The 72089-nt window shown below is 42.6% G+C and overlaps 2 protein-coding genes across 2 annotated transcripts in view; one reads left to right on the plus strand and one right to left on the minus strand.

Annotated features, from left to right (window-relative positions):
* Positions 1-5710: 5710 nt before the first annotated feature.
* Positions 5711-31372, minus strand: LOC308292385 (glucocorticoid-induced transcript 1 protein-like; the record flags this gene model as incomplete). The annotated part of the gene is made up of 10 exons (XM_080734696.1): positions 5711-6008; positions 8960-9080; positions 10157-10367; positions 11462-11599; positions 13759-13935; positions 20867-20956; positions 24878-24926; positions 25241-25323; positions 26763-26859; positions 31326-31372. 10 exons carry the CDS (start codon positions 31370-31372, stop codon positions 5711-5713), a joined length of 1311 nt encoding a protein of 436 aa, XP_080590822.1.
* Positions 31373-63971: 32599 nt separating this feature from the next.
* Positions 63972-72089, plus strand: part of LOC308292662 (uncharacterized protein) — a 13566-nt gene continuing 5448 nt past the window's right edge. Inside the window, exons 1-12 of the mRNA XM_080735060.1 lie at positions 63972-64058; positions 65704-65980; positions 66236-66420; positions 67239-67353; positions 67470-67681; positions 67801-67932; positions 68539-68706; positions 69360-69496; positions 69580-69688; positions 69822-69875; positions 69962-70142; positions 71603-71689. Coding sequence (XP_080591186.1) covers positions 65710-65980; positions 66236-66420; positions 67239-67353; positions 67470-67681; positions 67801-67932; positions 68539-68706; positions 69360-69496; positions 69580-69688; positions 69822-69875; positions 69962-70142; positions 71603-71689 — 1651 coding nt within the window. The 5' untranslated portion in view covers positions 63972-64058; positions 65704-65709. The remainder of the gene's footprint in view (positions 64059-65703; positions 65981-66235; positions 66421-67238; positions 67354-67469; positions 67682-67800; positions 67933-68538; positions 68707-69359; positions 69497-69579; positions 69689-69821; positions 69876-69961; positions 70143-71602; positions 71690-72089) is intronic.

Genomic DNA, 72089 nt, shown 5'->3' on the forward strand with positions numbered 1-72089 from the left:
TTCTGTGCAACGAAACATGGCCAATAGTCGGGGGATATCTTAAAAAGTCCTAGAATAAATTCCTTACCAAAACATTTCTTCACCAATGTGTTTGTAAAAGTGTCTAGTAACACATCTCACAAAGACTGAAATTCAGTTTCCCTAGGAAAATCTTTGACAGCTAGGGTAATTCTGGGTCTCATTCACTCACTATACACTATACTATAGGGGAAAAAATCACTCCCAAAAAATATGCTTTAAGTGGGATGTGAGGGGTCTAACTAGGTGTTTTTAATTATTCTGAATCCATTGCAAGAATTTGTTTTGCACAAAAAAACATTCATTGGGCTACAAACAGCCCATAAAATGATGGTTTAGTGATGAGTCATCACTTTTCACAGTGGTATGGGGAGATTTTCCTAGGGAAACTGAATTTCAGTCTTTGTGAGATGTGTTACTAGACACCTTTACAAACACATTGGTGAAGAATGTTTTTGGTAAGGAATTTATTCCAGGATTTGACACTATTTCTAAAGATATCCCCCGATTACAAGTTGATCTTGTTGAAAGGAATACCACGCTGTTCACCCACCTGGCCGTTCGCCCAGGCCCCAGGGCGTCTATCCGGCTATGTTAAAACCTACGTTTTTAAATAATTAGAGTGGAGTCAAGTAAAATATTTGGATCAGAGATTTAGTGGAGTCGAAGTAAAAGTAAATACTTAAGTAAAGTAAAATAAAAATACCTCAAAATTGTACTTTTGTACAGTTAAAGGAGTAGTTCACCCCCAAAATGACTTTTTTTCTATTGATTACTCATGCCATGGAGAGTAGAGTTCAATAATATTTTTAGTTTTTTGTCACATTCCTAAGACATAAATGTGATAACAATACATTTACCCCCATTCATTTCGGATGGTGACCCGTTTCGAAACGGGTCACCATCCGGAATCAATGGGGGTAAATTTACTCAAATCAAATTTTTGTCTTAGGAATGTGACAAAACCAAAAAAAAAAGTCATTTGGGGGGTGAACCTTTAAGTACAGTACAGCACCACCGAGCGGTCAGCACGGTGAGCGTGAGACCGGCGGAACGGCCATGGGTGAACGGCCGAGCGGGCGAACAGACTTGTTACCGTTGAAAGAGAGGGTTCAGAAACGTGAGTGTGTAAACATAATCCTACAGCTGTTTCTCCTTCTTGATAACACGTTCATAACAAAACAAAACACAGTTGAGATTTTTTGTTTGTTTTCATCTTCATTTTTTTCTTAAACAAGCGTTTTCTCTTCTTTTCATAGATATAATATGTGTAATATATACTTATAGAGAGCTTATTCATACTGTGGCTGCTGGAACAAAACACATCATTTCATCTTAAACATAACGTACTACCAGTTGTTTTTTTTCCTTTTAATGCATGCCCCCCCTCCCCACCCCACCCCCCCAGCCACTAACCCCTCCCCTCAGTCAAGTTCCAACTCCTCCTTTATGACCCAATGAAGAAGGCAACGGAGCAACGTGGACGGTCCCAGCCTTTTTCTTTGACATGGAGCTATAGCCTCGTTCCCAGCCTTTTACTCCTCTCCCAGCATAAAAGCACCACTTCCCCCGATATTTCCCCTGGAAATCATCTTTTCCGACCTATCACAGCACTCCTTTCATATTTCATTCATCATCGGGCGGTATACTTCTGCCAAATTCCGGTATGCTCAACCGGCTTAGGTCTTGCCCCGCGTGATATGGAACAGGGTGCAAGGCAAAAAAATAAAACAAAACAGTTTCAATGTCATTATGACCTGATCGTCTGTCTTTTTTTTGTCTTTCACACTGTTCCATGTTAACATAGCTCTCCACCAAACAGACTGCTACAGATTACTACAGCCTGGCAGTCCAATGAAGACAGGATATCAGTCGGCGAAAGGTGTAAAAGCCGACACCGACAGCCATAAGCTACGAACAGCTCATGGTTCGACCGAGCGTGCGCCGTCGGCTTTCGCCGCTTCCCTACAACTTGCGACCCGACTCGACAGTGTTAAACTAGCCTGGGTGCCAGTCTGCTACCTTACGTTCAGTGGATTGGTTTTGTCACTTTGCTTCTCAGTCTAGCCAGCCTCCTATCTCCAAGGGAGTTGGGACATAGAAAACCAGTGGAAACCAACCATGGCTTCTTATTGGTCTGTGTGTATTGACTGGCTGATGACGTAGCTACCCTGAAGGCCTGTCATTAGTATCTCCGAAACCTCAGAAATGTTCGACTTTCCGACGTGCACATTTCCGAACTCTAATTGGGTTAATGCTTTTCAGAAGTCACGAGTGACGTCTTTTTGTAGTCAAAGCGGACATTTCCGCCAAAGAGTTTGTTTCTGAGAAAGTATGGACAGGCCTTAAGCCTACTCTGATTTATCGGAACAACATCCAATCAGCAACGTCGCCTACGTCACAAGTGACGTTCGGAAATACGAGTCAACTGAATCATGTCCAGACTGAGAAGAGAAGTGACAAAACAAACCCACGGAACGCAGCTTAGTAGGCTGGCACCCAGGCTAGTGTTCAACAGCAGACTTTCGGCAGCAGACGCTTTCCAACGCATTCCATAATGTACCACCGCCGTCGTTGGTGCGCTGGAGAGCTAGCTCTGAACAAAAAAGGTTCCAACCATCAAAGCTACTCCTGGTGCCTCCTTCATCCAGCTGTGCGTCTTTGCTCCTGAGATGCACCATGCCGGCTGGGACCAGACTGATGTAGGCCTGATGTAGGCTCCAGGCTCCACGTTATCGTTCCTTCTCCTTTATCAGAACCAGGGCTTTTCTATCCCTGAAAAGAGCTGTGCACTAATATGCAGTGTAGAGACACAAACACACGGTGAGATGTCCTAGAGAGGGAGTTCCTAAGGAAGGCAGAAATCCAATGCAAAACAAATATGTGACCGTCGATGAGGCAGACCACAGTACAATGCAACAAGAACAGCGTCCATGCTGCAAACAAAAACAGATTTACTCTCGTTTCCCACAAAAACAAATATAAACTGTATTATATACAGATCCATCTCGAAAAAGTTGAATATTGTGTAAAAGTAAATCTTCTTGAAACTTTCATATATTTCTTGAAACTTTCATTATTCTAAATTGCACATTCAGTGAATTATTCCAAACGATTTTTTTGTTAACATTTTGAATTGTTTTGGCATACAGCTCATGAATATCAAAACTCAAACATTTCAAATTTGTTTACAATATTACATGAGACCACTCAAAACAAGGGTTTATAATAGTCAAGAGTTGCTTCAAGTCCAGTGGGAAGTTTCCTCAGTCAGTAATGATTTGGGCTGCTATGGCATCTGCAATGCTTTTTCACACAATATTCGAATTCAAGATGGATCGGTTTTCTCTGCTTTGTGCTACTTTTTGGTGTAAACAAGCCACAGTCAACTGGCTGTAACTCTGCAATGGATTATCGCAGCCGGACCCCCCACCCTGTGTGACCCCCCCCCCCCACCCACCCTGTGTGCGTCTTGAAACCACCCGCGGGAGGACCGTCGTGACGAATAATATTCTATGATGTATCAAAGGTACGTGAAAACACTGGGAACCTCCTTTTTTGTATAGAAACAGGAACTCGGTTTGGCTCCTCCCTTATCTAAAGGCCTGTCCACGATACTGTCCCCGACCACCGACATTTTCGTTGTTCCGACTTTCCACGTGCAGATTTACAAACTCTAATTCGGGGTAATGCTTTTCAGAAGTTACGAGTGACGTCATTTTGTAGTTGAACCGGACTTTTCCAAAAGTTCTGTGGTTGGAGACCATATGGACAGCCCTTTAGTCCACCTTTTCTGTGTTTATTGCTACTAACTAACTAACAACACTACACGGTTTAGGGCAGTGGTGCTGCCCTGAACACAGGTTGTTAATAAAGACAATCTGAAGGCATTAAAACTGTTCTTGTTGCATTGTACAGCGGTCTGCCTCCGCAGTTTCAGAAATATGTAGGACAGAACATGAACCACTCAGACCATAGAAACGTCCGTTGCACGTCCAATAGTGAACAGCCGATCTACAAGCTCACGACACGTCGCCGAAGTCGAAGGGAAAGCAAGACTCCCAAACTTTGATTGATTTCCATCCTGTGTGGCGCGGTTCAGGAGGACAGGGTGCGTTCAGAGGTAACGCTATATGGATGCTCCCAATGTACAAGATGTACAACAAGCTTGTAGCTCACACCATGAAGACTCCATGGTGTGAGTAATCAATAGAAAGAAAGTCATTTTGAGGGTGAATCACCCTTTAAGTCGACCTCTGGTTGTTACGGGTGGGGAGACGTGGGGATGGGATACATCCTCGGTTAAAATCGACCATCTTTGGCCTCGCGACGACGACGCACTGTGAGCTTGTAGATCGGCTACTTTCGCCTCCCAAAACGCTCGGCAAATGTCCCGTCTGTTTTGGCCAATCACATCGCGATATGTCCCAGGAGAGGATGTTAGGGTTCATGTGGTTTAAAAGGAGGAAAAGTCTTTGTGATGGTTTGTTGTTGTTGTTAAGACATTGCTTCTACGTCATGCAGGGACAGAGAGAGAAAGACAGACAGAGATCAGATCTTTACGACTATGAGAACTAAGTTAACGTATTTTCCAGGTTGTGGGTTTGATTCTTGTTTCCAGAGGTTTCCCTGATGTGGGACCTTCAGCTCAGGAGGAGGTGCTACTTTAACCCCCAGAACTTCTACAGGAACCCCAGAACTTTCAATGTGGTCTCTGTCGGGTTGAAAACTCATACATTTTTTTCAAAACCCTTCCTTTCCAGGATTGGAGAAGTAGCAGATCAGCTATTGTTGGTACTTTAGTGCGACGCCGTAGTGTGATCAAGTAAGGGCGTTCATTTATGCAAATGTTAGAATGTGGACTCCAGAGGTTTCTGCCCGACAGAGCTGACTTTCAATGTGTTTCTGAAATACGGGGGTTGACACACTAACCGTTTAGTGCGTCAACCCCCACACTAAGGCCTTGCACACAGGACCGCTGCATGATTAAAACGCATTGGATTTGGTGTGCAAGGCTGTGCGGAATCCACACTGCGGATCTGAAAAGGAGTCATAAAAGGAGTCAATGAGTTTTTACCGCATGCGACAAGACACAAATTGAACTGGGTTCGATCTGGAAAAAAAACGAACAGCCGCAGCCACCTGCCGCATGGCAAATTCGGAGCCAATCTGCATGAGGTCATAGAGAATCATTGTTTTCTTTTAAAAAAATGAAATTGTCAGTTTTTTCTGTGCGTAAAAAAAAACGTGTCTGTGTGCAAAGCCCTTAGCGTCAACCTCTGTATTTCAGAAACACTACCCAACTTCCCGGTTCCAGAGTGCCCGACAGTACTGTCGCCACTCAGCAGTTATCGATTCTACACGGGTAAGGATTTACTTTTCTGAGACCTTAGTGTCTGTGTCTGCCCCTGGGAAACAGCGGGGGAAAGGGTTTCAGGTTCTGGAAGGAGAAGAAGGTTCTGACTTATAAACGTTCATAGTCGAAAAGAGACGAGAGAGAGAGAAAGGTTGGGGTTGTGGGGTGCTTGGTGGGTGCTTGGTGGGTGGATGGTGCTTGGTGGGTGGTGCTGGGTGACTAGGTGGGTGCTTCGTGGGTGGTGTTGTTTTTAAGTAGCCTTGTTGGCAGCGAGGGCAGAGGCCAGCTCTGCTGGCTGGGGGTGGAGGTGGGTGGGGTAGTGAGGGTGGGGGGGTTCTAGCTGATGGCCAGGCTGTCTGTTTGGTCCAGAGTCTCTGGTGGAGGGGGGCTCCCAGGCTCCTCGGAGGGGGGGTCCTCCTCTGTGCTGCAGGGGGGGTCCCCGCCGCCCGAGGCCCCCCCCTCCTCCTCCTCCTCCTGGTCCTCGTCGGGCTCGTTGGGCGGGGCCAGGCGGTGCATGGCGCCCCCTGGCAGCCGGACGGGGCAGAACGCTGAGCCGGTGGAGATGAAGTTCACCTTGTTCTTGTCAGGACACGAGAAGAGGAGGACCGACGATGATGTGGACTGTCTGGAAGAACTGAGAGAGAGGGGGGGAGGGGGGAGGAGAGAGAGAGAGAGAGAGAGAGAGAGAGAGAGAGAGAGAGGGAGAGAGACGGGGGGAGGGGAGAGAGACTTGTGAGCTGTTTTGACAGATGTCTATCAGAATAGAAATAGAACACTATAAGGACTACTATCATATTTGTATTCCTCCATGTACATAGAACTACTTCCCATACCAACAGAGCATGTACAGTACCTTTACATACTGCTGCTATGTGTATTTGCGCAAAAAAGCTTAAGCTTTTATACTGAGTGAATGCAAAATCTTGGAAAGAATTTGCTATTGTTTTCAAAAGCTTTATTATACCAAAGTTAGCCTTGCTTACATGTTTAACCACTTGAACCCCAGGAGGGTCCAGGGGGAAAATCCGCCTAAAATGCATGGCCAAACTGGAACAGTTGTGGACACAAAACTACAATGATTGTGGCTACTCTTGACCCACCAAATGTAAGCTAACCCCTGAAAATTCACAAATGCTGTGATCACTTACTAGGGAAAAGAGGACTGAAAAAGACCTCCGCCTATGGAAAATTTGCATTCTGAATAGTGAAAAAGACTCAAGACCTCATTGGAGACATATAGTGAATAGAGAAATTGTCCATCAAGGTGTCATCAATTGATAGGCAAAATCTTATGAATATATGTCAAACTATGTAAACTCTACAGATGTTTTAGTGAGAGTAGTGCTGTAATATTAGTACTGTAAAAGTATAGGGTGAAAAATGAAAAAAACTAGTAAAAATAATGTGTAATAATGATGTAATATGAGTAATGCATGGATGAAAAATAAAATGGCAGCTGATTATATGTGCTGTAGGGCCCCTGTAGCAGAATCAACATTGAAATTGTAATTTGATCTTGTCTCTATTGATTTTTTTCTTCTTTTTTTTTTATAATTTTTATCCCACGATTTTGCAACCCATTTTCACCCAGTGCCAATTGCCTATGTAATCCTGGGCTCTGCTCTCCCTCTGCCGCGCCTGGGGAGACAACGGACTGACCTCATGCTTCCTTCAATGCATGAGTACTAGTAGTCCAAGTTGTTTCTTTTCACCTGACAGGGGGGATTTCCCCAGGATGGACGTAGCGCGTGGAAGGAACACGTTATTCCAACCAGTTCCTTTCCCCTCCATCAAGCGCCCCGGCTGGCCAGGGGGAGGCATTATTGAGACCAGGATTACTGCATGTTTTTGTGAGGGTATCAACCCTAGGAGACACAGGGAGAACATGCAAACTCCACACAGAAAGGCCCTATCGCCGACCCCACCTAGGGTGTGGGCGCTGATGACGCGGAGGGAGAAACACGCCCCCAGCACCCACAGCGTCCCCCGGCGGGAATCGAACCCAGGACCTTCTAGCTGTGAGGCGAAGCGCTAACCACTGCGCCACCGTGCCCCCCTCTCTATTGATTTATTGACCAATAACAGAACAAAAACAGTTGTGTAAATGGTTATGGGAGGCCGGCTTCCCATATGGGGCTTAAGTGGTTAATAGAGAACCATTTTAAAACAGCAAATGGGACACGTTTGTGGTTTTGGACGTTGGTCTGCCAGGCTAGTCTCCTCCTAGAATTGCACTGAACCAAACTGAAGTGATCCCAGCAGCACCCACATGACACCCTGAACCCTGCAGCACCCACATGACACCCTGGGCCTGAACCCTGAACAGCTCAGTCAGCTCGCTGAGCAAGTGAGAACTCCATCTGGGCCCAGGGGAGTCATTTGGGCAACTGCCACCCCCTGGTGTTCACATTTAACATTGCATTCAGTTATCTCATGCATAGGATATTTGTCCCAGATTCTGAACTGTTTTATCAGATTAATATGATTTCATCACAATCTGGTGCCCGTCCATCTACGTGTGACATGTGATATCATTTACTTTAACTTTGTTTTTTTTATAACAAGGGTTCATATTTTAGATAGTCATTAGAGAAAAGAAACATTGAGTGTTAAAATGTTTTCATTTACTTCTTTCTATCGTTTTAGTGATTTTAACGATTTTGATTTGCATGCCCCCAACCACTGAAATCAAAATATTTTAACAATCATCTTTTCTTTTCTCTAATCTAAAATATTAACCCTTGTTGTAAAAAACTAAACTTGTCCTTTAATGCAACCGTTAATTTATCAACCATTTTCTACGTGGCATCCCTGTTTTGGGCGAACATTTTCATATCTTTTCTGTTTTTGCCCCCAAACAAACAGTGAAAATAGTGGATCTACAAGCTCTCAACGCGTTGACAGGCGGCAGGTTGAGAGCTTGTAAATGCACTATTTCTGCTATTTTAGAAAATCAGGCTTAAGTGGTAACCTATTTTTCTCCTCCCCACCATTTCTTTCTGAAACTGTCTGGGTTCACATTACATTCACTCCAGGCAGGGTTGTGTGATGTGAACAGAGCTGAGTGCAGATCCCTGCTCTCCTAGAAGGTTTGACCTTCTAACCCAGGGGTCAGCAACCTTTTTGAAATGAAGTGCCATGTTTGTATTATCTAGATCGTCAGTGTGTCATGTCTACATACATTTTAATGGCAAATATTATGACATATTTTGATTGGCAGGACATTGTTATAATGATCATTAGACCCAGAGCAGTAATCCACCTATCTCCCTGACTCCTTCCCCAGTCAGAGTTAAGAGTTTTAATGAATGTAGAATTATGTGCAGGATGTAATTTGCTGTAAATGAGCTAACTTCATTTAATTGACCACGTTTAAAAATATATCTACCACACTTCTGCCAGTGTGCCAGTGATCACCCTCCCCTGTGCCAATGTTGGCACCCGTGCCTAAGGTTCTCTACCCCTGAACCAAAACCATTCACTACCTGGTCATCTCCAAGGCTGTGGTCTTTAAACCTAAACCATTCGCTACCTGGTTATCTGGAAAGGCCTTGACCTTCTAACCTACAGTAAACCATTCTCTACCTGCTCTCCTCGAAGGCCTTGACCTTCTCGCAGCCCTCAGGAGGTTCTCTCTTGAACATGTAGGTGTTGTTGGGTTTGGGAGACGAGGCGAACTTGGGAAGAGGTGAGCTGCTGCCACTGTCTGTGAGAGAGAGAGAGAGAGAGAGACACAGGGTTTATATGAGAGAGAGAGATACTAGAACATATACTGTGGCAGATTACCAAAGCACAGTAACTGATAACAACCTGAGAAAGACATTGACCATGTACAGACTGAGTGATCATGGTTTGGCGATAGAGAAGGGCAGACACAGTCAGACCTGGCTGCCCAGAGAGGAGAGGCTGTGCTGTCATTGTGATGAGGGAGCTGTAGAGACACAATTACACTTCCTAACACATTGTAAACAATAGACAAACATTAGGGAGGAATTCTTTCCAAAGCATTGGAACAATTAGCCAAGAATTCCAATGATTGACAACAAGGAAGAAATTGCCACTCCTTTTGGGGGAACAAAGAATGTGCAGTTTTCACTGCAAAATATGACAATTCCTGTCACAAGAAAAGGGACAACCAGTAGGACAAATGTACTGTATATACCATGTTTTACTTTACCACACCATCTCCTTTTTTATGTAATTCCATTGTTTTTATATTGTTATGTTGGAGACTGCCCATAATTGTTGTCTATGTCATAATTGTAATTGTGCTTTGGCAACATTTGTGAAATTAGAGACTCCAGAATCCAAACCCTAAATGAAAAGTCACATAACACTACAAAACCCTAAATAAAATAAACTACCAACCAATACAGTATGTTGCTTCTGCCTCCTTTGTAAAGTATGTCAGCATCCAGCCTTACAGTCCTCCTCTCCCCTAAGCTTTTAACTTTTACCAACTGAACCCCAGCAACCATTAGTCTGCTTGTGTTCATATTTGAAAGCCTCTGTAATGTCCATAAATCAGTTGTGAGGCCTGCAGGTTGCAGGAATGCCCAATAAGCTGAGAGAGAGAGAGAGAGAGACGATGAAAGGCTTTGGATAAGTTGTGTTCAGTGTCTGTGATAACTTGGCAGTCGCTGCTACCTGTACCCATGATCTGTACCATGAAATATTGTAGTTGAGTTTCACAAATGTTATGCATTTACCACCAAAGATCACCTTCATCTCTGTCTGGGTGAATGTTGGTACCTCTGTCCCAGACTGGGTGTGTGTCTGTACCTTTATCAGGGTCATACAGCATGTCCTCTGTGGAGTAGGGGCTTCCGTCGTGGGACCCCTGCGGGCAGGCGGGGGAGGGGCAGGGGGACAGGCTGGAGCAGCTGCTGGAGCGTCCCGGGACGGAGGGGGTCTGGGGGTCCCCGCTCTGCGTGCTGCTGCTGCGCTGCTGGGGCCGGAAGGGGGCCCTGCGGCCGTCCGGGACCTCCAAGGCCTGAGAGCGGAGAGAGAGGAGAGAGACGAGCACCCATTACAGTTTATACACTAAAACACCCTGGACGACGCTCCACGTGTCCCAGACTCTTCTCCCTTCCCTAAAACACCCCGGACGACGCTCCACGCGTCCCAGACTCTTCTCCCTTCCCTAAAACACCCTGGACGACGCTCCACGTGTCCCAGACTCTTCTCCCTTCCCTAAAACACCCCGGACGACGCTCCACGTGTCCCAGACTCTTCTCCCTTCCCTAAAACACCCCGGACGACGCTCCACGCGTCCCAGACTCTTCTCCCTTCCCTAAAACACCCTGGACGACGCTCCACGTGTCCCAGACTCTTCTCCCTTCCCTAAAACACCCCGGACGACGCTCCACGCGTCCCAGACTCTTCTCCCGTCCCTAAAACACCCCGGACAACGCTCCACGCGTCCCAGAATCTTCTCCCTTCCCTAAAACGCCCCGGACGACGCTCCACGCGTCCCAGACTCTTCTCCCTTCACTAAAACGCCCCGAACCACGCATCCCCGGATGACGCTCCACGCGTCCCAGACTCTTCTCCCTTCCCTAAAACGCCCCGGACGACGCTCCACGCGTCCAGACTCTTCTCCCTTCTGGCGCCCAAACAGTGGATTAAACTCACAAAAACAAAAGTTGAAAATGGGGAACATAATATATACAGTTGGAGGGTGTACAGCATTGTGTAAACAGAGCTATGTCACAGGTTATAAACCTTTTGGAACAAATAGCAGCTTTCATTTTTTTCTCAATACAATTTATATAGTGTACAAATTTAAAATGCATTTAAAGGTAGCAGCTCTGTTTCATACTGTATGTACAGTAGGTCTAGATGTCAGTCCATGGTTTGTAGTCCTTAGGGTGGTTGTGTTTCTAGCCTTCTTTTATCACAACAGTTTACACATCTTGCTGCTGTGTTCACACATTGTTGTATTTCTCCCAGTAGGTATGGGAGTTTTTTGTCCTTGGTCGTTTTTTTCAAACTCACTTTGTGTGTGTGTGTGTGTAATCTGTGGGAAGTATGTGGCTCCTCTACAAGGCCTCTCCTACGGATACAATAATAGCGACCCGTGCTCACCTTCAGCTCGTCCTTCTCCCCGTTGTCCTTGATGAAGACCTTCTCCAGCTCGTGGTTGATGCCCTCCATGCTGCTGGGGACCCTGGAGATGGAGGGCTTTGGCACCGTCATGTTGGACATCTGGGAGGACTTGGACATCTGCTGGAGAGGAACCACATGACAACATATAGGCCGGATTTAGACTGCAGTCAAATCCATCCCAAATCCGATTTTGTTGTCAAATCTGATCTTTTGGCCCGAGTTTTCACACAGCATTTGCAAGTGACACAGATCTGATCTGTGCGTTCAGACAGCGTCAGCCCAAAGCTGCCCTGCGGCAACATGTATGCTTTGGTTACCGTGGTAACGACGTAGGCGTCATGACGTTACGTCACTACGTTGACGCTAGTTGATTACGTTCAGGAAATGCGACATAATAGACCATAGTAAACACACGTTACAATATTGTTTTTCTCTCTTCTTTTCTTTAGTCTTGTGTTTCGCTCTTCTCTCTGGTTTTAACTGTTTAGCTCACGTGTTTTCTCTCTTCTCTTTCGTTTTTCTCATGTGCTCAGTGCGCTTTAATCAAATAGTAAATACTCGCGCTCTGTAATGATGTAATTTACAGCCGCGCTCGGCTTGCGCAGCAAGCGACGCTTGGCCAGTTTGATGTGACTTGCATATAACTCTATGGGGTGGATGTGGTTGCTGCTTTCAGACTGAGTCAAATGTCCTCAGATCCGATATGGATCGGATTTGAAACCACCTCTGGATGTGGTTTTTCAAAATCGGATTTCATGTGACATGCATGTGACCTGTCTGGATTTAGACTATTTAAAAAAAATCGGATTCCACTTTTGATGTGACTCAGATCTGATTCAGGCTAGATTTTAGTGGCAGTGTAAAGCCGGCCATAGTAAGTACACTATGACATCTGGGAGGACTTGGACATCTGCTGCAGAGGAACCACATGACAACATACAGTACACTATGACATCTGTAGAGGAACCACATGACAACATACAGTACACTATGACATCTGGGAGGACATGGACACCTTCTGTAGAGGAACCACAAGAGGAAGAGGAACCACAATATACACTGTTATGTTGGACATCTGGGAAGCTAAATGCTTAATGCTTAAATTGTAAATTGTACAACATACACTATGTTAGCATTCACCTCATTTCTTTTTTTAAACTCAGGTTTTTGTATCATCAGTGGTTCAGAATTCTATGTATTTGGCCGCAGATCCCCATCTAAAAATAAGTTGTTCCAGGGACCCCAAGAAACAAAGACGTTCAAAAATAGCAGATCTACAAGCTTCACAATGTGACACATTGTGAAGCTCAAAATGTGACACACTGTACGTTCTTGAGGAAATGCACATGTAGAGGGGAAAAGACTAGCTGAAGTGGTTTAAATGATCAATACAGATGTGTGAATTCTCCCCCAAAGTATTTGGGCACCACTGCACTGCAAGACTTTTGTTGTTTTGATTGTTTTTTGGGGGGTACCCAGATGATTAGCTTACAGTGGTCACATTGGCCAAATATTACATAGAAAGAGGCAAACATTGTGAAAATATCTACAAGCTCACAACGCCTCGCGCCGCAAGGCTCTGTGAGCTTGTAGTGTGGCTATTTTTGCAGAACCGAGTCAAACTAAATGTCACTCTGAACCCTTGAGCAGGTTGGTGCCTTGCATGGTTTACTCTGCCATCAGTGTATGAATGTGTGTGGGGGTCCCCCAGTTCAGATAGGATTAGTTTTGGGGGGTTGCAGCTAGGGATGGAGCTCGTACAATTTTATTGATAATGAGCACCTTATCGATCCTGCTTATTGAGCTGGGCTTTTATGGAGCCGCTATTGAGTGTTTTCTAGTATTGTGTGGAAAGATGTGACACATTCAGAACTGGTATCTTTTTGTAATTGGCAAGTTGTTGTGACTGTGAGTCTGTGGCTGACCACCATCTATGAAGATGACAATTGACAAAAGTAACAAATATTATCATTAAATATCATTACAAATTGTTCATTAGTGTGCATAAGTGTTAAATGGCTATGGCTATATTATTAATAGCACTGTAATAATTTCTTGATCGCCTCTTGTCTTGATTGTTTAAACATGACGTCATGGGACTCTATGCTCGATAAAAGCTCAATAAGGCCAAAGCGTATTGATACTGGGTACTCAATAAATGTGTTAGCGAGTTTGTAGCAGGCTCTTGTTTCCAGGTCCATCCCTAGTTGTGGCCTGGAAAGTTGTGGGAACCCTTGCTCTAGTAGTGGGAGTTGTTTGTGAGTGTTGCAACCCACCTGAACGTGGTTCACCGTGGAGAGGTTGTTGTTGTTGTTGTTGTTTGTGGTGGTGGTGTTGGGGAGGCCGGTGTAGCTGAGGGGTCCACACTGCAGGGGGGACAGACACTCCTTGGGGTCTTTGTGGTGACGTCCTCCCTGCTTGCTGCGCTGCAGCTGCTGCCGGAGCCTGGAGATCTGCTGGAGACACAGAGAACATGTTACTGATGATCCATCAGACCAGTAGATCTACTAGAGCAGGGTTTCCCAAAGTGGGTGCTGTGATGCCAGTCCAGGCAGGGGTGCCACAGAATACTTTAACATTTGGAATTCATCAATATCACTTGACTATGCTTAGCAAAACAGACCTGATTTGCACTGCACTTGATGAGTTCTTTTTCCAAACATGGCCAACTCCCTTCACTGAAAATAGCAGATCTACAAGCTCACAACGCGTCGGCTATTTTTAGTGAACCTTCCCCCCAGAATAGGGATGCTGGGGTTGAAGTGGTTAAACATCAAGTGTTCATTTATTGTCAGTCAGTTAAATATGATGTAATGTTCTAAAAAAATAACAGTGTAATCCCGAGGTAGCCTAATTCAAAAAAAGTGCCCAGAGTCAAAAAAGTTTGAACACTTCTGTGCTAGAGACAAAGAATGTTACTAATAATCCATCAGACCAGGATATCTGCTAGACAGAAAGAATATGTTACTGATGACTCCATCATAGACCAGGATATCTGCTGGACACCATGTGTGAGTGTGTATCTCTGTCTGTCTGAATGCAAACAGAGGCAGAGAGGTTAATGTGTACATTATGAATGTCTAAAAGCTAAGCTATCAAGTATGTTTTTATTGTTTTTCGTTTTCTCATGTTTTTAAAGGCATCTTGTATTTCTCTCCTTTCATAGAACTCACATATACGGTACCTACATGAACATGATCAGATGGGTGTGCTGTTACCTAGTCTATCCACAGGGTGGCACCCTTTCCTAGGGCATGTCAGACATGATACATGCACTGCCTCATACTTCATGTAGTCCATGTGGAGGCCTGGAGTAAACTAGCCTGGGGCCAGCCTATATACTAATGCAGCTAACTAGTAACTGCAGTATAGAGTCTGGTGGTTCTTCCATCCAGGAGCATTTCATGGGAGGAGGTAACAAAAAAAGATAGGGCGTGTGTTCTCAGTCGTGACTATTTTCTACAGACCCTATTTGTTAGACCAACAACCAATGAGTGCAGCGCAGCCTGCTCTGCTTAACGGTTAAACAGTAAGAGTTAATTTTCATAATAATATGATGGCATTGTCCTGGTCCTGGAAAGTGTTGTTTGACTATGGGGATGTGATTCTGTTAAACAGACTGCTGGTTCCGTGTCGCACGCCGTTTGTTTTCTATTCCTCCTCCTCCTCCTTCTCCTCCTTGCCATGAGCTCACTTGGAAATCAAAAGGCAGCGTCGTCAAACCAACCATTTTGTCGAGATTGACGATAAACACAACACAAAGAATGCGCATCGCTCGTCAAATTAATGCGAGACACCCAGTCAGCGAGCAGTAACTCCCAATGGGGTTATTTCTACACCCCGCTGTCCCGACCTCCCGCTGTTCCCTTAGCATTCACCAGCATCGGCAGGTTAGCATTCACCAGGTTAGCATTCACCAGCGTTAGTTTTACTGAGGTTAGGGTTAGGTTTAGCTGGTCGGGTCGGAACAAGGGGAGGTCGGAACTATGACATGGCACTGAGTGAATGACGTCAGGCCTTCACTGCACTGTGGTCCAACAGTCACTGTGGGGGTCCTCCACATGACCATGACTGACCACCACTGAACTAAGATGGCAGTTTTTATTATATTGTAGATATACAGATAACAGCATGGTATTGAATGGCACTTCTCTCTTCTTGCATCACTTGTTGCCTCTCTCTATTAATTGCTTTTATGCACAGATATGTCTGATTAATTGTTCTCAAGTCACATTGTAGATTAATAGAAGCCAGTTACTGTGAGACACACCCTGACAGACAGACAGACAGACGTCTCTGGTTCACTGTGGAATGAAGGAAGTGAGACAGGAAGAGAGAGAGACGGGTAGATGTGTGTGTGTGTGTGTGTGTGTGTGTGTGTGTGTGTGTGTGTGTGTGCGTGCGTGCGTGCATGCGCGTATGACACCACTCCTCCACTGCGTCCCAGTAGGACAGACAGAACATGTCCATACATGTCCCCCACTGGGCGAACGTTAATAATAAGAGGAGTGAAAAGTTCCTCTGATGTAATGAATTATAGGAAGTATTGAAATATGGACACACCCACGTAAAAAGTATGTCAAAACTGTACTTGAGTAAATCATTCACAGATTCATCTAAAAGAATATAGAATATTATAAGTTCATTCCTCTTCTGTAATATAATTCAAACTTTCATATATTCTCGATACAGTATGTTGCAAAATATCTTTTGTTTTCATTTTAAATTTTTATGGCACACAAAAATCTAAAAATCCATATCTCAAATATAATTTGAATATTACAGGAGACCACTGACCAAAACAAGGATTTATAATAGAGAAATGTCAACCTTCTGAAGTCAGAATTGCATGAAGTCCAGTGGGAGGTTTCCGAAGTCAGTTATGATTTGAGGTGCTGTGGCATCTGCATGCTATTTTAAACAATATCATTTTTTAGATGAATCTGTACTGTAAATGTACTTTAGCTACTGGCCACCACTGGGTGTTCGGGACCGTTACTGGGACCAGTGAGTGGACCCAGAACATGTCCCTACATGTCCCTACATGTCTCACACACACACACTCTCTAGACAGGGTGAGGGTGATGCACTAAACCTGCACCTTGCACCTACAGTAGCCCACGTGTCTGTTGCCAAGTCAGCTTGTTTATCCACCCGTTTCCGTGAGAATTTACAGTAGACTTATGTGTGGGACACATGCTGGTATTCTGGGACCGTCAGTGACGGTCGGGATTACGATCACCAATCACCTTCTGCGCAATGCACGATGGGCTTGTAGATCTGCTAGTTCCATTATTTTTGAAAATGTTTGAAAATAATGAACATTAACATTGTCAACACGGAAATATATAAAGATTTGGGAGGACAAACTACAAAAGACTTCATGTTGTTGTTATTTATATCAGGGCGCACTTATTGGTGGTGATGTCACCAAGAATGCTGCTCCCATATTGGCTAAGGGCCCTGCCTTTGTACGGTCGGACAGTTTTGAGGAGAATATAAAGATTTGGGAGAACATACTTACTGGTCTCGCTTTTCAGCAAGCCACAGTAAGGCCTGATTTACACTGCAGCCAAATCTAGCCTGAATCAGATCTGTGTCACATCCAGACTGGAATCTGATTGGTTTCATATGACCATGTGACCCTTTATACCAGTGTAAATCAGGCCTAATTGCGATTAGCCCTATTCACGACCCGCCCACTCAGCATCCTCCGGGTGCTGAAGTCCCGTTTTGAAGGGGAAAATCCTACTATAAGCCTATAGAGTTAGCACAGAAATCGCAAATTTAATGCAATTTCCGAATAGTAAAGTATAAAATACGGCTAGCATGATCAAGAACACAAGATAGTAAACGGCACAAAGCATTAGAATTTACTTTACCGTTAGAAATAACGATTTGTTGGCTTTAAGTCCAGTGTAGTTTCCCCTTCTAAATTGAAGTCAGCACCTGGGGGATGCTGAGAAACGGAAGCAGGTGGGCGGGCCGTGAATAGGGCTAATTAGAAGATTATTATGTAATAATTGTGACAGACGTGGTTGCTTGTTTCTCTCCACAACAGAAGCCTGCACCTTGCTGCACCCAGCCCTGTTCTCTGCACTGTGTCTTTACTATAGCAACACAACAGCAGGCCACACACACACACACACACACACACACACACACACACACACACACACACACACACACACACACACACAGACCTAGATCAATGTGGCAGAGAGAGAGAGAGAGAGAGAGAGAGAGAGAGAGAGAGAGAGAGAGAGAGAGAGAGAGAGAGAGAGAGAGAGAGAGCGAGCAGCACTTATCAAAGACACCTCTGTCTCCAGCAGCTGACACTCGATCAGCTCTCTTTACAGAGTAGAACCTGTTGCACCATGATGGTGCTGCTGCTGCTATGGGAGAGTGTTTTTTGCAGGTCATTGTGTATCAAAGGGTGCGTTCGGAAATGCGCACCGGGTGTGTGCTCAGTGTAGTGAGTGCAACCTCAGTAAAACTATGCCTAACCCTAACCCTAACCGCTAAACCTAAACTTAACCCTAACCCTAACCCTAACCTCAGTAAAACTATGCCTAAACCTAACCATAACCCTAACCCTAACCTCAGTAGGGTTAGCTCAGGGGTAGAGAAACCGTTATTAGAGCACAAAGGGTTCCCGAAGGGTTCCCAGTTCGAATCCGAGCTCCCCCTGAGCAAGACTCTGAACCCCTAATTGCTCCCGGTGAGCAGGTTGGTGCCTTGCATGGTTTCCTCCGCCACCGGTGTATGAATGTGTGTGTGAATGAGTTAATGTAATGTAATGCACAATCTATGTAAAGCGCCTTGGATAAAAGCGCTATATAAAAGCACCATTTACCATTTACCAGTAACCGTGACGCGGGTGATTATCTAACACACCCGGTGCGCATTTCCGAACACACCCTGTGATACACTCGGACTGAACGACCTGCAAAAAATACTCTCCCCTGCTGCTACACCTCCTCCTCCTCCACCCTGGAGCTTCGGTTTCTCTGCTCACTCTTTCTCAGCCCAGGTTACATCACGTCCAGGACAGCTGTAGTGACGTATGCTTCCTTCCCACTACCGACTCACATACCAGGAACTAGCTAGCGTATGGGTCCATACCAAGTACCCTTCCAATAGTGTGTCATGAAAAAAAGAACTGAGCGGTGTGAGTTAATTTCATCAAGCGTCCCGCGAAGGCGGATCACGGATCGCCTCAAAAACGCCATGGTCGGTGGCCAAAGAAACGACGACAAGTTTGTGTCCTATTTAGACGCTCTGACCTGGCGGTCACCACTCTACATTAGGGCGTGTTACTGTTATACAGTATAGTGTTTCAGTGTTACTGTCATATACTGTAGTGTTTCAGTAAGTGACTGGAAGTGGGAGGATGTGAATGACAATAGGTGATAAACGGTGGCATGGGGACATACAGTATCATCTTTACAACGTATATAAAACAATAGGTGATAAAAAGTGCTATTGGGACATACAGTATCCATGTCTTTACAGGGCCGTCATTAGAACACGGAGGGTTCCCAGTTCGATCCCGGGCTCCCCCAGAGTTAGTGTGGAAGTGTCCTTGAGCAAGACTCTGAACCCCTAACTGCTCCTGATGAGCAGGTTGGCGCCTTGCATGGTTTCCTCTGACATTGCTGTGTGAATGTGTGTGTGAATGGGTGAATGTAATGAATGTGTGTGTGAATGGGTGAATGTAATGCACAATCTATGTAAAGCGCCTTGGATAAAGGCGCTATATAAATGCTCCATTTGCCATTTACAACGTACATAGGTGATAAAACGGTGACATTGGGACATACAGTATCCATGTCTTTACGAGGTGTAAAACAAACTGCATCTTGTTATGATGAACCCCATGCTATCATGGTGTAATTACTGTCTGTACGGTGCAAACCTCATACTGTATGTCCAAAACTCTTACGTCTCAGGATTCAAAATCTAAAGTAGCAAAAGTAGCAGATCTACAAGCTCAAAACGTGATGCTAACTAAATCTAAATTTGCTGTCAAAATCAACACCGTCTTTCAACCTGTCTCGTCATTAGACATTTGTTTATTTAGACACCAGTGTCTTTTGTTGAGATTCTTGTAAATGGTGCATTTTATAAAGTGCCTTGCCCTTTATCCAAGGTGCTTTACATAGATTGTGCATTACATTCACCCATTCACACACACATTCATTACATTCACCTATTCACACACACATTCATTACATTCACCCATTCACACACACATTCATTACATTCACCCATTCACACACACATTCATTACATTCACCCATTCACATACACATTCATTACATTCACCCATTCACACACACACATTCATAGACCGATGGCAGAGGAAACCATAAAAGGCACCAACCTGCTCATCAGGAGCAGTTATGGGTTCAGAGTCTTGCTCAAGGACTCTTCCACACTGACTCTGGGGAGCCCGGGATCGAACCCTTCGGGAACCCTCCATGTTTTAAGACGATTTCTCTACCCCTGAGCCACTGCCACCCTGTGTGTGTTTGTAGTTAGAGCTCTATCCACTGCAGCCCTGCTTGCCAGCGTAAAAAAGTCACGTGTGTGTGTGTGTGTGTGTGTGTGTGTGTGTGTGTGTGTGTGTGCATGTGTGCGTGCGCATGTGTTTGGGTTCCAGCTCTTCCTACAGCAGTACAGAGGCTCCAGACACAGCAGCAGTAGCGTCAGAAGCAGAGGACATAAATTGCGGACAGCTTAATGGCCACCTCAGAGAGAGGGGAGGTAGTTATGGAGGGAGATAGCGGCGTTATCTGCCACCTCTGTGCTGCAGATACTGATAGTCCCAGAACCAACTAATACCAAGCCCCCAGAACCACGCCGGTAGAACTAACTAAGTAGTGTCGCCAGTCAAAAGGACGCACCAAACTGAGGACACCCAGATGTAGAACTATGACTGGGTTCTGAGGAGCACAGGATAATATCCTCCCATTCTCACCGGCTGGAGGATCGCCAGTAAGACTCCCTAATCGGGAGATAAGCAACCGTCAGGTCGCATACACAAACTTTAGAAGGCAATCAGGAGGGAATATGGGAAATGGGACAGATCCATGTTGATGATATGACTGTAGAGATACTGTGTAACGCTTTGCGTGATTTTAGGGCAAAATCTGTAGGAGCAGTGTCCAAAAATGTGTCTTGCAAGAATCGGCCTCATGGTGGTGCTAGAAGAGGGCCATATGAGAAATGAGGAGGTTGTGGTTTGGCAGCCAAGGAGTGTGTATGCAAAGTTTGACAAGGATAGGGGCAACGGTGGCGGAGATATGAGTAGGGCAAAAGTGTAGCGTGTGACGTGACTATAGCAGTAGAGGAAGGGTGTGTGTGTGTGTGTGTGCGTACCTCTTTGAGCTGCTCGGCGCTGCCCCAAGAGGCAGAGCGCTGGTGTGACCTCCTCTGATCCTCTGTCTGTTCAAGCCAACATCCAGGAGTCTGTAAGACATAATACACTACATTACCCACAATACACTGCTACATCCAGGAGTCTGGAACACATAATACAGTACATTACCCATAATACACTGCTACATCCAGGAGTCTGGAACACATAATACACTACATTACCCATAATACACTGCTACATCCAGGAGTCTGGAACACATAATACAGTACATTACCCATAATACACTGCTACATCCAGGAGTCTGGAACACATAATACAGTACATTACCCATAATACACTGCTACATCCAGGAGTCTGGAACACATAATACACTACATTACCCATAATACACTGCTACATCCAGGAGTCTGGAACACATAATACAGTACATTACCCATAATACACTGCAACATCCAGGAGTCTAGAAGATAGACACACCAGATACAGGCTGCGACATCTCACCTTTTGTGCGCACACACACACACACACACACACACACACACACACACACACACACACACACACACACACACACACACACACACACACACACACACACACACACACACACACACACAAGCATTCTCGGTGACGTCACCATGATAGAGTAAGTCCATTGAGTTCAGTGGGGGAGTGGTGCTAGCTGGAGGATTGGTCGAGCTTCACATGACAATCATGGCAATCCAGACAATAAATAGGCAGGGAAGGGCAGGCTTTGGGACAAAGAAACCACAGGTATCAAAGCAAAGACGGTTTTGTACGGCCATCTCCTAATTGTGTGATTTGTTAAACAGTATGAAAACCCTGTACAGTACACACACACACACACGCACGCACGCACGTACGCACGCACACTAGAGCTAGCACTGTTTCCTAAACAATGATCACGATATGTAAAAAGTAGGGCTGGGATGCGATTAAAAAATGTAATCTAATTAATTACAGGCTCTGTGATTAATTAATCGCAATTAATCGCATTTTAATCGCACATCGATATTTGACCTGAGAAGCTTTTTTTCTTTTTTTTAAGTAAAACACATTTTGTTGTACGAGTGAATCAACGAGTGAGTTTTAAAAAAATACATTTCGCATCCACTGGGCCAGGCAAAGCGCTCTGATCGGCTACTTCTCCCTTTGCGTTTGTTGTCTCTTCTTGGTTGGTGCATCGCTATGATCGGTATGCCCGAAACTGAAGGTTCTGTGGTGCAAAAACTAAGTGCGATTAAAATGCGTAATTCTTTTTAATCGCGTTAATTTTCTGTAATTAATTAATCGCAATTAATCAGTTAAAGTCCCAGCCTTAGTAAAAAGATGATGTTAGTTATTGTTCTTGCTGTTATGCTGCCAACCAGGTGATATGAATAAATCACAGATTGAGGCTTTAACCTTGCTTTCATGAAATATCCCAAACCAACAGTGCTTACATGGTAAATGGTGCATTTATATAGCACCTTTATCCAAGGTGCTTGACATACACTAGTCTGTAGCTTATACATTACATTCACCCATTCACACACACATTCATTACATTCACACATACACACATTCATTACATTCACACATACACACACATTTCATTCACTTGGTTTTCTTCACTGATGGTGAAGAAAACCTTGCAAGGCACCAACCATTAGAAAAAACTCCTTGTAAATCCTGTTCCAGTTTTCTGAAAAGAAACTTCAAATATTTATTAAAAAATTACAAAACAAAATGTTGCTATACATATGCTGTACATAGCAACAAGAACCCCAACGTGGGTCCCAACCTAAAAAAAAAAACCCTGCAAACTCACAAAGTGTTGCAAAGTGGAAACATTGTGAACTTGTTACGACAACTTATAAGTTCTCAAATTCTACCCGAAACCGACCATACCCGACCCAACATTCAGGGCCGGGTGGGGCCCAGAATGTATGCTAATTGTCGGGGAGAGTCAGGCCTCGGCTTCAAATAAAACAATATTTATTATGTTATATTTGTTATTACTTTTACTCTGTGAATAGCGTTCTCAAATTCTTCCCAAACCCGACTCTACCTGACCTGACCCAACGTTTTCGGGAGGGATAGGCCCTAAAATGCACGCTAATTAGTCGGGCCGGGCCTTCGTTGAGAACTGTAGAACTTGTAGTCCAGGGCAGTAGCAACAACCAGTGCAGCCGGGGACAACGTGTGCAAACAAACAGTAGTTTGTTGCGCGGTGCCAACGCCAACGCCACAGTCACACCTCAGTGCTGCTTCAAGAGGCCTGGTTAATAAAACACTGTTAAACCCCAGACCTCCCGGTCACCTCCCGTCAGACCGCCGGCCCACGGATGTGTTGCTGGTACATATAGGTTAGGTGGCAGTAAACGGATCTCAGAGCAGGGTAACATGAGCATGAGTTTTACTAGCGTAGCGCAACGCACCACCGAGCAACAATAACACTGAAATAAACATAGACAGTGATACGCGGATTGTTTAACTTTACAACGCAAGGCATTTATCAGACACTGACTTACAGTAAGCGGGGTAAACACATACTGTACATATAGAATACACAGAGACAGTGTAGGCACTAGAGAGAACTAGAACACATACTGTACATATAGAATACACAGAGACAGTGTAGGCACTACAGAGAACTAGAACACATACTGTACATATAGAATACACAGAGACAGTGTAGGCACTACAGAGAACTAGAACACATACTGTACATATAGAATACACAGAGACAGTGTAGGCACTACAGAGAACTAGAACACATACTGTACATATAGAATACACAGAGACAGTGTAGGCACTACAGAGAACTAGGATCACAGGTAAACCAAGAACCTAGCATCAGACCAAACTATATACTATCAAAAATAATAGTCAGTTTGAAACTATGGGATACCAGGTAAACAATGAACCTAGCATCAGACTAAATCAGGGGTTCTCAACCTTTTCAGGCCCTGACCCGCAAAATAATCATATTTTAATTACGGGACCCCCCACCCTGACGAGCCAATTACATTTTGTATAACACTGTGTCTGCCTCTAATATTTGACAGTTTGGCCAATGTTTAATTTGTCATTTTATAGGTATTAAAAAGTCCACTTAATCATTATGGTGGTTCGTTTACTGATGAGTGAGAAAACAATGTTGCACGTCATCTGGGGACCCCCCAAAATAATTTGGGGACTCCCCTGGGGGTCCCAACCCACAGGCTGAGAACCACTGGTCTAAATAACCTGCCATCTAAATTGTGGTCAGAGAAAACAAGCCTAAGTGACAAATATGAGAAACAATGACCAAGTCCACTTGTCACTGATCACAAAATGTGCAGGGTGTTATGTAGATGTAGCATGTTTGTTAAGACAGATGATAGGTCCACCTGCTATCCTATAGTTTCTTTGAGACACTACACCAGGGGTCGGCAACCTTTTAGAAAAGTGCCATGTTTTTATTATCTAGATCAAGGCTAGGCAACCTTAGGCTCGGGTGCCAACATTGGCACAGGGGAGGGTGATGACTGCACACTGGCAGAAGTGTGAGAGAGAGGATTTTTGCGACAGTCTTGTACGATGAAGCAGGGCTTTGCTTAACCAAAAGACATACACATTTGAAACTTGAAGATACAAGGTTTCTGCCTGACAGTGACAATATTTTAGTCATTATGTTGCGAGGAAAACGTTGAGATAATTTGTTAGGACTGAAAATAACTTTGTACTTTTAAAGTTTAAAATTATACTAAATATTTTTTCAAGTGTCAAATAAATTCCAAATGTTATCAAATTATCTTGTGGCACCCCTGGCAATCACGGCAGAGGCCTGGATAAGCTAGTAAACTAGCCTCCTGCCTTCTCTGGCCAACTATTCTGCTGCTAGAGAAAAACACATATCGATTGTCTTACTGCAAACTAAATAAAATCAGCTAAAATGCACTCTGATGTTCAATCCACAGAAACAAAAATATGAAGAAATCCATCATCTGAAAAGAAAGAATCACCTCTTTCTTCCTGCCCAGCTTAGCGTGGAGTCCTGACACATCACTGGTCCTGACATGGGCTGTATTCAGCATATGGAGGGAACACAAACACAACATCACATTAAACTATCGTCAGTCTATGGTTAAATGAAACATTCAAACCGATCGTCATCAAGAGACTCCATGTTTGTAGAAATAAATCTGCTTTAATAGATAGGCCTGCTGTTCCATTCCAGGCCCAGACAGTCACAGAATTGCTAGAGTTCATAATATACTGTAACTCCTACTAATCTTTAGGATCATTTTACACTGGTTGACTTCCCCTTTCTTCTCTGCAACCCAGTCAGTTAAATCTACAGTGCTAAAAGGATGCCCACTGCTCACCTGGTCAGCAGTGCTGCAAGCTTCTCAGTGAGACGTTCCTTTATATCTCCTCCAGTGCCTTCTGCCTTGTTGGTCTCCTCTGCCTGTGGTAAGAACAGAAAACAAGGAAATGTACTCATTTTAGTTTACAATGAAAATGGGCTTACAGGTTAATTAGTTTCCATTTTTACACTGTCAGAGTTAAATTAACACTCAACACTGAGGATTTCATTTACATTTTCCCTGCTAGAAAAACCAGCACAGACCAGCACAATTTTCATGCTGGTCTGTGCTGGTCTATGCTGGTTTATGCTGGTTCATGCTGGTCTGTGCTGGTGCTGGTCTGTGCTGGTCCCATGCTGGTCCACCAGCACAGACCAGCACCAGCACCAGCACAGACCAGCATGAACCAGCATAAACCAGCATAGACCAGCACAGACCAGTACAGACCAGCACCAGCACAAACCAGCACATGTTGTGTTTTACTGCTGAGCACAAACCAGCACATGTTGTGTTTTACTGCTGGTCTGTGCTGGTGCTGGTCCAGCATAGACCAGCACCAGCACCAGCACAGACCAGCATGAACCAGCATAGACCAGCACAGACCAGCACCAGCAAAGACCAGCACATGTTGTGTTTTACTGCTGGTCTGTGCTGGTGCTGGTCCAGCACAGACCAGCATGAACCAGCATAAACCAGCACAGACCAGCACCAGCACAAACCAGCACATGTTGTGTTTTACTGCTGGTCTGTGCTGGTGCTGGTCTGTGCTGGTCTGTGCTGGTCTAAGCTGGTCATATACAAATAGGGACAAACACCCATTTTAACTAACAGGTTCCAGTGGCGCCGAGGATAAGTGCAGGACTGAAGTGCCAGAGGTAGTAAGTTCGAATCCCACTCACACCCACAATGTCAAAAATAATGTCACAATCTAATATGGTCAAATACAGAACAGGATTCAAGCACCAGAGCAAAGAGCAAATTAAACCAGCAAAGACCTGGTCCACTTCTCAGGGGGGTCCCCCGGGGGTCCCTGACCACACCAGCACAGACCAGCAGTAAGCGCTGGTTTGTGCTGGTGCTGGTCTGTGCTGGTTCATGCTGGTTTAGATGGTGGGACCAGCACAGACCAGCACCAAAACACAACATGCGCTGGTGCTGGTCTTACTGCTGGTCTTGTGCTGGTTTTTCTAGCAGGGTTGTCATGTACAAATATAAGTACAAAGGCATTGGTATCAAATTGTATTTAAAGGTACCAAAAGTAGAAAGTACTCGTTATGCAGAAGGTCCATTTCAAGTTTGCAAATCTTTTGTGAGCTTGTAGATCGGCCATTTTCAAAAGGCCGAAATGTACTGTACATAGGGCTGAAATGGTTAATGCATGTTTTGTATTAAGAATCCAAATCTACAAAGTAACTAGTAACTCAAGTTTTCAAATAATTGTAGTGGAGTACAACATTTTCCTCTCAGAAAAATACAAAGAAATTGAAAAATACCAAAACGTTTGACCTAAGTACACTACTAGTAAATGTACCTACAGTACAGTTGCTTTACACCACTGATGAAGTGCCCACTCTCCAGCCAGGAGACAGAGAGTCCAGGTCCAGTTAGAGCAGGGCAGCTCCTCCAGCAAGCAGCTACTGGACCACAAACACACATTGTTGGGACTGTTGAGCACAGCACTTAAAACAAGGTTATAGTCTCTGTCGGGAGGAAATGAATGTAAAAGAGAAATCCTACAATGTCGTCATGAAAATAATCATTATTAGTGTCACATTACAAATCATAACGAACTGCGATTTATATACATTCTCCTTTTTGCACAAGCCAGGCCAAACTGACGAGTTGTTTATGTTTACATGCATTGGGAAATATTCTGCCGTTTTCAAAATAAATTTGACATTTTGGCTTATACGTCTTGAGGCAAATATTGTAGCCTACTTTTACTCCACAACAACTTATTATTTGAAAACTTTAGTTAGGCCTACCTTTGAAAATAGCACATCTACAAGCTCACAAATGTCTGCTCCGCTGCCTTTCGTGTATGCTAATGCTAGCGTTAGCAACAAGTAACGACTGCTTACTAGCACAACAAAATGTTCCTCACTCGATCCTGGTATAACTATGTGAGATCGGCGTGCATCGAGTGAAGATCCAGCCACGTCTTCTGACACAGTGTTATGATTTACATCAATAACTGGACGACACACACTTCAGCTTAGTAGTTTGTAGCAGCAGCTTCAGTTTAACCTCGCCCACCAGGCTTTCTGAGAGAAAGCTTCAGTTTGATTTAGAACTGTCTTCAGGCAGGCAGGATGAATGATCAGCCATGAGTAGTCGATGATCACAACACTTCTGTCTGTGCAGTACGCTTAATCGAACACACGAGGCTGTGTTGAAAGGTCACGGTTTTATCAACAAACATGGCGATCTCCCTGAGGAAGCATTAGCTACCATGGCTAGCAAAAGCACCGGAGAAATGGACTTTGAAGCGAGAAAAATAACCAGATTAGCCGCTGACTAACCTCGCCCACTATGGAGCCGTGGTCGGGTAGAACCAAACATCATATCCATTTGAAAGTTCTGGCTGAAAACTAGCTCCTTTCGGAACCCTCACTGCTACGCAGCTCCGAGATGGGGTTCCTACTGGTAGCATGCCGGAATCCTGCGGCTGGATCGCCGATCCGCCGTTAGCGAACACTTCTTACCTTCTTCTTCTTCTTCTTCTTTCGAGTTTATTGGCGGTTGGCAACCCTTTGAGGGTGCATTACCGCCACCAACTGGACTGTATAGTGTGGGACTAGAGCTTGTACAGCAAACCAATAAACAAAAAGGAAAAAACTCTATCTATATTCTATTAACTAGCTGCGTTGCTCTTATGAACTTAATAACAAGGCGATATACTTTCCCTTTTCCTAAGAGACCCGACAGTGTAAAGTCACGATGCTTGATCTTTTCCAATGCCTGATATAAATCATTCCGCTCACTGCTGTATTTACTACAATGCAGAAGTACATGTTCTACTGTTTCTTGCTCATTCATGCATTCTATGCATTTTCCTGTAGGGTGTTTCCCTATTCTATACAGCGAGTCATTAAGACCTGAGTGTCCTATTCTCAGACGAGTGATGATACTCTCCTCCTTCCTATTCCAACCCACTGCCCTCTCAATGCCGACCTGTTTTTGGATGTTATACAGGTGTCTTCCAACCTCCCCACCATCCCAACACTCCTGCCATACTGACTGTGTGTACGTTTTAATCAGTGGTTTGACCTCACTCCTGCTTAATGGCACATGGACATTTACCTCCTCAATTCTTAACGCTTGCTTGGCCAGAATGTCGACCTGCTCGTTTCCCTCAACATCAGCATGGGCTGGAACCCATAAGAACTGTGTTGGTATACCTTTGTTTCCTATTCTGTACAAAATCATAAATACCTCACTAACAAGGTCCATTCTGCACGCAGACTTTCCAGACTTAATACTCTGTAGAGCTGAGAAGCTATCCGATGCGATAACTGCATTATTTATTTCCTTCTCTTCTACCCACTGCAGGGCCAAAATGATCGCCACTAACTCTGTTGTATATACTGATACATGATTAGTTAGTCTCTTCTTAATGTTTACTTTCTCTACAGGTATGTACACCGCTTTTGATTGATTGATTGAAGAATTTATTAGAAGTTTGCAATAGAAAAAAGTACAGTTTCATGACAGTACAAATCACTGGTACAAGGTCAACTAAAAGGAGATCCTAGAAAGCCGAGGCTTATTTCCACAGGAACCACACTTTAAGTATCTCATATAACATTGAAAGACAGACGGATAGAACATAGTACTTTATCTAGGATAATATCAGTTTCAAAAGCATAACATCAAATACAAAAGGCAGAATACAAAGAAAAAGGGGGGGGGGGAGCATGGGGGCTTAGTCTGTTTACAAGTCACGGGTAGCTGCTGTCTGAAGGTGACTTTTCATACCAATTTTGAAGGAGGCTAGGGATTTGCTCTCCTTTAGGGCTTGTGGAAGGGCGTTCCACATGTTGATGGTATAGCAGGAGAACGAGTTAGCGCCTTGTTTAGTGTTAAATCTACGCTGATGATGATTAGTGGAGCTGCCTCTGGTGTTATGATCGTGAACATCCTTGACCTTTAAGAAGTAGTTTGTACATGGGAATCTTGGAGGTGTAGTGTATCTTGTACACCAGGCCCATTGCAAGATGCTGTACTCTGTCAGCTACTTTGAGCCACCCCACGCTTTCGTGGTGATGCTCGGTAAGGTGGGTCAGAGGAGGGAGACCAAGCACAACCCTAATTAGTTTGTTTTGGGCTGTTTGGAGCTTTAGCTTTAAGGCAGCTGGGGCGTCGCGATACCAGACAAGGACTCCGTAATCAATGAGGGGCCCAATAAGAGCACCTCCTAGTGTCTTTCGGGATTTAATATTGATCAGTGGGGCAACTCTTTGCAAGAAGCGAATTCGTTGATTGACTTTATTGATTACCTTGGTGGTCATTTTTTCACTGGATAGGTTAGCCTCCAGGATGCAACCCAGGTAGCAGATGTGTTTTTTTCTTTCTATCACAGTGTCACCTACTTTAATTGTGAAGTTCTCAACTAGGCTAAGTTTCTGACTAGATCCAAAGAGGATACATTCAGTTTTGCCTAGGTGAATTGAGAGTCTGTTGTCATTGAGCCAGGTGCAGATCTTGTTAAGTTCACAGTTAAGGGCCTTTTCAACCTGCAAAATGTCTCTGCCTGAGACTAGGAGAGCCGAGTCATCCGCGAACAGAAACAGATTGCAGTCACAAGCAGATGACATGTCGTTTACGTATATTAAGAACAACAGTGGTCCTAGTATACTCCCTTGAGGTACTCCACAGTTTACTGGGAGGGGGGGGGACAGGGTTCCGTTGACTTCCACCATCTGTTCCCTCCCCACCAAGTAAGAGTGCATCCATCTCACTGCTGTGCTATCAAGACCAATAGCTTTGAGTTTTTCAATCAGAATAGAATGATCGACGGTGTCAAATGCCTTCTGGAGGTCCAGCATGACCATGCCGCAATATTTGCCATCGTGAATTTCACGTTTGATGTAATCATTCAAATAGATGAGGCATGTATCTGTGGAATGGGACTCTCTGAAGCCAGACTGGAACTCGTAGATCAGTTTATTCTCTTCAAGATATTTAGCCACCTGTTCATAGACAATTTTTTCCATTACCTTAGAGATGGAACTAAGGATTGAGATTGGCCTGTAGTTGCCAGGGTCAAGTTTACTGCCTTTTTTGTGCAGGGGGGTTACCTTGGCTAATTTGAAGTCCTGGGGGACATAACCCTGCTTGATAGATAGATTAATAATATGGGTAATGATTGGGGCAATGGTGGCAGCTGAGTCTATGAGAAATTTGGGGGCAATTTTATCATAGCCAGCGGCCTTGAATTGAGGTAGGGTGCGCAGTTTTTTAAACACTTCATCAGTTGACACCGTGGCAAGTTTAAAGTTGTCTTTGCATACCCCAAGGTTCCTGTAGAATTTCGCTGATCCTGTTAGTCCTGATTCAGGATCTTTTGATCCGTCTGTATAGATAAACACTGCTTCTGGGTACCTATGTTCACAGTATCTCTGGACTGAGTACCACACTGGAGTTGTCTCTGACTTGTTCTTTAATTCCTGCTGTACCCCAAGGTCTACACAGGGCCATGGGAATAGCCAGGGAGGCATGGGAGGGAGTGTCACTGTGGGGCTATATTGCAGCTCCTGCAGCCCTATATTTCTTGCCTTCGCATCACCGATCCACCCAAAGCTGAAGCAGTTGGACTCATGTTCCCAACAGTCTTTTAACACACTCTTAGTAGGATGTATATCAGTATGCCCTTGGAGGTTAACCCAATATGCTAACATTAACTTCACTCTCCTCAACCTTAATGGCATTTCTCCCATTTCTACCTGTATGGCTGACACTGGTGATGTCTTGAATGCTCCACAACAGATTCTCAGAGCCTGAGTCTGCATTACATCAAGCTTTTTAAGGTTTGACTCTGCTGCTGCCATGAAGGCTATGCACCCGTAGTCTAACCCAGCTCTCATGAGTGCCCAATATATACCTTGCAGCGATGCTCTGCTTGCTCCCCACTCCTGTTCTGACAAACATCTGAGCACATTTATGACCTTTTTACATTTTCCCGTAACCTTCTCTAGGTGAGCCTTCCATGTTAGTTTTTCCTCAAACCACATCCCCAGGAATCGTACTACTTTAACCTGCTCAAGAGGATAACCATACAGCTTTAATACTAATGGTGCTATTTTACGCCGTTTGGCGAAACATATTACTTGGGTTTTTGCTACCGATAGCTTGAATCCCCATTTATTTGCCCATGTTTCTACTACCCCTATTACCGCTTGCATTTTCTTGCATACATATGATACATTACGACCTCTTATCCACAGAGCTCCGTCGTCTGCATACAGCGACTTCCCTACGCTCTGTTCAATATAGCTACTGCTATTTTAACTTTTTTGCACAACATTGTGCAACTAAGTTTGAAAAAACACTTTGTTGGTTAATCAATTTGTTGAAAATATTGTCATATTTTCATGATCGCTAAGAAAAGAATCCAGAGTTGCAGCCCTAAATGAAAGTCAAAATATTTTAACATGAACTTTTACACACTATTTTCACTTCTAGATTACATAGACAATCCAATTAAAATGTAGGTTTCTAAATGTGCTATTATCAGTACAGCTTATCAATAGCACATATATTTAGGTCACAATCTATAATTATTGATATTAATATCTGGAAGAGATGGAGACAGATGATGGGTGGGTCATTCATGTACACAATCAAACACCAGCTGTAGTCATTTCCATATACAGTAATAGAGAATATGACATAATATATTCCATTCTATTGTAGAAAACTGTCTATGCCTACACATTAAATTGAATCGGTTATGTTTCAAACTAAAACAGGTTATTGTTAGCTTGGAAACTTATTTGCATGAAACCCACAGAAAGCAAAAACACAAACTGTAGACCAGTCTATACATCATCATTGCTATCACTAGCAAATGTATCTTGAGAGTCTTTCGTTTTGGAAGTCAGCTCACTATACACTGACATAATTCTGTACAGGGTAGCTCCACTGATGTGCATGAGCAACTATAAGAAGAACAGTCTGCTTTACAGTGACATTTGACCATCTCAATGATTGCTGGGAGGGAGTCGGGACACAGTTGTAGGCCTAACTGGTTTCAGCTAAAGCCATCCTCGTCCTTCTAGTAGCCATATTGTTGAGTGGGTCAAAGAACTCCTGCTGAGCAATGTGTGGCTGACTGGCCTGAATATTGGCTCTTAGGACAAGTGGAAGCATGTCCCCTTTGTGTTTGCAGAATATGCCATATCAGTACCTCAAAGCTGGTGACGATGTCCTTTGAGAAGATGCTTTCTTCAGTGATCTGACAGAGGATCTGTAGCTAAGTTTGTATGCACTACCAAACATCCATGAGCTGAGATGGCATCCATTCTGCAATACACATGGCAGAAAGAAAGGAGACAAGCTTCCACATTTAAAGGAGCCCATCTAATAATAATCATAATTTACTAAGTAAATAGCAAGTACATTATTTCAAATAGGTGGAGTAAAAGTAAAAGTAGGCATATTGGAAATGATCCAGTGAAGTAGGCTACAAATACCTCAAAATTGTACTTCAGTAAACACCACTGGTTGAATGGGTAACCAATCCGTTCACCCCTGTTGGTGTGTGTGCGTGTGTGTGTGTGTGTGTGCGTGTGCGTGTGTGTGCGTGTGTGTGTGTGTGTGTGTGTGTGTGTGTGTGTGTGTGTGTGTGTGCGTGTGTGTGTGTGTGCGTGTGTGTGTGTGTGTGTGTGTGTGCGCTGTGGTGTGGTGTGGTGTGGTGTGGCATGCACACAAGATAGAGGGGGGGAGACTAATTATTATTATGGTTATAAATGTGAGCTTGCAAGATCGGCTATTGTATGTTTTGTAAATCTACAAAGTAGTAAAGTACAATATTTGGATCCGAGATAGTGGAGTAACATTTTCTCAGCCTATTGTAGACTTATTCTTATTGATTGATGTTCAGTACCCTTTCTTATGTGTAGCCTTGTGTTGCTAAATGGTAATTTAAATTCCTCTTTAATGACAAGCTAATTGCCCCATCAATATTCATTGAATTTGGCCAGCCAGCCATCAAACCCTGCTGGTGTGTTTTTTCCACACATACTGTAGAAATGAGCGCACATGCATGCTCACATGCTCACAAGTAGGCACACACACACACACACACACACACACACACACACACACACACACACACACACACACACACACACACACACACACACACACACACACACACACACACTAACAGGCCTATATTTTGTTAAATGTATGAAAATAATTGTGTACATTGTGGAACCCCCTTGAAAACGAGATGGTTCATCTCAAGGGGTTATTCCTAAATAATTTCAATCTATATCTATATGTAACACATTTTAACTGCAAATTACATGAATTGCCATGAATAGTTGGGCCTATTCAGTTTGGGTTTTTGTCTTGTGTTCGCCAACTCACCATGTCTTTTGTCATAAACCTGCTTCCGTACTGTACTGGGGGCTTTATTAGATCTACAAGACCACACTGTCATGAACATGGAACTGCGGGCTACGTGATTGGTCCGCATACCATAACATCCTCGATGTGATTGGTTCGTGTGACCCATCCATCTCCGACAGGGAAATCTTAGCCAATCAGAGTATCATCAGCGTGTTTCAAGTTAGAACGAACCCAAAAACCTTTCTTTTCGTCGCGGGGAGATGAGAGAGGACACTGACTCAACAAATTATTATATGTAAGAGAATGTTATAAACGTCTTCCTTGTTACCTATTGACTACAATGCATCTGTGTGACTTTTGGGGTCGCGGACTCGCTCGACACGACGACACGTTATATAGGCTACAGGTCTTTGATATGCAAATAGGCTAGTTTCTTTGCAGTTGTCGAAGTGTTAACTTCGGAAAAGGTGTGTGTGTGTGTGTGTGTGTGTGTGTGTGTGTGTGTGTGTGTGTGTGAGAGAGAGAGAGAGAGAGTGTATGTCACTTTAAAGCAGTGATATGGAAAGGAAGAGAGATGGAGAGATTATTGTATTTTGTCATTCACACTGTATGTAATGCTTTGGCAATATATATGCTTATATATATAAGCATACATATGCTTGTCATGCCAATCACTCATGGTTGAACCTTTTTGGCTTGTTGGCTCCTTCTATTGTCTAAAATTAAATAATATAGACGAATGCACAGAACTCTGCCATGTAGTTGTTCAAGTGGCCATCGGACTGACCCGCTCACGTTGGTCCCAGGGCCCCTTTGATCTGAAAACCCATGGGGAATAAGGTCTAATTTTCGCCACTGGTTAGAAGTACCAGAGCTCGGCTGATGTGTAGGCAACTTCAAATGTAGGTTGGGTATTTCGGTTCGGTTTGGGGATAGTCACAAAATCACAACGGCCCTGACATTCAATCATGCACCACACATGGAGAAGCAGTTAGCTGACAGCTGTGATGTTTCTTGCAGATTCAATTTCAAGAGACAGTGAGACAGCATGTCAGGTAAGTAGCCTGGCCCGGGCTCTTATTATTGATCCCATATTGCTCTCAATAAAACATAGTTGTGACATGATGTCATGTGTTCCATGTCAGCCTGTGACATGACCTTCATCATTGGATAGAATACAAAACCTCTCATAAGGGTAAAGATTGTTTACTTAACCGGTGAAATGTCAGACACTTGTCCAGTGTCAAGGTAGCAGCTTTAAGATGTTTTAATAACAATGTTAGAACAAACAGGGTTTGTTTTGGAATGGCATCCAACACAATTAAAAGATAATCTGTTATAGTTTGGTCATTAGACAAAATTGGTACACAATACTATATTAATAAGTGTGCATGTTATCAACATGTATTGGCAATTCATGATTGCTAAATAAAAATATAATAGTTTTAAAATTGGCATACCGGTATATGGAAAGTTACTATTGTGACATTTTCAATAGACAGAAATGACAGGGGTTTTAAAGGAGTATTTCACCCCTAAAATGACCAGGGTTCCCATTGTCAAGTTTTGAACTTGATCAAGGGTCCTGGAAAGTCATGGAATAATAATTAGCTATGCAGAGTTTTTGGCTATTGATTTAGTTAAATACATTTTCTAAAACATGTATAACAGGATATGGACAAGGTCTAGATGGGTTTATTATTACCCTGGCAGGATGTTGTTGTCTATATTGTTTGGGACAATATGAACATTTCGCGACAAATCAAAATATCAAATGTCATTATTGTGATTCAGGAGCTCTTTAAATGACAATGACTTAAATATTTTGAGGATAATTTGCATTTTTTTTTCTCCTCCTGACACACTCTCTCTCTCTCTCTCTCTCTATCTCTATCTCTATCTCTCTCTCATATCTATCGCTAGGATCAGGAATGAATTCGTTTGGGGCCACATCCACCTGCCAAGACCTGAGGAACATGTGAGGAGCCACATCATGAACCCTAGCACCCCTATTCGCGGGGGCAAACAGAGAAATATGAACTGGAAATAGAACATCTGTGTTGTATAGAAGCTTTGAATCACCCTCTGATTACTCCAAGGAAAAAAGGGGTGCATTACTGCATTGTAATATTTTAAATTCGTTTTTATATACAGTAGCACCTTTTTAAACAAAATGCTTAACATAAAATATAAATATAAATTGTAAACTATTTGTAAAAATAGGAAGATAAACCAGCAACACACAATTACCAGTATCAATGATAATAGATGCAACAATATTGCAGGTGGGTTGTGTCATTGAATTCTAGATCAATCAGTAATTGATAAGGCAATAGGTGGAGAATCTGGAGATGGTTATGCTTTAATTTACATGATATCATGGGGAGAAATAAGTATGTTGGACACAGATCGTTGCTGACCATAATTAGCTGACATTTTGGCTCTTATAGGCCAGTGGTTCTCAACCTGTGGGTCGGACCAAGAGGGTCCCCAGATGATTAACTTAATTTGCAACACTGTTTTCTCACTCAACAGTAAACAAACCAGCATAAAGTTTGTATAGCAGAACTTGTGAAAATAGCCAATCTACATGCTCGCAACGCCTCGCAACACGAGGCGTTGTGAGCATGTAGATCTGCTATTTTCACAATAGAACCGTGATATACAAAATGTAATGCCTCAACACTTAGTGCTCAGGGTCCCCTGTTAAAATATGATTATTTTGGGGGTCGCGGCCTGAAAAGGTTGAGAACCACTGCTATAGACAACCAAATATGTCATGTCATATCATAATGTATCTCATAATTATAAGTGATGGTAACATTTAAAGGTTAGACATAAACAACTAGCCTGGGATCCAGCCCTTTCTCACTCCGCTTTACAGTCTGGAAAGCCTTGTAGCTTCCGATTGGTCTGTGGAGGACCAGTGTTATCCAAAGTAAAACGCAAGTTTTGTATGGGGCTTTTAAGCCGTGACATCATTTTGTAGGCAGAGGAGAACTCTGCCCCCAGAGAATTTTCTGTCCCTCGCTAATTCAACAGATCCGAGACAAAAATAACGACTAAAGTATAATTCTAACACTTTCCTTTCAACGAGAAGAAGAGAAGAAAAATGAGAAGAAAAATGTGTAAATAGTAAAAAGATTCACGGAAACTGGGGGCAGAAATTCTCCTCTGCCTACAAAATGATGTCATACTTAACAGCCCCTATAACTGATGGTGCGTGTGTGTGTGTGTGTGTATGTGTGTGTGTGTGTGTGTGTGTGTGTGTGTGTGTGTGTGTGTGTGTGTGTGTGTGTGTGTGTGTGTGTGTGTGTGTGTGTGTGTGCGCGTGCGTGTGTGTGTAGGTACCCCGAATGGAAACCCCGACCCAAGCTACCAAGGTCAGTGTGACTTGGATTTCCAAAGTAGTCTCTACGTAGGGCAGATCTACAAGCTCAAAATGCATAATCATTTACATGTAGAAAAATGTTCATATATACTGCTCAAAGAAATGAAGGGAACAAAATGTTCCCTTAATTCTTTGAGCTTTCTTTGAGCAGTACTACAGCATACTTTGAGCAGAATATTTTCAAACATTTTCAAAATCGGTTATTTCCACTATCAATGTTCTTTGTTAAGTATAACATTGTGTCAGTCATGTATTTGTATATTTAGGTTATGTGTCATATCTGCCATGTGCAACTACAAAGCCTAGAAATGTAATTGTCAACGACAAAAACACAATCAAATCGTTAATCACAATTGTTTGAATGACAATAAATCGTAATGTAAAAATGTTATGTCTACCTCCTCCTGTGTAGGAGGGAACGCGATGGAGAGGTCTCGTCCGCCCGGGTGCTTCCTAAGGTATGCATGGATGAGAGTTGTCAGTCGCCACCACTGATTTCAGTCATTTGGCTTCCACAGAAGCCAGCATCTCATCTATGCAATCTTGATCTTGATATTACATTTAGACAAAGGGTTGCGTATGTAATGGATTTTTATCTCAGGAAAAACACACAATGCAACTTAGGTCTTACTGTACATCAGGTACTTACCTCACCTTATGTCTTACCTTAGTACACTGGATAGATATACCTACTATATCTTCGTTGTCGGGTGAAAACCTTGTATGTTCAAAACCGTTTGTTTTGCATTTATCATTTAAAAAAAACAGCCGATCTGCAGTTTTCACAACTTTTGTATGATGAAGCAGGGCTTTACTTTGCGAAAGAACAACTTGGAGATACAAGGTTTCCATCCGACAGTGACGATATGTAAATATGTAGATAAATTCTCTCTCTCGCTCTCTTCCCCTTGCCCCCCCAAATTAGTATTAATATGTACTTAAGTACCAAAAGTAAAAGTACTCATTAGGCAGAATGTCCCTTTTCAAATATTAAAATAGCAGATCTACAAGCTCACAATACTGCAATGTAGAAATACTCTGTTACATACTCTGTTAAGTCCGAAATTGCGCCTTCACAATGATCAATGGTGTGATCATTGACATTGCACCCCATTTAACTATGAAAGAAATAATTCATAATGACAATGGCCAACAATTGATCGTCCTGTCGTTGCAGTCACTGTAGTATGTAAAACACATTCTTTGATATTACTCCCATCAGATTTTATCCACAAATCACACAAATCAGTACACAGTATCATGTGATCAAGACGGATCTGTCTGATATTTCATATCCCATCCTTATTGGCTAATATTGGCTATCAAAGTTTGCAGGATTGGTCCCTTTTGAACAAAATGCTCAAATCATGAACGCAGATTTACGTGACATTTGGCACACATACCGATATTCCCACTAGGTCAAGGAACAAATGCCACCCTTTTCACATTGGCCTGCTTTAGCGCCACCAGCAGGTAGACTTTTGCAAAACTCATTTTTGAAACACAATGCCTCAAATCATGCATGCAGCTCTATGTGAAAACAATAGCTGAGTGCGGAGGATTATGAAAGTCTGACGTCTCCATTACTCCGACTATGTGGCTACGCGTGTTGTTAGGGTTAGAGATAGGGTTAGTAATGGTGAGAGTCGGACGAACGCAATTACGGAGTAATGCGACCGCAAAAGTGCTAAGCGTGTGATAGCCTATTAACAAAGTATAAATCAGGCGTAAACATACATGTATACTGTATTACTGCTTGGTTTCTGTGAAGGTAACTCTGACTTTTGGGGTCATTCCAGTGCAGTGGGGTCATTCCATGTGCAGTAGTCCCGGCAGAAAGTTGTGGCACGCCCCAGTAAATGTTCCTCTTTCTACCTTCCTTGGTTCTCGAAGATGCTGTTCCTATTAATAGACCAGCAGATGTCGCTATTTCACCTTCTACTGGTGTCAAGAAACCTTTAGCTCAATGTAGCGATGAGGATTTGGAAAACATGATTTTATTATCTTAGCAAACCTTCTCATGAACACTTAATGTTTTCAATCGCTAGTTTAAAGTATTTTTTAAATCATCGTGATATCCGTTTCCATCAGAACTGGCTGAAAATAACTTTATACTTGACATTATTTAACCACTTGAACCCCAACATCCCTATTCTGGAGGGAAGGTTCACCAAAAATAGCCAATCTACAAGCTCACAGCGCTTCAAAATGTGCTGCGTAGTGAGCTTGTAGATCTGCTATTTTTGGTGAAGAGAGTTGGCCGTAGATGCAAAAGGAAACTTCTCCAGTACAGTGCAAATCATGTCTGTTTTACTAAGCATAGTGAAGTGATATTGATGTAGTGATATTGATGAAATCCAAATGTTATCCGATTATTCTGCAGCACCCTTGGACTGGCATCCCACTTTACTATTGCACCGCCCTCCCCTGCCAGCCTCCCACCCGTGGGATTGCGTTCATTTGAGCACCCAGCCAGGCCAGTACAAGCTAGAGGCATCTGGAGGATTCGAACCAGGGCTTAGTTAATGCCAGGGCTTGGAGGAGCTCTGCTCCGGAAGCTGCCTCCTGCGCTCCAGTGCCTCTAAAACGTGTTGTGTCACCTCAAAAGGCTATTAATTCAGCTTTCACATTTTCCCCCTTAACACCTTTATTGTGTTGTGGTAGGAAGAGGCTTTAAACGCCTTAATAGAGTTTAGAGTGTAAAGAAAATAAAATCAATGATGTTGTTTAGCTATGTTAGCTATGATGTATTAGCTATGATGTTTATAGCTACCCGTTAAACATCAAACCTAGCCTCTAACTCAACAACATGCTATCTAAAAAACATGCATGAACGGATAACCAACAACATTTAGTACACGTTGTGCATTCTACACTCAGCACTGTCTACCAAACCCTGATACTTTAGCCCCTTTGAGATGTGTACGTACATAAATGCAGTGCTAGCAAGACATACCGTAGCTATATAAAGAACCCTTGCTACTACAGTAACTGATTCAATTAGTCAAATAACTGTATAGTATTGCTTGTTTGTCTCCGTAGGGTAGCCCTGGTCCAACTGGCGCAGTAGGTGACCTGGGACCACCAGGTCTTCAGGGAATGCCAGGAGAGAGGGGCATCTCTGGCCCATCTGGGCCAAAAGGGGACAGAGTAAGTAACCTTGTACCAGGCACGTGCAGACATAGACATCAAAGGGGGCTTGAGCCCCTGCCCTTTTATCCGTCTGTAAAAAGTGCCCTCTCCAGACCATGAATGCAGTTTTTACTATGGTTAAAGAAATGCAAATGCCCCCTAGCCATGCCATGCCTGAAGGCAGCATTCAAGAGAATTGCCTTGTCCAAACTCCCCTGAACTTGAACACAGCATCTTATGTTGAAAGAATGTCCCCTCTCTGTGTAGAAATCCATGCCGTTACGGCACATCTCCAGTATAGACTTCATTGTGCTTTGACACTGAAAATAGCCGACATCCAAGCTCACAACGCATCGCAGCGCGACGCGTTGTGAGCTTGGAGGTCGGCTATTTTCAATATTTCCACCAAAAGCCCCTGCCTCTTTAACATTCTCTGCTCGTCCCTGACCTGTACACTTCATCATATTTCTGTTGTTATTTATATATTGAGGACACCCACAAAAACCAGTTGCTGCAACCTAATTGGTTTATCCTCTATTCTATCAATTATGTCGGCGTTATCGTTGTGGTGTGGACGCTGCCATTCACTTGAGTTGAGAACGATTATTAAAACCATATCTTTATCTTTATCGTGCCCGGTGGGAATCACGCTTTAGTCAAGTAGCTCAAGAAACAACATTTGTGCAGTTATGCAAACATAATATGACCCAACATCACAAAGTAGGCTACTTAATTTCACCTTTGAACAAGGTTTGTTCTGTCAACTGCCTTTGTGTCTTTCAACTCTGTGAATCTGACATTGACAAATGAGCCCCGACATATTTCAGGGTTTGTTACAACTCGCATGTTGGACTTAACCAGACACGTGTCTGGATAGTTTTGCATCCAGGAACGCTTCACAATGTAATGTCTAATGTGTGTTTTTCTGTCTCGGTAGGGGGCACTTGGAGAGAAAGGCTCAGAGGGTACAGCTGAAAATGACGGCGCAAGGGTAAGCATAGATCTACTGTTATATAGCAGTGGTTCTCAACCTGTGGGTCAGGACCCCCAGGGGGGTCCCCAAATTATTTTGGGGGGTCCCCAGAAGATTAGCTTAAAGTGCAACGTTGTTTTCTCTCTCAACAGTAAACAAACCAACATAAAGTGTAATTGTATAGTGGGTATATTATGCACATTTCTACAATTTAAGGACTGTTTAATACCTCTAAAATGACAAATTGTCAAATATTAGAGGCAGAAATTGTGAAAATAGCCGATCTACATGATCACAACGCCTCACGTTGCGAGGCGTTATGAGCATGTAGATCTGCTATTTTCACAATAGCACTGTGTTATACAAAATGTAATGCCTCAACTTTAAGAGTTCTTCAGGGTGGGGGGGGCGGGGGGGTCCCCAGTTCAATCCATTGTGAACACATTTGATCATATTGATTTGATTGATGCAATCCTTTATTAACAGTTTGTAAACAGTATAGCGGTAGGATTTTATAACGATCATTAAAAGGATGACACAAAAAGCCTTAGGGCTTTGTTTCCATTGTGGAACAACTTACTTAAAGTGGGCTCGTCACGAAAAAACAAGGAAAATCTTTGGCAATTTCTGGCAAAAATTGTTGATGACGTCACGGCGCGCCCGTACTGTACCATAGAGTTATAATGTACTGTACCTACAATGTACATTCTCTTCCCATCGCCCGCAGGGTCGCACTCACAGCCCACAGGAAGCAACTTCCTCTGCTAGCACAGGGCTACTGGGCTAGCACTAAAGATGTATACGAAAATGTATATAGATCTGTGCATATAAAAATTATATTTCCACACAAATCTGGTTGTTACATTTCCATTGTTCATGAGAATATGTTTGTTTATGTTTATTTGTTGAAATGGCGGATTCGCTAAAATTCACAGAGAGGGGACGTTGCCTCTCGCCAGGCAGCGGGAATCAAAATGCGGGGGGCTTGCCACCTTTTTCCGCGCCGCTCCCCGTAGCGGGGCGTGACGGCGGCACTTTAACTATACTTCTAAGACTGCTAAAAACGATTTGAATGGATGTGTTATCCAGTGGAGAGCGTGCCTTAAAAGGGACACTCTTACTGGACACAAGCTGCTGGACACTGGACACAAGTGTCATGGTAACATGGAGGTGTGCACGGATATACCTAACAACTTTCTTCTCACATCCCAGGGTGCTCCAGGTCCTGTTGGCCCGACAGGATCCGCAGGGCCCAGTGGTGAAAAGGTACATTTTCCATGACCTGGTAATCATTTTTACGACATGAGTTGGTTTAGAAACATGCTTCAGCATTGCTACTAAAGTACAGCTTAATCAGAGCGTTCGGCAGTTTCTTGTTGGGACAAGTTCACTTCACATGGGACTACACAGCTTCAAGTTGCAACTGGCAGTCCGTCAAGGCCAATTCTTGTATTTGTTTTTGCCTACAGTATGAAAGACTGTAAGTAGTCGATAACTACTAGGTTCTGAAGTGTTTAGTGCCTTTATAGACTTAATGAAGGCTATTACATCGCTTAGGTCACACCAAGTGTAGCATGAATACATTCATACAATACATGTTGGTTTGTTTTTCGGATTTTACTTCATTTTACAAAGCAATAATCTCTTCTCTGAACTTTTCTGACCATTTCTTAAACTTAGCCATGTTTCTAACTGCTCTAGTCACAGTCAACAAGTCAGGCCAGATTGCACATCTGATGCAACTATTTAAGCCCTCAATTAGTCGATTGCTGTTGATTACAGATGTTTTCAGGTATAATTAAAAGCTGGGGGGGGGGTTTGAATAATTTTGAGCACAACCGTATATATATCATGATACGATTGTATCACATGTGATACATATTGCGATATTTTGGTTCTGCTGTTGGTTTATAATTCATGGGAATCGAGAAGAGTTTTTTCTTCAAAGTACCGCAATTAGGCCTGTCACAATTATTACATAATCTAATCGCAATTATTTTGACAATGTTGAAAAAATATTAATATATTTTTAAACATGTTCAAAAATAGTGGAAATAGCTCATCTACAAGCTCACAATGTGTCGCGATGCAACACGTTGTGAGCTTGTAGATTGGCTATTTCCACTATCAATGTATTTTTGTATCAATGTAATGTAGTCAAATATGTAATTTCTTTGTATATTTAGGTTATGTGTCATATCTGCCATGTGCAACTTCAAAGCCTACAAGCCAAACAGAAATGTAATTGTCATTGACCAAAACACAATTAAAGTGTTTATCAGAATTATTTGAGTGACAATTAATCGTCATGTAAAATGTCATAATTGTGACAGCCCTAATCGCGATACTACAGCCTAGTGTATCGATATAGTATACATATCGATTGTATGTATTGTATTGTTGTATTGCCATATAGATTATATAGCCCATCTCCAATCGTAACGATGTGTGTTGTGGAATCGCTAGACGGTAGACGAGGTGGGAGACGTCACCGGCCTCCCCAGCTCTCCTCCCCCTGCGGTGGACGAGGTGGGAGACGTCACCGGCCTCCCCAGCTCTCCTCCCCCTGCGGTGGACGAGGTGGGAGACGTCACCGGCCTCCCCAGCTCTCCTCCCCCTGCGGTGGACGAGGTGGGAGACGTCACCGGCCTCCCCAGCTCTCCTCCCCCTGCGGTGGACGAGGTGGGAGACGTCACCGGCCTCCCCAGCTCTCCTCCCCCTGCGGTGGACGAGGTGGGAGACACTGCCGACCTCCCTGACACCGGTACGTATGGTTTGAAGTTCTCTAGTCGCCACCACTCATTTAAGTCATTTGGCTGTTATTAGAAGCCAGTGTGTCTGGAAGCATATGGAAGTACCGCTTATCGTCACTGTCGGGCAGAAACCTTATATCTCATACACAAATCTGTATGGTTGTTTTTTTCTCGTAAATGAAAGCCCTACTTCATCACACAACGCTGAATGCGAGGCATTGTGTGCTTGTAGATCTGCTATTTTCACTACTTTAAATAATTTAAATAGTTTTGGACATAAAAGGTTTCCACCCGACAACTACGATATGGAAGCATGTTCCGCAGTGAAAATAGCCAAATCTACAGGCTCTCCATGCGATGCAGACGCATTGTAGGTTGGTTATTATTTTAAGGTTAGAGAATTAGAAGTGGTCACAAACGAATATGTTTCGAATCATTATCCGTGAAACCCTAAGGGCCTTATGAAATGGATATTTCATAAAAGCAAAAAGTTAAAGCCCCAATCTGTGATTTCTTCACCTGGTTTAGCAGTTTGTGGAACAGCAGGAACAATATTAACTAGAAAGGTGTGATTGGCTATTTGTTATTGTGATGTGAACCTTAACCAATCCTCAAATTCATTATATATTGTCCAATCAGAAGATGGACAGAAAAAGTCCATTGAACTCAATGGAGTTTTGGAGTGAAGAAAAAAAAAGTTTAAAGTGAGCTGTCACACGTCCTAAGTTCGGCTGTTCGGTGCTGCAGAAATGTTGTGACTTCCCGAACTAATTTCAGTGCTCAACAGTGTTTTCTAATTTATTCAGCCTAGATTCAAGTTAATTTTTTCGGCAGCGAAGCCAAGGAAACACCGGTAGTTTGGAAAGCCAACTTCAAAATGGGTTAGGGTTAGAGTTAGGGTTAATGCCGTGTAATCGGGTTAGGGTTACACATTGTATGCAATTTGTTTTGTTACAAGTGTTGTTTGTCTTATTAATCATTGCACATTTAACATGTGACCTGTGTTTGTTTTGTGGCGTGCCAGAAGGACGCACCCCCCCCCCCCAGAAGGACGCGGGTGAGGACCTCGGCCTCCCTCCATATGACTCCACCACTCCTTTTGGTGAGATACTCTCCATGCCATCGGCTCATCGACCCATTCATAGTTAGGGTTAGTCAGTGGTGAAACAAATATACTCAAATGTTTTACTTAACCCGTTAAGACCTGGGTCCGATTCTTATACATTTTGTGGGTGGCCTGTATCGGACAAACAACTGCTGTTACGATATAAAACGGGTTTCAAGTGAGAGGTATCTCTTCTCGTCTCTGATGCTTGTCTCACCTCACTGCTCTAGCTCATGGACCTCGGTGTGTAACACCAAACCAGCTGTCTCTCATTCAAGTGTTCCATTGGTTATCAACTGTTCAAAAAACGGTTATTTCTTCACGACCGGTTAACCGCTAATATCCAACAAGACAACTTCTTGTGATTTGACAGTTTTAATAAAACTGGATTGAATTGAAGTGGTTAATGTGTCTGTGGTCGCTTGCAACCCCCTTTTGCAGGGATGGACTACCTTGTTGCAGGGTGTTGCTTCTGCACACTCTGCAACGAAGTCTTCAGAGGGGGCCAGGAGGCGGAGCTGTGCCACTGCAGGTCCCTGGACCATTATCTGAGCATGGAGGTACGAACAGCACGACCATGTTCATTTCATCCACTAAAACTATGACCAACAAAAATATTACTCAAAAAATGTTACAAAACACTGGTTCACTTTACTGGCAAAAACATTGCGGACCGAATACAATAGTGTGTTGCCTATAGCAACCACACTAACTAATCTATGATGACTTAAAAGACATGTTTGGTTGCATACAATGTGTCGCGCTGCGAGCTTGTACTTTCAGCATGCAACCAAGTGTATGCCATTTTGGCACCATCTTGGCCCCTGCAAAAATACATTTTTATCAACAAAATCAACTGTAGATTCCGTTGACTAAATTCTTATATTTAGTCTACTCAAACTAGACTAAAACTTAAACTTTTCAGGTGATTAAAATATGACTAAAACTACTTTATATAGTGTAATAATGGGTACTTCCTTTTGATGCCTTTTTAAAAAAATATATTTCTGGGACCCCAAACTGCAGTGTAAATACCTCAGTGTTTATCCCATTTAGACCAGAGGCCGATTATACAAAACTAGTCCTGTGCCGGAGGGAGGGGGGGGGGGGGGGGTTCAGTGGTGTCAGCATGCTCATCTCCAAAGTTGGGCATTGTTTCAACATGCGGCTGTTACTATGGCGTATACACTGTTTAGTATCAGTGATGTCAGCATGCAGACAGACGGACATACATTCGGTAAATTAATAGTTGGATGCCTTCTAAATCAGTAGTTTTTGCGAGCTTGTACATGTGCTATTTACGATTAGCCGACACAAACATAAAAAATTACACGTCTGCGTTCCCGGGTTTTAAAGTGATCCCTGAATATTAAGCCATGTAGGCTTTGATATGTTATAATAACCCTCTTTAACCAAAATATACAATTTAAAACACTTGCAATATATTCCTTTGAGAGAAAAAAAAGTTATATCTTCAACCCATGGGGGGAGCCATTGCACTGTTCGTCGCATGCAGTGATGACGTAGAATATGCAAGAATGTGGCAACTTCACCCCTCCCATTCGCACGACTAAACCGAATTATATTATGAGAATGTGGCCTATGACTCTAGGTATGGCACATTAGATGTCTGTGGGTAGTGGTTCTCAAAACGTTTTAGGACCCCCATAAAGCCCTTTGCACACAGGACCATTGCGTTTATTCCGTTTGCTGCATGATTCAAAACGCATTGGATTTGGTGTGCAAGGCTGTGCAGAATCCACACTGCGGATCCGAAAAGGAGTCATAAAAGGAGTCAATGAGTTTTTACCACATGCGACAAGACGCACAAATCGAACTGGGTTCCGATCTGGGAAAAAATGCACAGCCGCAGCCACCCGCCGCATGGCAAATTTGGAGCCAGTGTGCATGAGGTCATAGAGAATCATTGTTTTCTTTAAAAAGATGAAATCATCCGTTTTTTCTGTGCGAAAAAAACACGTATGTGTGCAAAGGGCTTAAAGCTATACTGTGTAAGATGCTCAACTAGTGGTCAGTAGCCCTATAGCAAACCGCGGTCGCGTCAGCGTCTTTCGGCCGTTTTTCGTACCTTCACACCCCCGCGTCTGCCTCCACCTCGCCGAGATCTATCTTAAGAGGGGTCCCTGGTTCCTGTGCGTTCAGGCATTCCGGAGAAACGGACTCCTTCACCCTGCCTGGTAGGCGAGATTACCTTTTGAGTATAGAGACACACGGGCGACTACAAATATGGCCGCCATAGCGACCCCACTTCAAGATGCGCTGTGATTGGCCGGCAGTGTATAACCCTCGCTGTGATTGGCCGGTAGTGTGATGACGTAATTTTGCCGGGAAATCCCGCCCGTCACAGCTAAGTAGAAAACATATAAAGAGAAGGCTTCAGAAGCTGAAAATAACGGAGTGGGGGTTCTAAAACTTTAGCGATTTAACAGTTAGGACAATTTTAAGATTTGTTTTATAAAAGAAGTTACATGGTATAACTTTAACTGTTGAGTTCTCTTTGTGGGTCCATTTCGTTCCATAATCTTTTTAAAAGCGTTTAAAAACATTTGTAACTCAAATATTTGCTTCTGGGTGTAGAGCTACAAGCTGGAGAGTACAAGGATGTCCTCTCCGCTGATGTCGACAGCAAGGGCCAGCGCCGAAGGGAGGAGGGAGGAGACCGCCCACGCTGCTGGTAACACACCCTGAAGGCCAATGCATACACACACACCTGTCTTAACACTTTAATAATAAATAAATGAATGCCTCTGGTGATAAAGCCGCCCCACATTTGCATACTGGGCCCTGATAGGTCCCTCACTACTTCGGAGGGAGTGAAATGCAATCACAACTGAGCGGTGCCAGACCAAATTCGGATTTTACAGTGGCAGATTCATCTGATTTCCAGGCTATTGATTTTGTTAAAAACATTTTCCAAAACATGAATACTTTATTTTTGCTACACTGCCAGTCTTTGGGCATTACTCAGGAGTAAAGCTCTGTACAGACCGGCGAATTAGCGAAAGCGACGTGAATAAGCGAACCAAAAAGGCGAAGAATTCGCAATTCGCCTTTTTCCATACACACCAAAAAGCGACGCGAATATGCGTATGATATTCGCTTAATTCGCCTAAAACGAGGGGGTGATTATCTGCCTCTGGCGCAGGAGAAAGGAGAAGAGAAGAGAGGAGAGAGTAGAATGGAGACAGGGTCCAGGGAAACAAATAGTACACACGCTCCCTATTTGCGAGACAGTGCGCTCTTCATATTATATCGCATCTCTCTGAGTCTGCATGCAGTGCATTTGGCCAGAGAGAGAGAGAGAGGGGAAGGGGAGCAGAGCGTTCACCGCTCCTCCTCCGCCCGTGTCCCTGCATACTGGCAGATCCCCGCAACAGCTCGTGGAAAGTAACTAAAAGTACATTTACTTGAGTAGCCTGTACTTGTAGATGTGTCCAATTTCCAGTAGGCTACTTTACTTCTACTCCACTACACTTCGGATCCATTTGTATTTAATACCCAGCGATTTATTTTAAAACATTAGTCTTTTTGCAGTTATAAATTAGCCTAAAACATACCATGCTTTTACCAGTAATACATTCGAGTACTTTTTCAAAGCAGCCACGCTGCCACACAGAGAGAGACACGGAAAAGGAGAAAAACTCCGTTCCCCTCGGCCTCAATGTAACGTGAAGGTCCCTCCACCATTCTCTCTCTCTCTCTCTTGAAATAGGGTAGAGTGAGCTTACTTTGATACAGAGAGAGAGAGGAATTCGCCTTTGAACGTTCGCTAAATTCGACACAAGGGCGAATAAAAAACAGACGCCTTTTCGCTTTTTTTAAATTCGCGTTTGGTGTGGATGCTTCCATTGACTTTATAAGGTTTTAAACAAAAGGCGAATAATACGCTAATTCGCTATTCGCCAATTCGCCCTCTATGTGTACGGACCTTAAGAGACTCATTATTGCGCCGAATGACTTATATGCGTCTGGAAATTGGTTTAAATATTCTGGAAAGTTTTGGAAATTAATTGGTAAAAATGTGTGGGTACCCTGCATTAGTTTTTTTTTTTCTTATTGATTACTCACGTCATGGAGACCTGAGTTCAATAATATTTTATTGTATTTGTCGCATTCCTAAGACAATATTTTGATTATATTAAAGGTATGGGATTTTGTAGTTAATTTGTCATGTTTTCAAACTCACTTTGGGTGTGTGTAATCTGTGGGAAGTATGTGTCATCTGATGTCTTGGCATAGTGGGCAGGTGGTTAAAAAATCACACTTGTGTGAACTGAGCGGTGGAGGCTGTGTGTGTGTGTGTGTGTGTGTGTGTGTGTGTGTGTGTGTGTGTGCGTGCGTGCGTGTGTGTGTGTGAATGTGAGTCTGAACAACAGCGCCCCTCCCTTAACATGTGTGGTCAGAAAAGGTTACTGCAGGCTACATACAGACACGGACGCATACAGACATACCGGTACATACATACATACCCACACACACAGCCACGTATAGGAGCGTTGTGACCACCGCTCAAAAGTGTAGCTCTGTGTCTACCACATCTTTACACACCTTTAGTATCTGTCTGAGTGTCTGGCCCAAAAATCATGCCAATAGGTACACAGTATCTCTATAGCCATTAAACGAAACGGGTATTTCTTACATTGATGCTCCTACATATTATCATGCAAGCACCAGTTAAAGTTACTTTCCATCCCTCATATACCGTGTGCACAGTGCACACCCCATAACCCACACACTGCACATCATTTCGGAGCTCATATCTTCGAACGGGTAAGGTCTAGTTAGTAATTATTATAACAGATCACTAGGGCAGTCACAAATCTCACGATTATGATATTTTAGTTGACAATTAACTATCGCTCAAATAATTTTGTCGTCGTTGTACATGAAGCCAAACAGTACTTTACTGTTTGGCTTTAAGTCTGTTTTGTAATAATAATCAAAATCTAATGTTTTCAAACGATTATAGTTGAGAAAAGTAAAATTTGCCTCTGAGATGTAGTGGAGTAAAGGTAAAAGTACTGAAAACTGTAAATACTCCAGTAATGTGTAAAATACCTCAAAATTGTAGTATGCGAGTAAATGTACTTAGTTACTTTACACCACTGGTTTTGATCTAATTATCTCTGATTCACGTTCTAAAGGGGTTGATTTGACATGGTTTTGATCTTATTGACTCTGATTCACGATCTAAAGGGGTTTATTTGACAAACACACTATAACTCAATGATATAATATTCCTGTAAGAAGGTGTTAGCTAAGGCAGATGAGATAGATAGATAGATAGATAGATAGATAGATAGATAGATAGATAGATAGATACCTTTATTATCCCAAGGGGGAAATTCAGTTGTCCAGTTGTAGCACAGCAGTATACAGTTATTTACAAAGTTACAGAGACGTAAGAAAAGATAGGGAAAAAAACAAACAAAAACAAGAGCAGTACAGTGCCAATAAAGAGAAGGTGCATCAATAGAGGGGGCGAATAATATATAAGTATATATACATAAAGTGTCTTACAAAAGAGACCAAAGCAGTCAATGCTAGTTAGTTATCATGTAAGTAAAGTTGTTCTCCTGTGTCCATCAATCCAGAGTTGGGCACGGTGGCGCGGCTATTCCTGGTACGGCGCAGTTGGCGCAGTGAACTTGTAAGGCGGCGGATTGCAGAGGCTAAGGCTGCAAGGCTGGTTGGTATATTGATTATTAAAGCTTCTGTATCCTATTAAAATCTAAATGGTTTCCTGTCGATTTTCACAATGCCCTTAAGACTGTCCCAGTACTATTGCCAATTCTGGAGGAGGGAAAAAAACATTTAGTTGGAACTGGCTGTTGACTAAAATAATATTAATCACTAATAATGTTTCTGTGGGTTTGTTTGTTTGTTTGTGGTTCCAGATGCAGATGTTGACAGAGGAGCAGCTCTCTGCCCTTGAGGCTTCCTTTGACAGCAGTCAGTGAGTGTGTCTCAAGTCAGTGGTTCTCCGCCACGACCCCCCCAAATAATCATACATTAACTGCAGACCCCCATTTACTGACAGAGTTGAGGCATTACATTTTGTATAACACGGTTCTATTGTGAAATAGTAGATGCTCAACGCCTCGCAGCGGCTATTTTCACAATGTCAGCCTCTAATATTTGACAATTTGACCAACGTATAATTTGTCATTTTAGATGTATGTGAGAAAATAATGTTGCACATTAAGCTAATCATCTGGGGACCCCCCAAAATAATTTGGCGACCCCCCTGGGGTTCCCAACCCACAGGTTGAGAACCACTGTCCTAATTAAGGATGGGGACAATATGAAATCTCATGTCACGATTGTGGAAAAGAAAAAAAATAATTGTGATTTACTATATTATCGCGATAATCTAAATATTTAACATTTAAATCTCCACAATACAATTATTGTGAGTGGTTTTAATAATAATGATTATTGTCCCATCCCTACTCCTAATCAGGGACGTGCTGGCCATTGGGAAAAGCGGGACAACTCCCGAACGGCCGGTTCATTCCCGGCCGGTCCAGGCCGATCCATTAGGAAGAAAATTAAAATAAAATGTCGGCCGTCGTTCCATTTTGGGGGCTGGGTGGCCAACAAAGTATATCGTCACTGTCGGGCAGAAACCTTGTATCTCCAAGTTTCAAATTTGTAATTTTTCTTTTTCGCAAAGCAAAGCCCTGCTTCATCATACAAGGCAGTCGCACAAAAGTAGTGAAAACAGCCGATCTACAAGCACACAACGCCTCACGATGCGAGGCGTTGTGTGCTTGTAGATCGGCTGTTTTCACTAGTTTAAATCATTTTTAAAATGATAAATACAAAACAAACGGTTTTGGACATACAAGGTTTCCACCGGACAACAACAAAATATAACTCATGTAATTGCAACACTGGCTTGTCACTTGTCATGATCTGAAATGACAAATCTTTGAGTAGCAGCAGCGCTATAGAGAGCATAGCAGGTTCTATGTTCCCCATTTACCCCCTCTAAAAAGGTCCTATCTTCCCCAGGTTCTATGTTCACCACTTACCCCCGCAAAAAAAGATTCTACAGTATGTTCCCCGCTCAACTTAAAAAAGGTTCTATGTTCCCCACTCATCCAAAAATTCATGGGAAACATTCATTTCTAATTATTAATAACAACTCAAAAGTCAAAACACACAATAATGCGGAGAAATTACGAATACTAGTGGGCCAGGGGGCACTAGGGACATCTGGACACCATGTACTTTTGTTATGACTGGGCTTCTGAATTATGAAAGATGATATCCTGATTTTGTGCTTTCTCACAGGTCATCACCAACTACGATCTTGGGCAGTGACAGCAATTTGGTATGTTTAACCCTTTTAATATATCCTGTATTTTCATATACTGTAAGTTCTCCTCAAAACTTTCTACACCTACATACTTGAACCGAAAATCGATATTCAAACATCAATGTGTTCAGCCTACTGTGGCGACGTGTGCTATTACTTTTTACAACAATCGTCCAAAGGGTAGCGCTGTAGGAAGCCTTTGAAAGTGCAAACTTTTAACAGGTATAGCTCATGCTCTGTTTGACATACAGCCATGAAACCTGGACACACATATGCATCTCCTCATGCCGAACGACAGTTCTAGGAGGTGGGGCAGAATTTTCCCGGAAATCGTCTGCAAACGTATTCCCCGCTGGAGAAAAGTCTGGTCTACGTCTCCTGCTCCGTCGGTTGCGCTCTCAATAAACAGTATACAGCCGTTAGTGTGGTACAGTATGTGGCCGATGTGGCCTCCATATATGGGCATTCCCATATGAAGTCCTTTTAGATACGGGCTTAATATTGATGACATCAGGGAACACCATATATGGGCATAAAAGGGACATCACAGTGAAGCCAGATGTGAGAGCGGAAAAGCCATTCTGTTAAGACTGGTTCCCCAGACATCACAGTGACATCAGAGCATGATGTCAGAGCGACAAACCCATAGAACCACAGTGTCAGGTGTGACAGAGATACATACATACATACATACGGAGAAGCTGTGACCGTTCACATACTAAACCAGTAAGTAAGGTCGCAATGATTAGTATCAAAATATTACTTTTTTATGTTTTGAGTGAGAAAATTGGTTGCACTATGCAATATGGAATAATTGCGACCGTCAGGTCGCATTTACTACCAAAACCTCCACCGGCTGTCTGTCAGTCAGTCAGTCTGTCCGTCATGTCACACTTTTCCCCAACTCATATCTCCGCCACCGTTGCCCCAAGACATGGCAAACTTTGCACACACACTCCTTGCCTGCCAATCCACAACCTCCACCTCTCACGTCATACGGGCAGCCATAGTTACACCTGGAATGTTGAATCTCCATATATGGAGATAACCTACGCATCACACAAAGTCTGACCTCACCAGCCCATACTTGGCCACTTTATTCCCCACTGCTTGCTGGGAGCACTAGCTGAGTATCTTAAGATGGTTGGATATGATGATAAGCTATAAGCTTAGTTGATCCTGGCGATAAGGTCTGAGTCGAGGAATGCTCTCTTCCCTGGTGAGAATTGCCCCTTTATAAAGGGCTTGTTTGTGTATTGTATCACGCCACATCATCAGCTGTGGACTCTGTGATGTCATCGTATCTCCATATATGGCCATCTCCGTATATGGAGATATAAGTCGTCCATGCCCAAGTATGGGCTGGTGAGGTCAGACTTTGTGTGATGCGTAGGTTATCTCCATATATGGAGATTCAACATTCCAGGTGTAACTTTGCTACATGTCACTGCACTGTCAAGCTGACTCTTCTACAATAAACGCCATCTAAATGAATACGCCTGTCTGCTTTTTCATCACTCAGCCACTGTGCTCCCCACAACATAATCTGTGCTTGTCATATTTCAACACAACACCTATGTTACACATTTGCACCACCTACATAATGACATATCTCTGCCGACAGAAACACAACCATGTCACTGCTAAACCACACATTCTCTGGCCCAAACAATGCAATACATTTGCCACACACATCCCCCTACACACAGGAACCAATGCCACTTACAGCCCTCTTTTACATGTGACCTGACGGTCGCTTACCTCCCGATTAGGGAGTCTTACTGGTATTATAGTATTGGGTTGGGATGAATAGGATTAGGAATGTTGTGAATGGCTGAATTTTTAACAAACATGTTATGCATTTTCAAAATTGACATAATCCTTTTCCTTCTCTCCTCTCCTCTCCGCTCCTCTCCTCTCCTCTCCTCTCCTCTCCTCTCCTCTCCAGGAGGAGAACAGCCCCCCACGGACAGTGTCCACTGTCACTGGTAAGAACTCATACCATTCATACCGCTCGTCCATTACCGATGACTTTGTCTTATTTCTTTTTTGTTTTGCCACAAACATACAAAACAACAACAATACATGAAGAATGGTCTTGCTTGAGAGTATATGCTTAGTTTTTTTTTTAAATTAAATTAATAATGATGATGATAATAATGAGAAAAATTCAAGGAGATCCAAAATCTCCTTGAATTTTTGAGCAGACCCTTTAAAGATGGGGTGCCATGATCCCCCCCCCCCCCCCTCTAAAGCATGATTATCAGTTATTATGATTATACTAGGAGGAAGATTTTCCAGAAAAGTGTACAGAAAGAGTTAAAATTAGGTTTTTATTTGGCCACACCCACCAGTTCATTAAGTATGCCTGGTTGTCATGGTGGGTGGTGACCCAGCTGAAGTTAGCCACACCCACAGTGTTGGGTGAATAGTAAAAGGGGAGGGGTTGATTCTATGATGTAATTGTATCTGTGTTTTTGGACCGGCACTTTTGACCCACAAGGTGTCAGCCTCCAGGAAAAAACCCAAATACAAAGGGAATACATAATTGCTCATAACAACCACACCAGGGGGTCTAATGAAGTACTGTCAACCTCATAGACACAAGAAAAACAGAGAAAGTACACAACTATGGCACCGCCTCTTTAAGTGTAACCAATTCACTCTTTGTCAAGTCCAACCCCATGTCGTTCGGTTACTAGGTGGGACAACAAAGCCAGGGAAGAATATTTTTATAATGGAAGTGAATGGGAAAAAAGTCCCACCCCATGTTGTTTTCATAGCCTCATTATTGCTATTTAAAGTACCAAAAGAAAAGGGCAGTGATGTTAATAGGTTTTTAATGTAATGAGTCCCGGGACCCAAGAGGGGTCTTTCGGATGAGTCCCAGGGATATTTTATGGGTCCCACAAAAATTCAATGCGTCATGTCATTTTTGACAAAGTGCAGCATTTAAAGTTGTACCATGTAACTTTTTTTATAAAACAAATCTTAAAATTGTCCTAACTGTTAAATCGCTAAAGTTTTAGAACACCCACTCCGTTATTTTCAGCTTCTGAAGCCTTCTCTTTATATGTTTTCTTTGATCCTGGCCGTGGACCGGATTTCGCGCCAAAATGACGTAATCTGCATCATCTGTATACGTTGTGTATACGTTGCCCAATCACATCGCCGATCATGCACACATGGTACACTACCGGCCAATCACAGCTTATCTGCTCTGGTCTCCAGGAAGCGCCTCCGCTTGGCTACAGTGTTTACCATGGTGAAGGGTTTTAACCTCTTAATCCACAAATCCTGGCCAGAAAATTACGTTCTACCATGCGTTCTACCCCTCCACGGATTACTATCGGTCGCGGTGGTTTGCGGCGCCGCTCCGGTGGTCCGCGGCGGTGGTCCGCGACGACTCCGGCCGAAAAACGGCCGGAAAAAGCAATACCGCTACTGACCACTAGTTGAACTTACACAGTATAGCTTTAACTTGAATTGGTTATTATATGGTTATGTTCATCTTACGTAGAAATGTGTCTGAAAGAAATGAACCACAATTCCAAATCTTACAATTTTAATACTTCCAAATAGTCATGTGACGGTTTGATTTTTTTAATACCGAACCGGTAATATCGGATGTTGACCACTTGGGGGTGCAGATAGAAGCTTTTACCGAGTCGTCATAATGAACAGCCACATGTTATTTTATATACATCGATAATATATGGATCTTCTCAGTGAGATGATGTCTCCTGTTTGTACTGTTACTGCTTCTATGGAATGGGGGAAATGCTCTGCCGTGCTTGTGTTTGCTCTGCTGTACAGAGAACCAGTGGACTGGGTCAAAAACAGTGGATTGGGGTTGCTGGTAGATCGGCTACTTTTGTTTTGAACGGTTGATCATAGAGGGACGTGCCGCCCCTCTATGGATGCGGGAGGGCAAGGCACAGGCGGCCGCGGTAGTCCGCTGCCCCGGCGGACCACCAAATGGACGGCGCCGCCACGAAAACACTATAATCAATCAAACAGTTAGGCAGCCTAGGCTACATACATACTGTCTCAGATAGCATACATGCTAGGCTAGCTTGCTTCCTCCGTGTTGTAGTTGAGCCAATAAAGGTTATTTGACCATGTTCACCACAACGTTAATCGTCGCTATTGTTGTAAAGACGCTATGAAGACCTGTGTGGCTTCTAACACGTTGTCCAATGTCCACCACATCTATAAACAATAGCGCGTGTATCCAGTTGTTATTGAATGAAGAGGACAGGGGGAGAGGAGGCGGGTCGCTGTCTGAGCAGTGAGCAGTGAGCTGCAGTGTAGAGACGTGACGTCACTTTTCTGCGCCGTGCCATGCCATGCACGTTCTGTGGGGGAACCATTTTTGGTGTATCACCTAACACGCTGTGCCACTATGGTCAGAGAGCGGCCCGGTGCTACGCTAAAACTCAGGCACCCATTGAATTCTGTGACCATGCAGTGGCGCACAAAATGGCGTCGTGGATTCAAAACACAGACTGTCGTTAGTTTTATCGTCTGTTTTAAGACTTTCTACGCGGATGTCATTTGTGTTAACGTAGGGTAAAGTAGCATGCCTTCACCCATGAACAATGGTGGCGTCTGTGGACTTTTTAAAATATTTATTTTTTTCGCGACGTGGTAAATTATTTTAACGTGGACTCCAATGGAGGCAATGCGTCCGTGGGACCCCAGAACAATGACGTGAATGCGTCTCTAGGCAACGTGAATGCGTCAGAGACGCGTGACGCGCACGTAATGACGTCACTGAAAGGGAACAAAAAAGTACAGTATTCAAAAAAGAAAAAGGTGATCCAGGCACTCAAGTTTAAAAAGGAGGAACAGCTTTATTTCATAAAGTTAAAAAAGCCGACATGTTTCGACCAGAGACTGGTCATCATCAGGGCATGTACTGAAGAAATACAAAAAGGACACACTCTATATATAAACTGGGACTAGACAATCAAGGTGGGGGTGTCAATTGAGGTGGGGCCTGATTGTGTAATTACATCGAAATGCATGCAAATCAGTACACCTGCTTGCGTGTCAGACCAAGACATCCATGAGTCAGGTATATAGTCTATAGAAAAAACAACAACAAGGCCTCAATAAATGTACACGAATACAAAACATAATACACAATAAAGAAACATAATAATCAACATTTTTTACAAATAAAGAAAATAAAGAAAAGAATAACAAATCCACATTAAATCATAAAAAACACAATAAATCAATGTCCTCATTGAGACCAGTAGGGGTGAGAGCATCCAAGGAGTGAATCCAGAAAGATTCCCTCTGGTTCAACTTCCTTAGGCGATCACCCCCTCTTATGAGTGGTTTTATGTGTTCAATGCCTGTAATACGTAGGAGAGTGTCGTTATTGTTGTGGCATTGATTAAAGTGTCTGGCTATGGGGTAATTAAAGTTATTAGTACGAATAGCATATTTGTGTTCAGCCAGACGGTCACGGAGGCGGCGCTTAGTCCTGCCAACATAAAACACTTTGGGGCATGTGCATGTGAGACGATAAATAACATGAGTAGTATTACAATTAATAAAGTCGTTGATTTTGTATATTTTCTGTGTTTTCAAATCAGTAAATGTTTTTGACTGTAAAACATTGGCACAATGAGGACAGTTCATGCATTTAAACATTCCAAAAGGTTTGTTAAGCCATGTCTCCTTTTTAACAGGAGCTAGATGGCTGTGCATCAATTTATCTCTTAGGGTGGGAGCTCTTCTAAAAGAAAATACAGGAGGTTCTGGAAACACATCTCTGAGGGTGGGGTTGCTCTCAATGATAGCCCAATTAGTTTTTATAATGTGTTGGACAGTAGAGGCCACAGTACTGTACTGGCTAACAAAGAAAGGACGGGACTGTAAAGTAGCGGGCCTCCGTTTCTTTTTGGATAACAACGAGGCTCGATCAATACCGTAGGCTCTGTTACGTGCCTGAGTCACACAGCCCGATTTATAACCTCTCTCATTAAATCTGTTAGTCATATCAGTAGCTTTTTGTTCAAAATCAACAGGCATATCACAAATACGGCGTAGCCGTTGGAACTGCCCAAAGGGGATATTTTTTATGAGATGAGAAGGATGGAAAGAGTCAGCCCTCAGTAGTGTGTTTCGCGAAGTTTCTTTCCTATACAGGGTAGTATGGAGATTACCAGATTCATCTTTAAAGATAGTTAGATCAAGGAAATTAATACTTTGTTGCGAATACTCAATTGTCAGTCTAATGTTATCATTTAAGGAATTGAGATACCTGTGAAACTCCAGGAGTTGCGTCTCAGAACCATTAAATATCAGCAACAAATCATCAATATACCTGCCAAAAAAAGTAATGCAGTTAAACCAAGGATTAGTTGGATTTAAAACAAACATTTCTTCCCAGTAGCCCAAATAAAGGCAAGCATAATTAGGGGAAAAACATGAGCCCATAGGTACACCAATCTGTTGTTTATAAATTTCGTCTGTAAACATGAACACGTTATTATGTAAAATCCAATCAGTTAAAGAAATAATAAAGTCAGTGGGGGGCGAAGAGTCCAAAGGTCTATCTGAGAGAAAATGTGTCAAAGCCTGCAAGCCATCATTATGGTCTATATTGGTGTAAAGAGACTCCACATCCATAGTAACCAGATAATTAGTATGACAATTAGTGAGTTCTGAGAGTTTATTTAACACATCCGTGGTGTCTTCTATGAAAGATGGGAGTTTCTTAACAAAAGGCTTAATGTAAGAATCAATAAATTTAGAAGCAGGTTCCGTTAAGGTACCGTTTCCAGAGATAATAGGACGGCCTGGGGGATTGTTAAACGTCTGCTTGTGTATTTTTGGGAGTAAATAAAAAAAATCCCTAAAAAAGTACAGTAGTTACATTGCAAAACAGGGGGTTTCCCCCCCAAAATACATGTTTTAATTAGTTTAATCCACTGAAACAGGCAGAGAAGAGAAAGAGCGCTGTGCATCTTGGGTGACTCACAATGACTCGCCATTAAATTAAAGGGCTAATGTATTGAGCTGACTTTTTCCATCCTAGGACATCCTCTTACTGAGGCAACAGCCGACAGCCTGGCCCAGCACAAGAAGGAGAGAGCCCGCAAGCATCCCTGTAAAACCCAGTAAAGGTGTGTACAGCCCTTACTGGTGCCCATATATGGAGAAATCTGTAGGACCCATATTGACCATCTGTTTGCCTGTGTCCATTTATGCCCATATATGGAGATATCTGTATCTGTCTGTCTGCCTCCATATATGGGAAAAAATATCGTTTTTTTCTCTGATTTAACTAATTTTTCTACTGTAAAAAATTGTTAAAAACTCTTAAAAACTGTTCTGCACAGCGGCGGAACCATTTTAGCCTTAATATATGGGTTAATTTATAGCATGATGTTTTTCTTACCTATTTGGGAGAAAGTTCTGTCACTCTCACAGTGAGACACACACCAGCCTGCAGGCTGCCGTGCGTCGCACAGGCTGACGCACTGCAGCTTATTATGTCCAGCTGTATGTCCAGTTGTAAAGTTATTTTATTCATATTAAGCAGCTGTCAAAACCTGTCTGTTTACTGTTATGAGCTGAATAAATCCTTCGCGCTTAATGAGAACCCAGTCTCTGCATCAGAGACCAGTGGTTGGTCACTTTTAGACGCCCACATCTCCCACAGCGAATGACATCATTCATTTGCCAGATTGACAGTTCGACGACGAATGAGAACACATTTATTTGCATCGCGGGTCGCAGATCATTTTGGCCATTGTCAGGCTGACTTTGTTTACATCCCTCTTCTATTCTTTTACTTGGATTGATAATGGATGTAAACAAAGTTAATCTTTTTTATAAAATATTTTTGAAACTACTATTACTTTTATTTTAGCGTTTTTCAAGAAAACGTTGACTCCTTTAAGTGGTACTGGATAAATGCAGCTCCGCAAATAAAAGGTGACTTGATGACAGAGGATGATTTCACGATAAATGTAATCTCCAGGATACCATTATCGTGTGTGTTTTTTAATCACGATAATAAACGATAATGGCGATTATCGTCCCATCCCTAACAAATATTTTTTCTTTTTTGTGAAATAAACTTCGCCTTCCATTGCCTTCATCTTGTTTGACATAAGCCTGTCACCATTATTACACAATCGTCAAAAACAAAAACACAATTAAATCGTTAATCGCAATTATTTGAGTGACAATTAATATTTTTCAACAATGGTTTTATTGAAATAACCACACCTGGTTACAGATGGACGGCTTTTTTGCATGTGCTACGTGCATGCATAGTGTGTCTGTTAATTAATTTGACACATACACCAATACCTCATTTCAAGCCGCCTTCGTCGATATGTATACCTCGCATGTTGATACCTCGATATCAATAACTTTTCGATATATTGCCCATGCAGCCTTAATGGTGACAGCCCTATTCACGATATTCCTGGCCATTCTATGGAGGCTGCCATTTTCCTTTTACAGAGGGCGCTGGAGCATTTTTAAACATCTTTTCACTTCCTCCCAAGTCGAAGAACAAGAGATCCCAAGGAAGTGACAGGGAATTGTCTGTTGCCAGATATTGCCAGAGACAAGCGGCCAGGTCTATGAATAATAAGCCCAATAGAATTAACTAGGTTCAGTTTTACTACTTTACATTTACATTTGAAAATAGCAGATCAGCAAGCTCACAATGTGTCACATTGTGAAACATTGTGAGCTTGTATATTTGCTATTTAAAAAATATAGAGGAAAGAAAAAACGAAAATAATTTGAATATTTTTGAAACATTTTAACAACACAAATCTGTGTGGCGGTCCCTGGCACCACATATTTTCAGATGGGGGTCTGCGACTGTGGACAAATCTGTTAATCTGGGGTCCTTGATATGAAAAGATTTGGGAACCACTGTTTTAAAAAATATTAGAAAGTAAGCCCAATAAACAATGACACCAATTGCTTATTATAAGCAGACATGGCAACACCGGTTCATTCAGAGCCAAGAGCCCAGAGCGCCTCTACTGACACTTTAATGCAAGGACACAGGAAACCAAATGATGTTTTTTATTTTCTTTCAGGATATGAACAGGAAGCCGGGGGCGGGGCCAGGAATATCGTGAATAGTCTGACGTGGAGGTTTGGTCTTGTTTTTACAGGAGCGGCGGTGCCTGAATACCCAGCACACTGCCAGGGTGACGCCTTACCCGTACCACCGACCCACCGATCCAAGCGCTATGGCGATACACAATCTTATCACAATTCTTTTTCATGTTGGGTTTTTATGGTTATTTTTCAAGTTACTTACAGTACAGTACAACCACCTTACAAGGTAACAAAAAGTTGCTCTTGTGCTCACAGCCCCAGGCTGCCGTGGCCTCTCATTTAGAAAGGTGTTCAATGTATAGAAAGTGTTCAATATTTCTCTTGTTTTTATTTAGGCCTAGAATTATTGACTGCTTTAACTATTGAAAAATAGCAGATATACAAGCTCACAGCGCGGCACTCGGTGCCGCGCTGCGAGCTTGTAGATCTGCTATTTTTGAAGAATCGTGAAAATTAGGATTTTTACCCGATTCTATAAGTGTCTTTTGAATCCTTCTAAGATTTTTTGAAAAACCTATGTTTCTATGTCAGCAATCTGGCCAGCCATTGTCAAAGGAAAGGTCCTTTTCACTTAACTGGAGCTCAGTTAGTCTGTTCTGGAGAGACTACTATGTCAGTGGTTCTCAAACCTTTTCATGTGAAGGACTGCCATCTCAACATATTTAGTTCCGGGGACCACCCAGAAGCAACATTTTAGTTACAAACCTTCGCTTTGAAAGTATAGTCTAGTATAGTCAAAGATTTGCACACATTTTCACGACTTTTTCAAAATTAGCAGATCTACAAGCTTGCAGTGCGGCGCTGCGAGCTTGTATATCTGCTATTTTTCACTGGTTAAAGCATTCAATAATTCTAGGCCTAAATGGGTTTAAGTGTGAAATATTTCTCTTGTTTTAAAGTGTTCAATATTTTCAAGATGTCGTTCAATATTTCTGTAAAAAAAAATCCCAACGTACCAATGGCGCTTAAACCAATCGCAGCCCAGCGAAACGTTTTATTATCAGTTTTTTGGCTATTTGAGCTGTATTTTTATTATTTTTATTATTATTTTTTGTTTGTTAATATAATAAATGTGGAATTGCGTGATATTATCCCATGCTCATTATCTCTGTGGTTTGTACTGGGTAAACAACACGTTATTCTCATGCTCCTACTGTATAGACTATAGACCTCTCTAGTTTGTAAACAACACTTTGTTTAGGTATAAAGTCCCATTTTTTATTCTATAGATTTTTAGGAATAGGTATAGGTTTTGACACCGTTTTACTGAGGTTAAGGTTAGGAATAAGTTTAGTTTTAACTGTTTAGGCATAGTTTACAGAAGTCAATCAATCAAAAGGCATAAACTATCAGCCCAGGCGAGTTTCTTTCCGGCAACTCTTCTGATATTTGTAAAATGTTGTTCACTACAGTCCGAGGAGAGCAGGTCATCAAAGGCGGCATCAAAGAAGCAACATTTGAGTTACAAATGTTCGCTTAAAAAATACATATATTCAAAGATTTGCACACATTTTCACGACTTTTCAAAAATACAGTAGCAGATCTACTAGCTTGATCGCAGCGCGGCACTCTGTGCTGCACTGTGAGCTTGTAGGGCCTTAAGTATAAAATAATTAAGGCCCCGCCACCTTAGGCCCTAGTAACTCAGTCCCACTTTTCCCCCCCTTGTGACGCCCCTGCGGATGATGAGCCATCCAAGGAGTGGGTTATGACCAGATCCTCCACCCGATACACGTCTTATCTTTCTATTGAATGGCCTCCTTTTCAAAATTGTCATACCCTAGATATCGGCCAGTAGTCAACTACTGGACTACCAGGAGTTTCAAGTAGACCCTTATCACCCACTGATTTGGATGATACAATGTTAACATATGCAAGACAAGCACAGCCCCTGTGCGGTCACGTGACCATGACAACAATGGCCGACGTCATTCTTTTTTATTCAGATTTATTATACTTTATTATACTTTTAAGGACGTTACGGCACTTAAAATATTTTTGTATCACTTCCAGACAGAAATGGACATCTTATATTTGAAGTGCATGGACTTTGTATGCACACAACGTTTTTACGTCATTATTTTATTATGATTTATTATACTTTTAAAGACGTTTCGGCTCTTAAAGCATTTTGTTAGCATTTCCAGACAGAAATGGACGTCTTATACGTTGTTGTTTACACGTTATATTAACAACACAACGTTTATTATTTCACTAGCTTGTCTAGTTTATATGGGTTGCTATGACAACATGGATCCGTACCAGACGTCATATCCGTTTCCGTTCTGGCCCTGCTCTCGCGTTGCCAGAAGACTACTCTATGGTCTGACCAGTGTCCTGTCCTCGCGAGAACACTGGATACAACAACAAGTTGATCGAGCACAAACGTGTCGTCTTGCAAACAAAGTTTACTTTATCCATTTATCATAACTTCTCAAAGCCAAAGGTAAGCCCTCATGTATGCATGTATTTAAAATGAACGTTATACACCACGAAAATGATAGAACCAGGCCATGGTGTTATTGTTAATCTGCTGTAGTCTTTAACTGCTAAACTAAAGCAAAGCTAAGCTAACTTAGCTCAGCACAGCACAATGCATTGTGAGAGAGCTTAATGTTAAAATGGGCAATTTTCAGCCGCCTTATCTGGCATGCCGCATGTGCAATGTTTTATTTTATACATAACAAGCTTCTTGGACGTTCTTTTAGACCACGGTCCACTTAGCCTGCATCAAGGCTGCTGCTACCACCACAGTGGTACTGGTTCTCAACCTTTTCAGGCTGCGTCCCACAAAATAATCATATTTTAACTGGAGAGCCCCAGACGAGCATTAAGAGTTGAGGTATTACATTTTGTTAGCCCTGAAACATGACGGTCGTAGGATTGACATGGTTCTGGGCAAACATTCACCTCATTACAACTCTGACTGGGAGTCTGGGAGATAGATGGAATATTATCTGAGTTTAATGATAGTTATAACAATGTCCTGCCAATCCAAATATGTCAGAATGCTGATGTGGTGTCATTAAAACTAATGTTGACATTGCATACTGACTATCTAGAAAATAAAAACATGGCACTTCATTGACCCCTGCTATATACACTTAAAATCTATGTTGGTTGAGAACCACTGATCTAAAGGGCAAGCTACAGCTACACCAACCTCAACAGGCTTAAGGGCACAAGTTCAAGCCAAGGTCTGCCCTTTGGAAATAATAATGGCAGTCCTACAAGCTCATAACGCTTTGATAAATGTCAGTGAGACTCAGAGAAAATGTAGCAGGCAACTTTTTAAATTAACTATCATTTATAATAGACCATCAGGAAACACATCATTTGAGTTGTTGTGAGCTTGTAGATCTGGCATTTTTGGCAAATGTCCCATCTAGAATAGGGACGCTAGGGTTCAAGTGAAAGAAATAAAAGTAATAATTGCTGTCCTGTATGAAGCTTGAGGATCTGTTCTTTTAGTTTTCAACTTTATTCATATCAAGGTCCATTATTAATTGGAGCATTTGAGCCATGAAACACCATTTAGCTTCTCAGACCCAAAACTAAAACGACATTTTGTTGTTGTTGGAAAAGATTTTTAATTCCATGGTGTATTGATGTTGAAACATTCTACAATAGTGTAGACTTCTTGTGAATTAAGTAATGCTGATGTTTAAAGGGCCATTTCACCTCTGGGACAACCCGATCTTATTTTATTGTTGTTACTTGTTTGGGACACGATCAACATTTTGTGTTTTTATATTTGGTTTTACACTTTTAAGAGTTGACAATTTTCCATCTTTAGCTGGGGACCACCTGGAATCTCTTCAAGGACCACTGGTGGTCCCTGGAACACTGGTTGAAAACCACCAGTATACTACATAGTACAAAATAGACTACATTCAGTTGGCTTAAAGTCAAATTAGTTCCCACTGTGTTCCAATGTGTCAGTAGAAAAAACAATGTCTCAGTATTTGGTCAGTATTATTTAAGAACGCTATACAGTACATATTGGCCTCTGATTTTGCACTCTGAATGAATGCATTTGTTTGTAGTATAATAAGTGATGGGGATTTGTTATTTGTTTCTTGTTATAATAGGTGAACATGGTCAGATTTCAGATCTCCAGGCCGTTCATAAAAGTTCAACAGATTCCAATCAGGGGAAGAAGGTCAAGGACATACAGGAGCTACACAAGAACAGGCCATGAAGCTACCAGACACTCCCAGGAGCTACCAGAGGCAGATACACCCAGACCCAGCTTCTTTTCACCAACAGAAAATGCGAGTGACGGCGGCCAATGCTCAGCCAACACCAGTCATAAAGAGAGCATTGCTACTGTGGAGGCATGGCAACGTGTGCGGCAAATACTCCTAGGTAACTTTTTTTTATTAGCACACGACTGCTAACTATTTAAGTATTACTATGTGTATTATGATGAGATAGCGCTGAGATACTTTGTTGCACTGACTGTTTGGACACTTTATTTGTTTGGTACTTTAGTTTGCCTTTGTTCTGTAATACTGATGCTTACCTTACCTGTAACTCTGTATCCTTAACTGCTGTGTTGCCTCTGGGAAACTGATTTCCCCCTTGCTTGGGAAAATAAAGGTATCTATCTATCCATCTTAGGTGTGAGTGCAGAGCTCCTTTGCCCACCAGAAGAGGCAGCCTGCCTAGTTTGCAGTGTTTCCCTCACTGTTGAAAGTCAGCTGTGGCAATGCAGCGACTGTGGGAGTGAAGCTTACTTCTGTTCGGTCTGTGTGAAGAAAGTCCATCAGAGCACTGCTGTGGTGCATGTGCTAGAAAGATGGGAGGTTTGTATCACTCAGAAATGAGAATAAATGTTATTGTCACATAACAGGCTTTCAGGTGTAAAGAATTGGGTGAAATATTCTTGTCACCCTCTTGGAAATATATGTGAATCCATTTTGTTGCCTCCAGATTTGCAGGACATTTCAACAAACACAAATGACTGTGTTGACAGGACAGACAGGCAGGCACTCTTGACTGTACTAGTGATTCTACTGTTTGGTCAAGGCACCTGTTAAGCAGGGAGAGTAAAGGTTGTTGCACACTGCTGTGCTTTTTCAGACGAATATAGGAGCAAATGTCGGATCACATAAATAAAGAAATCAACCTCACGTTATGTCAATCACTTTTGCACACTGCTGCACATTTCGTATTTATTTTGGGACCACTGGGTCCCTTCCTTGCTCCCAGTTAAACTGCACTGTCAGGTGAAAAGAAGCAGCTAATGACTTGTGTATTGGAGGATGCACTCTGTCTACACTCTGGACAACTGTAGGAGTCAGTAGTGATAAGGGACTACTTGGGTAATTATTGAATTGACATAACTAACGGTATGAGCCTGACATACTTCTGTGTAAATGTTGTCAAAGATAAAATGAGAAGGGCCTCGTTTTGCCCTCAGTCCTATCATCATGATATCTTTATCAGGCATTTTTATTTATTTTGAAAATAGACGATCTACAAGCCAAAATGTGTCGCTGTAGACTGACTATTGTCGCCTATGTTTCTCAAAATTAATATAAATGCATAACATAAGGCATAAGACTTCTCTTCTGTGACTATAAATATTATTCTTACTTGTTGTGATTTATTTTTCATTAAGGCTGGAGAATTCCAACCAAAGATTCCGGATGACTTTAGTTGGATGTGGTCTAGGAAGGATGGCCACCAATGCCAAAGTACATATGACCGTCTACTTAGCGTTTTTGACTCTCAAGGTGTGTATATATGTCATAAAGTAGTCATATCCCCCCTGTATAAGGAGGACAATAATGAAAAACTGATATGTAGGCAACAACACATCACACCTGTTCTTCTGTATGTCATATTCTAGGAAGATGTCATGACGTCACGATCCAGTTCTGTGCGTGCGAAACAGAAGTTGCGACGCTCATCCGTTTCAGCCTTTGGCCGGCAACCCCAAAGAGGCCCCAAAGTGCCATTTCACTGAAGCTGATGGACATGATCACCAGGTTGCAACTCGAGTGTGGTGCCTCTCTGAAGGCTATATGTGCAGCCATACAGTCTTCGTCTCTGTCTTCCAAGGTTTGCTTGATAGTGGCCTTTATCTATACGATTATTCTTTTACAATCTCAAGCTTCTTATTTGAAAAATACATTTTAATAGTGACAGCCCTGTTGTGAATACGAATGTTTGCATTACAGTGCCAGGACCTCTACCGCCGCCTTGCGAAAGAGTCATACGAGGAATACAGGCACATGAGATTCCAGTTATCAATACTGCGCCATCTGGGGCCTGATATCACTGATGGGACACAGTGTCCTGTTTGTCCACAAGTATGTTTTGTTAAATTAAGAATGTTTGTTTATCGTTGTATTTGGCTTTTATTAATGGGTTACAGAACCCTTGTAAATGGTAAATGGTGCATTTATATAGCGCTTTTATCCAAAGCGCTTTACATAGATTGTGCATTACATTCACACACCAGTGAAGGAGTAAACCATGCAAGGCACCAACCTACTCACTGGGAGCAATTAGGGGTTCAGAGTCTTGCCCAAGGACCCTTCGACATTAACTCAGGGGGAGCCCGGATTCGAACTAGGAACCCTTTGGGAACCCTTCGTGCTCTAATAACGGCTTCTCTACCCCTGAGCTATGCCGCCCCTTGAGCGCTTTAATGTTCTCAGTCAACATAACACATGAAACAAACTAACAGGTGCAACTAGAACAAATACAGATAACAGTCTGGATTTTGTCATGACAATTAATTTGAATTTCCTCTATTTGAAATAACTTCTGTGCTGTTGAGTTATATACTAGACAATGAGATCAAGTTATACAATACCGGTAATTGTTTTATTCAAACATCCCATGTAGTAATTAATTTGAAATTCATCACTAACACATACCTATTGTCATAATTTAACCCCAATTTATTGTAGAAAAATGGAACTCTGGTTCTAGCTGCAGATGGGCTGTTTGGTCTTCCTCGAAAGAAGTCATCTGGAAGAAGTTTTGAGGGACCCAAACACTTCAACAGATTCTTTTCTCCACAAGATGATGTTGACAAATTTGTGAGCAAAGAGCAGGAGCAGGATACATCTGAGGAGGTAGAGTATGACTTAGATAATTTGTAGGGGTGTAACGATACATTGTAAAAGCGATTCGATACATATCACGATACATGGTTGACGATACGATACATGGACGATATTGGTTCATTCATGACGATACGATACGATTCGATTTAATTATTTAAAATCGATATAGTAACTATTTAGCAAAGACATTAAATCTGTGTGAAAGGTGTGGATAGTGCAGGTTTTTAAGGGAAACATGTATTATTATGGATATAAATAAGTAAACACTGTGATTATCTGCCAAATACATGGACATTGTTTATTGACAAACCTGCACCTTGACATGAACCCAGAGATAACACACATTTATCGATAGAAAAAGTAATTAAACCCCTCCTTTCTTCTTAAAAATGCTAAATACAATGCACAAGTAGGTAGTATCGATACAATCGATTCTTTGCATTGCCGATTCGATACGATACAAAATAAAACGATACGATTCGATTTTAGCTGTTTTAATTTCGATATACTTCGATTTTTTAAGTTAAAAACGATATTTCTATACAGTTACTATATCGTTACACCCCTAATAATTTGCTGCCTCTTTAAAGTGATTTATTCTCAATTCAAGGCTATCCATGATATTTTGTGATAATAATTCTTGTACTTTGCACACTTTACAGGGTTGTGCCAACTTTCAAGCTGGTAGTGCCCTGAGGTCCAAAGTCAAAACCGCCAAATTGGATGAAACTGGGGTGTTTGGTATCGCTTGTAAACATGAACACCCACGGCGGTTTCTGAGTCTTAAGAGAGGCGAGAGGTACAGCAAATCTCCTTGATGTGTCCAAATCAAAGTGCATTAAAATATCAACATTCAGCTCACATTTAGATTTTTTTCTCTAGCCTTTCGAACGCTGTCTTCCTCATAAAAGAGCTGCAAGAAGATCTGGGGAAGAACAAAAAACTTGTCTTCATGTATGACATTGGATGCAAGTTGAAGCCTCATTTAGAGGTAATCCATTCTGCATGTTTGTTTGATCTTTGCTTTATAATAGCTCAACATAGTGAAAACCTCTACAGTACATTTTGTGTATGGCTTCAGTAATGCAGTATTCTTTTTTTTTCCCCACTTGTTCTTCTTTCAGAAGCATTACCCTGATCTTCTGACAAAAACAACATATGTTGTTCCTGCATTCCATGTGTATTTCCTTATCAAAGTCTATTGCAATTTTTCACAGATAAAATAACTTGAATATTTATTTCTGGCATTGGCTCTGTTTTCCAGGTTTCCCACAGCTGTAGAAATGTGGAGGGTGCAGGCTTAAGCGATGGGGAGCAGTTAGAACGCCTCTGGTCATTCCTACGGCGCTTTGGCAAAATCACCAAGGAAATGACGCCGTCCCACAGAGTTGACCTGTTAACTGATGCCCTGCTGCACTACAGCTCGAAGACCAGAAAGAGCCAAGGTGATGAAGGATTGTAGTATGCATTTCACTCTCTATCTCCCTCTGGTCTTAGATACAGTATGCACATACTTAAATTGTTGTACACCAGTAAGACTCCCTAATCGGGAGATAAGCGACCGTAGGTGGCTTATCTCCACAAATAGGGCAAAAATTTGTTTTTCCAAAATCTTCCTGATCCATGTTGATGACATGAGTGTAGACATGCTGTGTAGTGATATTCGTGATTTTAGGGCAAAAACTGTAGGAGCAGTGTCCAAAAATGTGTTTTAAAAATCGGCCTGAAGGTGGCGCTACAATAGGGCCATGTGAGAAATGAGGGGTGGGGTCTCCGCGTTGCCTTGGCGGACGAATAGGTACCGGCCCCGGCTCTCCCGGACGCTCCTAGCCCGAGTTACGGCATTTTATGTGCGCTGCAGTGGCAGGGGGTCCTCCACTGGGGGCGCCACCACTTTTGCATCCGTTCTGGAGCACCAGGAGTCGGTGGTCCCCGGGAATTCCCCGTGAGCAGCCCCGTTGGGGTGGTCGTTTGGTCATTTTTGCACATTTGGTCATTTTTTACATCTGGGGGTCCCCCAGGGACCCCCGGGGGTCCTTGGAGGTTGTAGTTTGGCAGGCAAGGAGTGTGTGTGTAAAATCTGGCATGGATCGGGTCCACGGGTGCGGAGATATAAGCAGGGAAAAAGTGTGACGGACTCACTCACTGACTGACTGACTGACTCAGCCACGGACAGCCGGTGGAGGTTTCTACAGTAAGTAGCTCCCTACGGTCGCAATTAAACATTTTGGCATCATTTTTTTTTATGCCTTTATTGATAGGACAGTAGACTGACAGGAAATAGGGAGAGAGATGGGGAATGACATGTGGCAAAGGTCGTCCGGATCAGGAATCGAACCGGCGACGCCAGCAGGTATCATAGCCGAGTATGTGGTATGCGCCTTGACCACCAGGCCAGCGGGCGCCCCATTTTGGCATCATTTTTAAAAGGATTCTGTGGCATTTCTGACAATTGTGCCACAGGTCAGATACAGTAACCTTTACAAAGTATTCATATGAATTGAATTAATAGAGTGGCTACAACAGCACAAGAGATCGAGAGCAAGATCTCTCAACCTCATTTCTGTACTTGACATGAGAATAATCAGAAACCTGGATCAGAATGTAACTGTTGCACATGTATTACACATGTGACAACCGTGCTTGTTTGGCTTTTATGATGCATCTGGTGAACAGAAACCTGTATATGCATACCAAAAAGCGAAGTACTTGGACTACTCTATAAACTACATATTTTTGAATATTCAGCGGTTGGACCCCCTATTCACAGTATATCCACCTAGTATTTTCTTTACCATAAACTTGTCCTGCATACTGTTCATTCTAATATTCGCTTCATCCCCTAAGTGTGTTCAGTTGTTGTGAAAACAAATGGGTAAATGATGTCCTTTTTCTCATTTTAAAGCAAAAGCCCTGCGTCTCAAAGCTGAAAAAAACAATTCAGTTGAAGACGAAGCGAAAAGGGAAATGGCTGAACTCATGAAACAGACAGGTACAATCCTATTCTTTTCAAAGATTGGCATTGTCATGGGTATGGGATTTGGGAGTGCTCGTTTGTCATTTAAGAACTAATGGGTTTAATCTGGCTGCTCCAATAAACACTTAGACGTGATGTGTTTGTGGGAGGAAAGCAGGCGGGGAGGGTGTTCTGTTGCTGCACTAGTGATACCTACAGGTTGGCCCGGGTGCCTGTGCAGTGGAACTGAGAACAATAGATAGTACTTCCGCAAGCAAAATTATCTCCAGGTGAAACTCCTTGCTGTCTGGTGAAAGGTAGTGGTGATATTGCATGTATCGGAGGAGACACTTGATTGTTGTGCTTCCCCCAGGAGCAGGTGTAGGAGTTTCTGTAGCAATAGAAGCATACCAAGTCAAATGCATTAAGTGTTGAA

This window comes from Nannobrachium achirus (genome assembly GCF_963921795.1).
Source record: "Nannobrachium achirus genome assembly, chromosome: 10".
NCBI lineage: Eukaryota > Metazoa > Chordata > Actinopteri > Myctophiformes > Myctophidae > Nannobrachium > Nannobrachium achirus.